At 44.8% G+C, this 70829-nt stretch overlaps 3 protein-coding genes across 4 annotated transcripts; all 3 read left to right on the forward strand.

Moving 5' to 3' along the window:
- The first annotated feature begins 251 nt into the window (after positions 1–251).
- SERPINB2 (serpin family B member 2) lies at positions 252–12382 on the forward strand. The gene is made up of 8 exons (XM_036245468.1): positions 252–292; positions 3925–4101; positions 5988–6104; positions 7596–7724; positions 8219–8336; positions 10189–10331; positions 10929–11093; positions 11420–12382. Exons 2-8 carry the CDS (start codon positions 3934–3936, stop codon positions 11822–11824), a joined length of 1245 nt encoding a protein of 414 aa, XP_036101361.1. The 5' UTR covers positions 252–292; positions 3925–3933; the 3' UTR covers positions 11825–12382.
- A 2711-nt stretch (positions 12383–15093) lies between these two features.
- Positions 15094–33286, forward strand: SERPINB10 (serpin family B member 10). 2 transcript variants are annotated; one of them, XM_036245466.1, is made up of 9 exons: positions 15094–15182; positions 15962–16000; positions 19352–19528; positions 22257–22322; positions 23674–23811; positions 25024–25141; positions 28549–28691; positions 30290–30445; positions 32443–33286. In XM_036245466.1, exons 1-9 carry the CDS (start codon positions 15129–15131, stop codon positions 32845–32847), a joined length of 1296 nt encoding a protein of 431 aa, XP_036101359.1. In that variant the 5' UTR covers positions 15094–15128; the 3' UTR covers positions 32848–33286. The 2 variants fall into 2 exon arrangements, with proteins under 2 accessions (XP_036101359.1, XP_036101360.1); XM_036245467.1 differs by lacking the exon at positions 15094–15182 and adding an exon at positions 15672–15850.
- A 2341-nt stretch (positions 33287–35627) lies between these two features.
- LOC118618698 (serpin B8-like) lies at positions 35628–49800 on the forward strand. Its single transcript, XM_036245097.1, has 7 exons — positions 35628–35748; positions 40779–40956; positions 42251–42388; positions 44066–44183; positions 45899–46041; positions 47394–47546; positions 49327–49800. Exons 1-7 carry the CDS (start codon positions 35690–35692, stop codon positions 49729–49731), a joined length of 1194 nt encoding a protein of 397 aa, XP_036100990.1. The 5' UTR covers positions 35628–35689; the 3' UTR covers positions 49732–49800.
- Positions 49801–70829: the final 21029 nt, after the last annotated feature.

A 70829-nucleotide genomic window follows, 5' to 3' on the forward strand; every position in this document is an offset into this window, starting at 1 on the left:
CACAGGCATGTGTAGATATTGCCAAAGTCATCAGTTTCTGCGTGACGTCATTCTCCCAACACATTTCTTAAACGAAGCCTTGGCAAATAAGCATTTCTATCGTAGTGATGCCTTTCTGAGTAAAATGTTGAATCACTCAAAGGATACAGATTAGAAAGAGAAAGAGAGAGAAGGAAAAAAAAAAAGCTCTGTGGGAGGGGCCAAGCTTTATAAAACCAGACATCAGCATGTCTGCACTCCGACGACTCCTGGAGGACCTTCCCTGTCTTACAGCACCTCAGAGAACAGCCAGGTATGTCAGAGAGTTCCACGCCACCTCTGTGAAACATCGCTTCATTGTTGCTCTTCCTTTATACCGGGGTCACTGCTATAATGGAATTTAAAATGTGGAATGTTTTTAGAGGATGAGTAAAAATGTAATGGTGTTTGCTTGTTGAGTTGTTGAACTGAAAATATCTTAGTTCAGTATTGGAACTAAAATGTATGGCAAGACTTAATCTTGAGTCCCAGAAGTCAGCAAATACCTATGTAGCATTAACCAAACCAAAATGTCCGTTAAAGTTGTGAGGCTAATTTTATTGAACAGGTTAGAATATGTATATTCTTTACTCGCTCGTGTTTTGACACTGAATTTAGTAAGAATCGCTAGGTTGATTGAAGTATATTAATTTAAGTAATTGAAAGTAATCTATCAATTGTACGTAAACATTTAAAAAGTTAAAAGATGACTGAGTTTTCATCTAAAATAATCAGGAATTAACCAGCTTTCTGGGTTGGATCAGTTCAATACCAGGATATATGTATTGAATTTAGTCCAATAATTGGTCAATTTAGTGAGAGGGAAAAATCAGCCAAACTTGTGGTTGAATTGACCGAAGTAATAGTTTAATAAATGATTTGGTACTCCATAAACAAATAATTGTTCACTATGAAAGTCATCAAATACCAGAAGCTGGTTTTTATTTTGTGTGTGTGTGGGAGGGGGAATGGGGGTAGAATTTGGTCTTTTTGGACAGGAAGTTTTCTTGGAATTATTGTGTTCTCTTTGTTCTCATTGATTTCTGTGGTCAATTTCAAACTATTTGCACTGTGTAGTCACACACACAAAATATGTTTTAAATGCCACAGCAAATTTAAATCTAGCATCCAGGGCCAGCGAGCAGAGGGACTGGGTAGTGTGCCTGGCGGCCCTCCCAGGTTCCTCGTCACTGGTGCCAAGTTTCAGTAGCACCTCTGTCAGTCAACTTGTGTAGCAGGAACTGCCACAAATGTCATGCAGCCCAGCCCCATGTGTGTTTTCCATCCGTTCTGCTCAAGGATAATATTAAACATTAATTATGAGCATAATACTTAGGAGCTAGGGAAGTTGTATAATGTACTATTGTTAAGAAACTCACAACAGGTGTTACCTGTCCAGGTAGATTATGCTACTTGAGGTCTCTCTGTGAATTTAATTTTACAATGTCTTAGGCAGATTCCCACTCAAATGTAAGCCATGGACTTGTCTGAGGGTCAAGGGACACTGTATGTGTGCCTTCAGAGATTTCTAAAACTGTAAACTTCTCAAATGTCATCTGAGGGGTTTGTAGGAAAAGCCCTAGTCTTGCAATGAGAAGGCTGAGATTTAGTTGAGGCTTTGAAACCGACTAGCTGTGCAATCTGCATTTTCATATTTTCCTCTGTATAACAGGAATTACAAGGCTTTACTGGGTAAGTAACTCTGCAAGTTAGACAAAACAACATGGTTGAAGAAATCTGGTAGCTGCAATATAGACAGCAGATATTATTTTTTATGGTAATGCAGTTAATTGCACCTTATTTTAAAAATAAAATTTAGACTATTTCTAAAAGAGTCAATGCATCTGGGACAATTTAATTTTGTCCTTATATCTTTTTTTTCTTCTGTGTAAAGTAACCTGAAATCCTAACTTGGCTTTAAACCCTCTCTGCTAGTTTGTATTGACACTTAAACTTTGTTAGTGTCCAGGTGACTGAGTATACATGTGATTTATTATAAAGAATTAGGGGCAAAAGAAACTTACATTTACTTTTCTGGTTCTGATCTATTATTTATTTTTTCACATGGGAAGAAATAAATATTTTATTTATTAATTCTCAGTTTGTTTCCAAAACATTGAGATAATTTACAAAAAACATCTACCCAATAATACTAAATAATTATAAAGACTCTTCAAAATTAGAAAAAAAAGAGGGAATAGATTTCCAAGCCACTCAAATCTAATCTCAAATCTAATCTCAGTGATGAAGCAAGAGAAAAAATATACTATCTATTTTTTTTTTAACCTAGAAAGTCTTCTAGGAGCATTACAGACTTGTAAACTTCCTCTTTTTATTTCCTCTTTCTAGCATTTCTCAAACGAGAAACTTGCCTAAACTCTTACATTGAGGAGTGAAAGTGAACACCAGCAGGGGAGGCAGAGAGGGAACTAGGCAGAGTGGGTTTCGGAAGCAGACCTAGGCCTGAATCCCTGCACCAATACATTCAAACTGTGTTACCTTATACACGTTAGTTGACCTCTCTGAGCGTCAGCATGGAGCCTATGCCTTCAATGAATAGTGTCTGTCTCATAGAGATCCTGTGAAGATTCAATGAGAAGAGGTGAGAGAGTTTCAGGGACAAGTTTTACTTAATTTACTATTTTGCCTTGATAACATACAACCGGGTGGTATTTCACATGAAAAATGTTGATGCAAATTGCCGTCATTTTCTTAAAAAGAAATGTTCATGACCCAAGTGTACACATAAGACGTCGGTGGATTAGGCAGAGCAGAGAGCACGGGCCCTGGTCCGGGAGCCCTGCTCAGTGAGCCTAGAGGGAGCTGCGGGGCGTGCCTCCTCCTGGGCCTCCCAGCTCCACGAAACCACTTCCACAAGAAGGTTTCCTGTGGAGTGGTGAGTGTCAGCATCGTTCGGTGTACGCATATGTTGTGGTAATTGTAGGGTGTGTTCCAAGTCATTGCGAAAGCATAGCATACAACCAGAAAGATGATCATTGGCCAGTACCCACAGATACCCCCACACACCCGGGTGTGTCCACGCATTTGGCTTCGTGTGAAGCCTTTGGTCATGGAAGGTGTGTCTGTCATATTTCTTTAGATGTTTGTTCTGGTGTGTGTGTGTGTGTGCAGATATGGGCGATAGGACTAGGAAAGCCCCAATCCTCAAACAATGAGTCAAAGCCACCTTCCAGAAGCAGGAGATTTGAAAGAAGGTTTGCCATCTCAGCCGGGCCAACACAAACATGTATACATGTGGCAGATGTTTGAATATGTGGATTTGCCTGTGTGTGGGGTGTGTATTTGCAGGTGCAGCATCGAGGTTGAGAGCATGTCCCTGGGGGCCACTCACATGGCTTCAATTCCTAGTCCTGCCCCTGGTCAAGTGACACTGGTCACTTTCTTGTCCCCTGTGTGCAGCAGTGTCTTCTTCTGTGAAAGAGGAATTCGCCTTGCCTCCCTCACAGGGTTTCAGTAATGGTGTGTACAGGTGAAATGTTTAGAACAGCCTCTCTTGTATAGTAAGATTCAATAAATGCCATTTATTGGTATTGATGTTATTATCATGATTATGATATGAAGTGTCACTACTCATCATGTAACTGCTCACTATGTCTCAGGGTCAGGTACATAATTTGTAGAATCCAATGCAAAAGGGAAATGTAGAACGCCTTGTTTAAAATCATTGAGAATTTCAGGATGGTGACAGCACAGCTTGGCGCCCATATGGCTGCATTGGTCACGTGACCCTAATGCTGTCCCTGCTCTACTTTGTGTTGTCCCATGAAGGAGGAACAGAAAAGGAGCCCCCGCCCTATGCAGGGTATAGCCTGTGCCCCTCTGTTGACATCACCCAAAATATTGTCTCATCCTTTAGAGCTGTTTTCTTCCTTCCTTTTCTTCTAGACTAAAACAATGGAAGACGTTTATGTGGCAAACACAATCTTTGCCATCAATTTCTTCAAGCATCTGGCAAATACGAACACCACCCAGAATCTCTTCTTCTCTCCGTGGGGCATCTCATCCACCATGGTCATGGTCTACCTGGGCGCCAGAGGCAACACTGCAGACCAGATGGCCAAGGTACGTTTCTGTCGACGCTCTCCATTAGGGCTAAAGGATTCCTGAACCAAGTCGCAGAACTGCTCTGATCGTAAGCTTCCGATGTCTTGACCATCTCGAGGTCAGCAATCATCACCTGCCATTACAACAGGAGTCCCTTAGATTCAAATCTACAGACCAGCCAAATCTCTCCCCATCAGTTATCGATAGCAGCAGGCACCCCAGAGTTTCTTACATTGCAGGGCTGGAAGTTACGAACAGTGACATCTTACATTATACTGATGTTTATGGCTTTTAAATGTTTTGCATGCTGTGTACCTCTTTTGGTGTTAAGACCAGTGCCATTTTGCAGGTGGGAAGACTGGCCTGTGAAGGCAGCACCTTCCCTGGGTCTCCTAAGCTTCCCTCACCTCTAGCTCAGGCACCTTCTACTGCTTGGCCACTGCCTTGCGTTTGTTCCCCATTCATGCAAAGAATTTCTCCTAGAGACTTTGAGAGTGTCCCGAAGAGAAAACAATGCACCAGAACTGTTGTCACCACGCTCTTGGAGATACACAGTGAGCAATGTTGACTCAGCCATGTTATCAACCCCGTGAGATTATGTCAACAAAATGGGGCCTGGTCTGATGGCCAGTCTTAGAAATCAGGATGGACAGGGTGTGGGACAGTGGCTTCCTTCCTGGGTGAGTGCACACAGGCTCAGTCAGGGGACCTCTGTTCTGACTCCAGGGCCTTGCAGACACACCGGACTCCTTCAGCTGCACATTGTAATATACCTGTGGGATGAATTCAACACACTGAATTCAGGATCACAGTTCGCATGATCCTATTATTTCCTAGGTCGGCCACCCAGATGAGGTCATCCTATAATTAAAATCCATTTACATACACAGGTACACACACATTAAAACAGAATGTTCTGGGTCCTCACCGGCATGTATTGTGCTTTCAGTCACACCAAAATGCTGCTGGCTACTTTTGGGTTTCCCATGAGAAGCGTACCTGAGTGTGTATATATATCCTTCCCGGGTACACAGTGACCCATTTAAAATGGACCTTGTTTGAAGAAAGAGCGTGTTGGCCAATGTCCTTGCAAGAGGCAAGGGACGGCTACATTACTCCCTGTGTTTGTGGCAGTTTAAAGATCGAGATTACAGCAAACGCAGTTGCTCCACTCTGATACCAGCCGCATTTTGCAACCCTCTTCCCCTTGGTTTTCTTTGCCTTGAAAAAACAAAGAGCGAACTGCAAGGGCAACTTTAGAAAGCGTCAGGGTTTTCCTTTTCTTAGTGCGAAGACATCCCTAGCACTCAGAAGCAGTCTTTTGAGAGCAAATGCTAAAGGAAATGCTCTCGATTTTTAAAATAAAAAATTGATTTTGATAACAAAATGCAATTAGCTTGTAGGTCACTCTGGGCACAAGACAGCCTCACTGTACCCGGCACGTGCTTGAGCGTGGGGACTATGCCAAGAGGTTATATTGTTTTATATGAACTCTGCTGCACATACGGATTTTAAAATTCAAAAGCAGATTTGGTGAATTTCCCACCAAAAAGAATAGGAGAGGCTCTCTGGCTTGGAGGAGGAAGCACACACTTTGGGGACAAGACCTATCTGTGTTTGAATGGTGGATTTGCCACACTTTACGAGGTGTGTGACTAGGGGCATCAAAGCTCTCTGAGCCTAGAGACCAATGACCAGTTGATAGGTTAGTATACAATACCTCATACTGAGTCTCGTGAGGAATTTCAGTTGGCTGACACTTACATATTACATATAAAAAGTATCTATGCTTGTACCCCATACACCATGGCAGGGAACTAGACGTAGGGCCCCTGTTGGCCATGGATTAAAAGTTAAGTAATGTAGCAGGAAAGTGTAACCATGCTCTCTAATTCCAATTGTAGGTGCTTCAGTTTAATAAAAATGGAGTCAATGAAGTGACCCCCGTGAACTTGGTGAACATGTCTGGTTGTGAAATCATGCAGCGGATCCAGGTCTCTTATCCCGATGCTATCCAGAAGGTATCTGACTCATCCATTCATACTCCTTTGTATTTTATTTCTAAAACCTTCTTGTCTTAAAGCCACAATGTTAGCCTGAGAAGGAAGCTAGTACAACTTTCTCCACTCCCAGAAACAAAACAAAACAAAACAAAACAAAACAAAACAAAACAAAACAAAACACGAAGACTCACAGGCCTTAAGTAAATATTTTACGGTCCTGTCACTAAGAAAGGAGAGAAGCAGAGCAGAGTGCAGACTTCCTGACTTCTAGGCCAAGACTCTTTCCAAGTTCGGTCACACCGTCCTGCCACTGGTTGGATTTGTGTAATTTATTATAAAACCACGGTAGGGGAGACTCCTAGAGTCCACACACCTGACTGCAGGCTTACAGAGGGGGAGGGCAAGGAGTGACAGACGGCTAGACGTGAAGGGCGTGCTCGTTACTTCACGAGAGGCCGGTGACCTTTCTATATCCCTCATCCATCTATCTATCTATCTATCTATCTATCTATCTATCTATCTATCTATCTATCTATCTATGTAGCTATCTATGTAGCTATCTATGTATCTATCTATCTATCTATCTATGTATCTATCTATGTATGTATCTATCTACCCACCCACCCATTTTCTATCTATCTATCTATCTATCTATCTATCTATCTATCCACCCACCCATTTACTGTCTGTCTATCTATCTATCTATCTGTCTACCTACCTACCTACCTACCTACCTATAGCTATCTACCTCAGGTAGGTATATATATATATATATATCCAGTTCTTATTATTCAGCTGGATAGCTGATAATTAAGGAATTGAGTAATATATATATCTAGCTGAATAATAAGAACTGGACACAGATGTGTTCTTATTGGTAACCAGCTTCCTTAAGTACACACTTGAGTAAGGTTATGTGGAGATATCTCCCGTAGCTTCCTACTTGGGAACACTAATGTTCCATCTGGCTGTTACCCGGGAACTATGAGCTAGAGGAGGTGAGGAAGACCCATACACCAGAGACAGTTGGCAGTCACCTGCAAGGCTCTGTCTTCTGCTGTGCCTGAGTCCCATATCCATCATCCAACTTTAGGTACACTTCTATGACACGTGATCTATATATTGTGTCGTGTGCCCACCACTCAAAATCAAGTCAGTCATCTTTTGTAAAGTAATATTTACAAAGTAACATTTTAATATATTAAAAATTCCTTAGAGACCTTAAAGCTTAAGAAACTATTAAAAGAGCCTGGGTTCCTTCTAGGATGTTGGTTACTTTATGGTTAAATCAAATCCATGGGCAAAATACGAAACAAGTAGAACAGTAGCTTACTGGTTTTGCATTGCATCCATAGCAAAAAGTATTTCCTCAGAGATTCCTCCAAAGTACTAGAAAAAGTCTATGTTAGCATAACACTTTTTTGTTGTATAGAAAAATACCATTGCTTAAGAAATAGCTTGCTCAGTGGTCTCGCGTTTCATAAAGAGGGTCCCTCCTTTGTGTTCAAGGCTCAGGCTGAAGACACAATCCATTCCGGCTTCCGTGCTCTCATCGCTGCCATCAAGGGGTCCAGGGGCAGCTACATACTGGAAAGTGCCGATAAGCTGTTTGGAGAGAAGTCTGCAAAATTCAGGGAGGTAAGTACAGTCAATGGAATGGCAGGGCCCTGACCCTGGCGCGAGGTCACGTTGGAAGTTGTCTAAGATTCATACTTACGGGGAGAGTCAGAACTGGCCAGGCCCCCTCAGGCTCCCTGAGGCCACTGGTCTGCGCAGTGTCCCTAAACTCCCCCGTGGTGCTTCTCCCTGCTGCCAAAGCCCCCCTTGCAGGGTTAGGGCGGAGGAACACAGCTGACTTCCAGAGTCAATATCTGCAAGCCCACCTCCCACTTACTCTGTGTCTAAGATGTGAAAAATGCAAGAGGGCAAAGCTGGAGCTGGAGAGTGGGGAGGGGCCCACTGAGTGCCTGTAATCTGCACTGTTTGTTTCTCTAGCGCCTCCCATAGTCAACCTCCGCCCCCTCCCCAACCTCAGGAACCCAGTCTTGACGGGAAGCCCAGAATTCACAATTACACCAAGGCTTGCTCAGTATACGTTCTAGGTAACCTCCTGCATTTTTCTTGCTTTAAAGGAATACCTACAGCTCTCTAAGAAATACTACTCTGCAGAACCCCAGGAAGTCGACTTCCTTGAATGTGCAGAAGGAGCCAGAAAAAAGATTAATTTCTGGGTTGAGACTCAAACCAAAGGTAAAACCAAGGAAATATTTTCTGCTCTTCTACCTACTTAAAAAACTCTGATCTATTTTTTTAAAACCATCCTTGAACTTAGCCCTTCATCTCCTAAAATTCATTCAACCTTAGATATTTTGGTTAATGCAACTTCCTTCTTATTTAGCGGAGCGATGTTTTAATTGAGGTCTACTAATAGAAGATATATGTTCAGCACTCAGATAATTGGATTTTGGATAGTATGTTAGAATAGAATATGGGAGATGGCGGATGTTTTCAAACATAGGAAACATTTGCATGGAAATAATCATGACACTCTGTCCACCGTGCACAAAAAAACAATGAAAAAAGGATTTTCTTCACTTCTGGGTTTAAAACATCATTTCCAGCAATAGTTTTGTGTCTTGGTTTATTAGCTACCATAATGGGGGGAAAAGCATGTGAACTAAGTCCTATAGAAATTAAAAATATTTTTTTCTCTCTGAAAGCAGTTGAGCTATTTATATTACTTCATTTCCACTCTGGATTTTTAAACCGCTGTTGTAAAACACCGACAGACTACGGCCGTAAAGGAGGCAGGAAGAGTGAGGATGAACAGAAGTGAAAGTAAAGGCACAGTGCAAAATCAGAGACACTGAACGTTTTGCTTTTTGAGAACAGCATAGATGTCCTCCTTGAGCATTGCGGTGAATGGCCGTAAGGGAACGGGTAGTATGGCCAAAATGCCAACGAGCTACTGGGGCTGATTGCTTCACCAATTTTTACTTAAAAAATGGAGAGAATTTTCTGTTTTATTTGTTATGATCAAATACGAGTTTTGTCACATGCATCATAAAGTTAAATAAAATGTCAGTAGATTTCAGTAGTAATCACGAATTTTGATTGCCTGGGGATATATCGAGTGGAGAGAGTGAATGGATATATTGAAGCTGGTCAGACTAGAGTGACCTTTTTATTAATCCTTCTTCTGTCAGTAGGACTGGAGGGTGGAGGACTAGCTTACCAAGATTGTCACTTTGTAACCTCTCTCACCACGGTGTCCTTTTGTGTAAAATGACGCTAATACCTAAGAGAGTAGTTGTGAGGATGACATAAAATAATGTATTTAGTGGCTGAAATATTGCAGTATTCACTATAAATGGGCTGTTTCTTAAACCAAGTTAAAAAGTAAAAGCTATCACATTTGATGTTTTCATTTCTGAGAACCTTCTCTGGCTCACTCATTTATACCTTCTCTGTATTGTCATAGTGCTTCACATTGTGATAGAACTTATCACACATATTTCATAACTGATTTTGAATGTCACTTTCAGTAACACTCTCAGTCCCACCAGGACATTACCTCCTTGCTCAGCTCACAAATCTGCATTATTCCTGGTGTAGGTCTAGCCTAAATATCCAAAATATTGTTTTGAATGAATCAATGGGCAGATTCATTGACTCTCTCCACTAGATCTAGCAGGATCACTATGTGACATACAGTGGAAAGACACTATTATATTCCTTAAGAAACTCTCTTTTATTTCCATCTGAATTAAATAACTGTATACAACTACGAAACTGAAAAAAACAAACAAACAAAACAGTATAAAAGGAAGCGAAAATCTCCATGGCAAATTTGATAGTAATTCTAAAATGTAAATGCATTATGTCTTCATTTTCTCTTGAATTCTGAAACCCTTCTGAGGAATTTGCTCTGATATTTACTTACATTTTAAATATCAAGAGAAAAACTTGAGCTTGAAGATCAACATCTCTGTAGAGTTTGACAAATGTGTCTGCCAAGTTTAATGGCAACTCAAAAGATTCAAGACATTATAGTAATTTCACAGCTTTTGATCATGATGCCTAAATATACCTTTTTTTGTAGGTAAAATTCCAAACTTGTTACCGGGAGGTTCTGTAGATGCGGATACCAAGATGGTCCTAGTGAATGCTGTCTACTTCAAAGGAAAATGGAAAACTGCATTTGAGAAGAAACTCAGTGGACCTTACCCTTTCCGTGTGAACTCGGTAGGCGACAAGGCAGATGTTCCTACCTTGTATTGTGGGGCCTTAGACATGACAGAGAAAGGAAAAATAGAGACCTCTTGTTGATGTCACTATGTGATGTGCTAGTTATAAGTTATGGACATTGGACAGTTGATGAACTCTTTCACGTTTTTGAATATCACTCAGTAATTTTATGAGGTCATATGAGAAATGGTGAAAACCATGGGCTCTATACTTAAATCCTGGACTCAAATATAGACTCTACTACTTACTAGCTATAACCTTACTTATGTTCCATGAATTCCATTTTTATTTGTAAAACTTGGGTGATAATATACAACTCAAAAGGTTGTCGTAAAGATTCAGTGAGATTTATGAGAGTTCTTGGCCCATTGTAGGTACTAAACAAATGTTTTAGTACTATTATTATTGTCCCTAATGGGTATAATCTTGAAAAAGGTAATAACATCAGAGTACTGTACACAAATAATTTGTTTGTTGATTTTTAAAAACATATTTCTTAAACACTAAAGCAGAACCCATTCTCTTTTATGTCTAATTGTAAATCTCTTGACATCTTAGCATTAACTTTTATATTTTACTCTTTAATCGCTTTAGTCCCTGAGAAAACCTGTACAGATGATGCACTTGCATGAAAAGCTGAACATTGGATACATAGAAAACCTAAAGGCTCAGATTCTAGAGCTCCCTTATGCTGGAGATGTCAGCATGTTCCTGTTGCTTCCAGATGAAATTGCTAATGTGTCTACCGGCTTGGAGTTGGTAAGCCATTCCAACTTTGCTTTAGACTTCCGGGACCAAATTGACCTTTCATGATGAACTTATGTACGCCTTAGGAAATGGTGTGCACTTTCTTACAGACTTATGTGAATTAGTTCATAGTAAGTGTGGCATGTCTCAAACTTTCATCCAAAGCCTTATACTTGTGTACACAGGACCTTCTTGCAAAAATTTTACCAGTCTATTAAATTTTTATATCACCCAAAAAGTAGTGACATTAACATCACTGATGTTTTACATTAGACTTAGAAGTTGCTTTCCTTCTTTTCTAAGCACTCACTATTTTTTTTTTTTTTTTGGATTTGTAGCTGGAACGTGAGTTAACTTACGACAAACTCAACCAGTGGATCAGCAAAGCCACCATGGTTGAGGATGATGTTGATGTGTACCTCCCCCAGTTCAAACTAGAAGAGCACTATGAACTCAAACCCATTCTGCAAAGCATGGGCATGAACGACGCCTTCAGCAAGGGCCAGGCCAATTTCTTAGGAATGTCAGAAGAGAGTGACCTGTTTCTGTCCGAAGTGTTTCATCAAGCCACCGTGGACGTCAATGAGGAGGGCACTGAAGCGACCGCTGGCACTGGGGCTGTCATGACAGGGAGAACCGGCCCCGGAGGCCCACAGTTTGTGGCAGATCACCCTTTCCTCTTCTTCATAATGCACAAAACGGCCAACACCATCCTCTTTTTCGGCAGATTCGTCTCACCCTAAAATTGGAAGTTTCTGTTTTTCTACAGAATTTTGTAGTATGAGCTAGAAGCCTCAGAATTGCTTTAAGTACCAAAAATTTAGGGGCTTTTTCTATGTGTTTCTGTTCTCTAGAAAAACTTTTCCTACATACTAAATATAAATACAGAAATAACCAGACCACGGTCAATCACATTACAACCCTATTAATTGTCTGGTCTCTTAAAATGGGATGATGTCGTCTTTAGTGCTCCCTTACTCTTCGTTTATTTTATAGCAGTACATTTTATTATATTATTTATTATTTTATATAATTTTTATTATTGTTAGCTGTCTATTTAATGCACGTGATACCGTTACAGAAACAGGTGATCGGTTATGCTTCTTTCAAAGGAAGTGCATTTATTTGTTTTGAAGAGGAAGGAGGAGTAGGTGTTCCTCCATCCCCTTTTATGCTAAAAACCTAGAAGAAAGCATTGACCAACAGACAAATATATATTATGTGCATGTATAACATTATGTATTACATAGATGTGTCTGTAACTGATGGAAAATTACAAATATATAATAAATAAACATGTTTCCACACAACCGTTTATTTGTTGTCATTCCATTAGGTCTTCGGATCATGCGACCTGTTATAGCTTGATTCTCCGGACTTAATAAAGGAGCTAAAGAGATAACCGTCCCTTTTACAAGGAGTCCTACTCTTGGGGTGGGATGGAATTGTGTGGAAATGGCTTAGAGCTGCCTTCTTACAACAGCAAAAAGTGCAGCTATTCAGAGGAATAGTCTGCATTAGCGTCCTTTGGACACTGGTGTTTAAACCTCAAGAACGTTACGAATAAATGCAAAATCTAGTGGGCCATACGTAGAGAGTAAAGTCACAGTAAAGTCACAGTCATTGGTCTGAGAGGTCAGAGGCCTGAAGATGGGCTGGTGACAGAGCAGGAGTGGAAATACAAGACAGCTTCCTTTAACGATGCTCGCTCCCAATAGCACTCAATGCTTTTGAGTGGATCAGAGGCAGAACAGAACATAATTTAAGACCTAGGAACTAAGACATCTAAAGTTTGGGGTTAGGAGTCTGAACTGACTTGGCTGCAGAAGGATGGCTGGATCCTGGAAATGTATATAGTTCCACCCTCCCTATGATGGAAGGAAGGCAGGATGGTTGACCCATGGAGCATGGTGGCCTCAGGACTTGACTATCTGCATCTAAATTCCAGTTCTAACATTTATGAGTTGTTTAAGCATGGGCAAGAAATGGTGCTGCCTTTTTTTTTTTTTCTTTTTCTTTTTTTTGGTACTTGCCCCTGGCGGGAACAGAACTCAGGACCCTCTGGTCCGCAGGCTGATGCTTCAACCACTGAGCCAAACCGGCCAGGGCAGAAATGGCACTTCTTTATGCTTCTTTTCATTCAGTGTAAACGAGAGGAAATAATGCTTTTCTCATAGGGTTGCTATGATGGTTAAATGAATTCATGCATAACCAGCAATTAAAAGAATCCTTGGCATATCCAGTATTTAAAAATACTAATGATTATGATTATTACCTTTGTAAATAATAAGCTGTCTCTGGTTTTAATTACTTAGTGCTAGCTGGTCAAACATAGAATCCCAGAAAGTTATTCAGTTAAATTTTTGAAGGCTTGAATTATGATTTATTTTCTCTAAGACATTCCTGAAATTAGGGGTTCTTACTTCATGCATCCTTCTACTCACTTTTAGATTCATTTTGCAATGTACTTCCATAATTCATTCAGTGAGGCAGTAAGTAGTAGCTTTTTGAACTGTTGTGAGTCTTAAGTTATCCATATTCTACGCTCATTGTTGAGTTAGAGTATGAGTGAAGAATTCTAGGTTCAAGCACTTTTCAGTACTTGAAGGGTCTGATTTTATTATCTCTTGGTACCAAAGTTGCTGATGGGAAAGTTGATGTCAAGATCAATCTTGTTCCTTGTAGTTCTAAAAATTCTCTTTTTGTCTTTGATAATGGTCTTGAAGTTTGACTGCATTGAGTACTTTAAAAAATGTTTTAAAAAAATTAATCTTGTTCATAAGCAGCTTTATTCCATTTGCAAACTTGCATCTTGCTTCGGGGATGGGGAACCCTCAGCTATTGCTATGAACTTAACGTTTGTGCCCACTACCGTGTATATGTTGAAATTCTAATTTCCAATGTTATGGTATTTGAAGGTGGGGCATGTGGGAGTTAGGTTCAGGTTAGGTCATGAGGGGAGATTCCTTATGATGTAATTAGTGCCCTTATAAGTAGATGAAGGGAACCGAGCTTCCTCTCGCTCCCAGGTGAGGATACAGGGAGGAGACAGCGTCTGTGAACCAAGAAGAGAGCTCTCACCAAGAGCTCAACCATGATCTCAGACTCCTGTGCTCCAGAATTGTCAGAAATACATACTTGTTGCTTAAGCCTTCTAGTCAATGGTATTCTGTTATATCAACTCAAACGCAATAAGACAGCTATTATTCTGTTAATCGTCTCTTCCCCACTCTATCTACTTTCTTTTAATGGACTCTTATTAGAACAATATTGATTCACCTGGAGTTCTTCTGTTTTTTATTATTTTGCATACCTAATAAGTTCATGTTGTCTAAACATAAAGTATCATATAAAGGCTAGAACAAAAACCCTCCCTCCCACTCCTCTTCTCCATTCCTTCAGTTTCTCTCCCTCAATCCCCCCAGTAATATTTGCACATATTGCTAAATATATGTAGGGTAGGCCATAAATAACAACAACAAACAAACAAAATTATGCTAATATTATACTGTTAACTTAGAATACTATTAACCTCTTCCCTCATTGCCAAAGCAGGCATCAAAATAATGCACAACCATGTTTTCTATTTTCTTTTTTGATGTAGATATCTATTTGTAAGAATTTTAATCAAGAGGTTAAGTGGGAAAGGAATCTGGAGAAGGCTTTAGGGGAAAATAAATAAAACGTAGTCTGTGACTTGAAAGATGAAACCCTTTCTTGGCTCGTTCAGCAGCATCTGCATCGATGCATTTAATGCACACTTACTAGAGTGTCTTCATGCTGTGCAGAGAGGCAGTCCAAGTCACTCTGGTGGACTGCTGTCTGTCACGGTGGACAGTCCCTCTATCTAGAGGCTCCATATGATACTTGCAGCTAATAATAGTCTGGAGGCATCCGTGGATAGTAGTATCTGCTCAGCACGTGTCACGCAGACATCGCAGAATTTCCTGCCACAAGTCACCGTCCCTGGTGAAATCCAGAGGAACAGTCTATTCTAGGTTCCACACTAACATTCAAATATTACTCCTCGCCAGTTTACCAGAACTTATGTATGTCCCTAAGCAGAGAAAAAGAAAAACTGCATGCAGGGGAACATACCAGGTACGTCCTAAACACAGAGACTCCTCCTTTCCCTCCATCTCTTCTGGATTGTTCCTCCTGCCTACCTCTCCTTCACGCTCCCCTCCGTTCCTCCAGGCAAGCCATGTTGTGATGGAAACTGAAACAAGGAGCTATTCCCTTCCTTCTAATAAAGACGGTGGAGGAGCGAGGAGAACATTTACAGGGAGAAACACAAGGGAACCAGAAAGTGACGAAGCAACATCAGGCTCAGTAACTGTGTCTACCGCCCGGACCCAGACCCCTTGTCCCTGGGCCGGGGGATGGACATCTCACTCTTTATAGTTATTCTCGGGTTTCTACACTATGGCAGATGGGAAGAGGAGCTTTCTCAGTAAATACTCCATCAATAATATTTTAATGTTGTCGCTCATTGTTATCCCAGCAATTTGAAGCTTTCTATTTTTTTTATTTTTTATTTTATTTTATTTTTTAAGAAATAGTACTCTGGTTGCTTCCAACTGGCAGACTAGAGTAGAGATTAAGCAAGGGAAGTGTGAGTTATCATTTGTCAGAATTCAGGTCTCCACATGTGAACAGACATGGAAAATGTGGGTAATGAAAGAATTCAGGCAAAACCTTACTCATCCGTCTTTCTGACTTCTGATTTGAGCTTCTGGCCGAGATGAACCAGAGAGGAAGAATGTAAGGTTTGTGAAAGCGAATCAAAGGGGTGGGACTACAAAGAGGGAGGTGTTATCATTTTTTAAAAATTTCTTCCGTTAAAAGTTACTTAACTCAGCCACAATTTCTTACTGTAGGAACGAATTTCCAATTCTGCTCCAGCGGAAGAAAACAAGGTATTGTAAATACTCTTTTGTTTAAAAATGTTTATTTCTGTTCCCTTCTTTGTTGAAGTGCTTAGCTAAATAGCCAAGGATCAAGAGGCCCCGAAACAGAAATAGTATCTAGAACTCCGTTCCCCAAGAATTCTGTGCAAGTCAGGTTGAACCCTGAGCTGACTCAAAGTCTCTACTGGAAAGAGGGCTGCAGGGACGATGGTCTTCATTTCCAAAGAAGTTAGAGAAATCCTTTGACCAGGATTGCGAAACTATGGATGGAGTTTCTGGCAGTCACCTTTCTGGACTGGCTCCCTCTGTATCTGTCAACATAGGCAAAGAGAAATAGAATGCTCCCCGAATAATTGAGCCCAAACCCTTTGCTTGGCAATATGAATTCGAGCCGAGTCATTACGTGTGGAACTAACGATTTGACTCTCTCCCCCCCGTCCCCACCAGCATCCTGTCCTGGCCACCACCCCCTGAGCCGTTAGCTTTCTTCTGTTTCATGGAACGTCTAAGCCCCTACCCCACCCCACTTACATTAGGTGCTCATCATACAACACCCTGAGCTCTTACTCCCCTCAGAAAACGGCATTAGGTGAACAGAGGCAGGCTGGGGGGCTGGGGAGATGTCCTTCTGATCGGCGCAACCCCACGAAGTAGACGAAATCACCGCCAGGATCATCAGGAAGTCAAGGGACTTCACCATCCTCTTACGGATCAGGGCACGGGACTCCTTCCCACGCCCTCCTCTTCATCTCCTTTGCGCCTGCCTCCTGTTTGTCCTGCCTCATAGCCCAGTTCCTCCCTTTTACCGTTGCAGTCTTAGCGATGATGAGAGGCAGTGACAAAAGCCATTGCGTCCAGGGTCCAGAGAAGACTGTAGTTGTGATGCCACCAGGGAGCAGGCTGGTCGGCCCCTTTAACCTCGCGGGGCCCGAGAGTCCGACTAAATGCGGCAGATGGAGTCGAGGGCTCCGAGGCTCTTTCCAGTTCTGAAGTGCAGGGTGTGTGTCCCCAACGAGACATCCTGACGACAGAAACACCGTTCTCTTACTTGCATAGATCTCCAGCCTCTCCCCTAAGCCCCTTACAGATGAAGCAAAAGGGCATTTCACTCTGAAAATGGCACAGTAGGGTTCTCATCTAGAGATTTGTAGTCTTTTCTGAAAAAGAAAAAAAAATCATTGTTCAATCTTTATACGGACAAATGATTTCCCGTAAAATCACATCCTAAAATTTTGCATCCTTCAGAAAGCATTCTCTGTTGTTGGGTTACGTTTCACTAATGGCCGCTTAGCACTTCTGTAAATTTCTTTAAAAATATAAATAAGTAAAAGGTGTTTTCCTGCTATATCTGAGCTAATATATCTGGGCCACATCTGATTTATTAATAATGATATTAATGAAAGAACTCATGAAACAGAAGATAACTGGATATTAACTTTCCGCAAGAAATTAGCTCTTTCATTAGAGAGAATTGTTGGTTTCAGGAATGTGTTCTAAGCAACTAAATTCTAGAATAATCACAGGTAAAAAGCTAAAACATCCCAGACTGTAAAATAGTACTTTCTCCTCTTCTCTCTTCGTGGTAAGTATGGTGTAGCCAACCAGCCAACCAGCCAACCAGCCAACCAGCCAACCATCTTCCATATGAATGTAACTCATGAGCTGTAAAAGGAGAAAATGTGACATACAGGCAGCAAACAAAGCTTTATGTGAATGACTGTTTATCCTAAAGGTAAGAGGGCGGCTGTTTCCAAGTTGGCATTAGATCTGACAAGGGAAAAACTCAGGCAAGTTTCTAACATTCGATGAGGGTGTCAGGTGGTGTTTTTTCTTTAACAGACAGTGTCGGCCTAGGATTAGCATCAGCTTCTGGGAGAGGCAGGGGCTGCACGCGGGTGTGGTTTAGAGGCTGAGAAGCGTTTTGTTGTGTGAGAGACTGCAGGTAGGAGGGACTTCAACAGTATCACCTGACGCCAGGCCCGCTGAAACCAGGGCTCTGTCTCCACATGCCCCCCTTGATCCAGCTGTCTGGGGAGAGCACACCAGCCCTTCCCAGGTTCTCATTCTGAGTTCTCCGTGGGCCGGGTGGTGACAGTGCAGGGCTCAGTTCCCGACGGCATTAACACGCGGGGCACGGGCTAGGCCCAGCGACTTGGTGGAGTTCTAGTCATTTTACCAGGTTGAAAAATTATTCAGCTATAAAATGACAGTAAATTTAGCTATTTTGAAAAATAGGGACCTGGTCAGAAAAGACTTAAATTCAAATGTCAGGATAACTAAAGGTGATATTTAGAAGCTGAATATAATATCAGAGAGAGAGAGAGAGAGAGAGAGAGAGATAGAGAGAGAGAGAGAGAGAGAGAGAGAGAGAACACGAACCTGAGTCTCCTTTGTTCAAGGAGAACCCTTTCAGAGGGTCTCAAGTAAGTGAGAATAAAAGCAAAAAACCCTTGATTTCTTTACTTCTCTCCAAGCACTTCCCACTAAATCGTGCATGATTTCAAGTTTAAGCAGACAAACAACGGTGGCTAGAGCCCAGAAGGAGTGTGAAAAGTGAGTGTTGATACGCGCCCCGTTCGCAAAGGGCTGAGCAGGTGCTGTGAGTGTTCAGCGCAGCGTAAGAACATTTCGCTCTGGAGCAACGTCCCCGGAGTTGGAAAGCCGAACCCCAGGCAGACAGAGCAGCCGTGTGACCAGTGTCAGGGATGTGGCCAGAGCTGTGTGTGGGACCTTGCTCCCGAGCACCCCAAGGTCAGGACAAGCTTTCAGGGGAAAAGAGCAACTTGGGCCGAGTGGATTTCAATAGAATAAAGAAGAAGAAAGGCATTTCAGAAGCTAGGAATATCATATATAAAGGTATAAAGCAACAAATAAGGTGAAAAATATAAAAATGTGCATGAAGACTGAGGGAGAAGAGAACCCAGTGGCAAAGCTGCATCCTTGTTTCTTGTTACTGTGTGAAGTCAGCAGTCATGAGTGTACCGAAAAGATGCTCTGGCTGAGAGGGGACCTGGTTCCACCCCACCCTTACCGTGAGGGTCCCCGCTGGGAGCCTCCGCCCGATCAGAACCAATTGTGCTCCGACTGCGCTCCGACTGCGTCAGCGCTACAATGTGAGGCAATTCTCCTCCCGACGTCAGGCTTCCAATATGTGAAATAATAATGTTGGTTTAAACGTTTTTAAAGCCCCTAAGTCCAGGCAGATCTCATGAATATAAATTGGACAATACATATTTGTCATTTCACTGAAGGATAATTAAAAAGTAATATATAAACTAACAAATTATTTTACAAAAGTAAAACGAACGAAAAGGATTATTAACATGTTCTCTCTCTCTCTCTCGTCTTTATTTTTCTTAGGTTTTCCCAATGGATTCTCTAACAAAATCAATCAACCGTTTTGCCCTGGAATTTAGCAGAAAAATAGCTGAATCTTCTGAGGGCAAAAATATTTTCTTTTCTCCCTGGGGCATCTCAGCCTCCTTGGCCATGGTGTGTTTGGGGACCAGAGGGAACACTGCTTCCCAAATAGCCCAGGTGAGTGGCGAAGCTTAGCACCCTCTGTCGCCTTGAGACCGAATGCCGTCTTTACCTTTTAGCTTCATTTTTCTCTGAAATTCCAAATAGCTCACATTTTATAACCATATCCTCCAAAACTAAAGATGCACTTTAAAAAGTTTTCTAGCCCTGGCCGGTTTGGCTCAGCGGTTAGAGCGTCGGCCTGCGGTCCAGAGAGACCCGGTTCGGTTCCCGCTAAGGGCATGTACTTCGGTTGCAGTTTGTCCCCGGCCCTGGTTGGGTTGCGTGGGTGGCAACCACTCGATGTGTCCCTTTCACGTCAATGTTTCTCTCTCTCTCCTACTCTATCTGTCCAAAAAATGGAAAAATGTCCTCGGGTGAGGATTAAAAAAAAAAAATTTTCTAGACCATAAAAAGAAGCCTGGGAAAGTAAGTCGATTCGCTGGGGAAACCATTTAAGAACCTGTGTTCTCTAGCAAAATCATACAGAGATGATGAGCTCATCAAGTCTGATTCAACATCAAAAATAATTTTATTTGGATTATCGAGACATTTCAAGAAGTTGTGGCTCAACTTTAAAGAGTAGAATTAGTATGTTTTAAATTTCAGAAGAACTTTTTTTTTTTGGTATGTGCCCCTAGCGGGAACTGAACCCAGGACTCTCTGGTGCGCAGGCCAACGCTCCAACCGCTGAGCCAAAACGGCCAGGGAAGAAGAATTTTCCTGAAAACACAAATAGAAAAATCAAGTGAATGCTCTTCCTTGTACTTTGCTTGTTTCTTTTTTCAACCCCTGTTTGGCTGGATGAATATAAAAAGCCCATTAGGACCATGAAAATGCAAAACAATATTATTCTATCAGCAATTACTGGTTTGCTGTAATCATCCTCAAAATGGCGTGTTTATGTGTGTATGTGTAACCATAAAGTACTTAATAAAATAACCACACACCTGTGTGTATGTATGAATGTGTAAACTCATACATATATGTGTGTGTATGTTTTATTATTTTGTATTTTTTTTAACTGATTTAAGAGAGAGAGAGAGAGAGAGAGAGAGAGAGAGAGAGAGAAACATTGATGAGCTCTGGCTGGTTTGGCTCAGCAGTTAGAGCATCTGCCTGTGGTCCAGAGAGACCCGGGTTCGGTTCCCGCTAAGGGCACGTACCTCGGTTGCAGTTTGTCCCCGGCCCCGGTTAGGGTTGTGCGGGAGGCAACCACTCGATGTGTCCCTTTCACGTCAATGTTTCTCTCTCTTGCTCCCTCCCACTCTATCTGAACACAAAGAAAAAAATGTCCTCAGGTGAGGAAAAAATAAAAAAAAAGAAAGAAAAACATTGATGAGAGAGAAACATTGATCGGCTGCCTCTTGCATGCCCCTTACTGGGCAATCCTGCAACTTGGGTGTGTGCCCTGACCAGGAATTGAACCAGTGACCTCCTGGTGCATGGGATAACACTCAACCAACTGAGCCACACTGGCCTGGCAGTGAGCACGTTTTAAAGAAATACACAAAAGAGTAAATCCAGCCCTAAGTCATACAACAACGAAAAGACCGAATGACAGAATTCCCACCCAAGAAGGTGTCTTCTGTGCCAAATATGGACAAGGGGACAGCCAGTAATTCTGAGTAAGACAGGCAGAATACATATTCTGTGAGTTTAGGCTTAGGCTATCAGCCGTATTCTTGTAACTCACAAGACACTGTGTGGTTTAGAACAGCATCTTAACCTTGGATGAATTCCAGTTTGGGTCTATTTCCTATAAAGCTCTGGCTGGATTCGTCGCTCGCCCTTGTTTGGTTTGGTATTTATTTAAACATCGACAGCTTCGGTTTGCACCCCCTTCTCCCTATTGCCAGCAGAGCCGGTTCTGCTACCGGGCATAGCACAAGCTTCCGTCTGGCAGAGTTTGCCCCTCACTGAGCTGGGTCCAGGACTGGAGACGGAACTGTCGCCTTGGTTTTGACTGTTGTACAACCCGAGGGAAACAGGGAGCCCACATCCTTCCTGTTAACCTGCAAAGAAAACTCTGGGGTGAAAAGAAAGAATGTGTCCGTATATCAAGTGGTGAAAGACAGTGGGAATGGAACCACTCACCTAGGAAAAACATAAGTAAAAACCCTGCATTTTCCAGATAATTGGGATCGTGGTGACTTTTGCTTAAATTGTTAAATAGTAATCTCAATTGAACACCAGAACAACCATAGATAAAAGTGAAACTTGGGGAACAAGAGAATTTTACCTCAAAGGGCATTCCCAACATCATCCTAAATGTCCTATTAAAAGTACAAAAATTAAAAGCAACTTAAATTAGACTTTAAAAAAATGTATTTAGCCTGGCTGGTGTGGCTCAGTGGTTGAGTGTTGACACACGCACCAAGAGGTCTCTGGTTTGATTCCTGGTCAGGGCACATGCCCAGGTTGTGGGCCCAATACCCAGTGGGGGGCATGCAGGAGGCAGCCAGTCAATGTTATCTCTCATCAATGTTTCTATCTCTCTCTCCCTCTCCCTTCCTCTCTCTCTCAAATCAATAAAAAAAAATTTTTTTTAAATTTATTTAAAAGTAACTCTTGAATTATTATACTAGTTTAGCCAACATACAATTAAATCAAATCAGAGCCCCCTTGGTTCATTAATTATATGTTCTATAGCTACAGGAATGACTGACATATTTATCAAGGTGTGTTTCATATAATTATGTCTCTGCATAGAGCACTCAAGTATTCTCTTTTTATTAAATTACAGGTGCTTCAATTTGATAGAGATCAGGACATGATGTCTTGTCCTGAAAGTAAAAAGAAAAGGAAAGAGGTATGTTTTACATTTTAATATCCATTTGATGATGAAAGAGAAACCCCTTTTAGTACTTGCATGTTAGTGGCTAATTTAAGCAACTTCACCGAGTAAATATTCTTAGCAATGTATATTGAAATTATAAGAAAAAAAGTTTTATAATACAAAATGTCTACACTTTTTGGAAGGGTCATATATATATATTTTTTCTGTTTTGTTATCTGTCTTTTTTTTTAAAATTAATTTTTGTTACAGATGTTTCTCCTTTTCCCCCCACTGATTCTCCCCTCCTCCTCCCTCCCTGCCCTTTCCCCAGTTTGTTGTCCATGTCCACTGTTCATGCACACATGCATATAAGTTCTGTGGTTTATCTCCCCCCACCACCCCCCACTTTAGGGGATTGTCAGTCTGTACCCCACTTCCGCGTCTCTGGGACTACCCCATTCCTCAGACTGTTATGTTCATTATATTCCACAAATAAGTGAGATCATATGAAACTTGTCTTTCTCTGTTTGGCTTGTTTCACTTAGGATGATACTTTCAAGGTCCCTCCATGTAGTCTCAAAGGATAAGAGATCTTTCTTTCTTACAGCTGCGTAGTACTCCATTGTGTATATGTACCACAGCTTTTTGATCCATTCATCTACTGATGGACACTTGGGCTGTTTCCAGATCTTAGCGATTGTAAATAGTGCTGCTACAAACATGGGGTACATATATTCTTTCTGATTGGTGTTTCAGGCTTCTTAGGGTATATTCCTAGAAGTGGGATCACTGGGTCAAATGGAAGATCAATTTTTAATTTTTTGAGGTAACACCATATTGTTTTCCATAGTGGCTGCACCAGTCTGCATTCCCACCAGCAGTGCACTAGAGTCCCCTTTTCTCCACACCCTCGCCAACACTTGTTGTTTGATGATTTGTTGATGGCGGCCATTCTGACAGGTGTGAGGTGATACCTCATTGTTGTTTTAATTTGCATCTCTCTAATGATTAGTGATTATGAGCATTTCTTCATATGTTTCTTAGCCATTTGTATGTCCTGTTTGGAGAGGTGTCTATTTAGTTCCTCTGGGAAGGGTCATATTTTTTAAACCTTATCTCTTTTCCTCTGTTGTCTCCCCTTCAAAACTACTCTACTTTCAAAATTGTTCCTGCTTTTGCAAATCAATGTGAAGAAAACGATGCCCTAGATTATGTTTATGTTTTTTTGTTTTTTGCACGGACAGCGTTAGAGGGAAAATTGGATCTTCCCTGGAACTGATTTTAGCTTTTGTTCACAATACACCAATCATCTCATTTAGGTTGTTCTTATGTGTGGGCAGCTCTTGGCAGTGTTTTTATTTGACGAATCCATTTTCTTTTAAAGGATTTCAACTTGGGGAAGGTTGAAGAAATATGTTTGGATTTCCAGAAACTCATCTCTGAAATCAACAACCCCAGCAATGCCTATGTACTTAAAACAGCCAATGGGCTATATGCAGAGAAAACTTATCCATTTCAAAATGTAAGTACAACGACGTTATTTAAAGCTGAGGGGCAAGAAAGAGCCAGGTGAGACCAACCAATGAATCTTTGTTCATTTCTCTAGGGATCCCAGGTACAACCTTCATATGGTCAGCATTTCTGATAAACAATCACTTAGACCAACCAATAAGTGTCTGATTGTGAAGAAAACGATAATAGGTCTCAAATCAGGTCTAGCAATCAGATCTTCATCCTAAGTAACATATAAACGTGGTTTCACGGGAAATGGAACAAAACGTGCAGGGTGTAAACAGGGTAATGGTGCAGAGGGTGGTGTCGGCATAGCAGTGTGCCTGGAGACTGTGTACGAGAGCAAAGCTGACATTAGAATCAGATGAGTCTTTCCCCATCATGCCTTTTGAGACTTTGAAAAGACTCTTAACATGGAAGAATATCAACTTCACCCCTTCTCCGATGGTCAGAACCCTCAGTGCAGACCATGACTTTATCCCCAATTCAGACTCCGGGGCTCCTCAGAGGGGTCCCCCCAGAGCCAAGACAAGCATTTGCCTTTCTTTTTTTTTTTTTATCCTCACCCGAGGACATTTTTCCATTTTTTGTTCAGGTAGAGTGGGAGGGAGAGAGAGGAACAGAGAGAGAGAGAGAGAGAAACATCGACGTGAAAGGAACACATCGAGTGGCTGCCACCCGCACAACCGACCAGGGCCGGGGACAAACTGCAACCGAGGTGCATGCCCTTAGCGGGAACCGAACCCGGGCCTCTCAGGACTGCAGGTCGACGCACTAACCGCTGAGCCAAACCTGCCAGGGCGCATTTGCCTTTCTCATATTTGTCTATGGCAGCTTAGGGCACATCTCAGAAAGGAGCAGGAGGACACCGGTGTCCAGTGGGCAGAGGCAAGGGCAATGGATAGAGTGGAGGGGCAGTAATAGACACAATAAAGCTCTCTTGAGATGCCAAGCAGTGATGTGGTAGCTGCGGGGGTGGGAGGGGCTTCCTTCTAGCAAAGTTTGAAGGTGGGGGATGGGGATGGGGGTGGAGTCTTTGATCAAACAGGAGTGGGGAAGAGAGAAGGGGGCGATGGCTGTGTGTGTGTGTGTGTGTGTGTGTGTGCGTGCGTGCATCTGCGGGCAGTTGTTCCTTTACCTAGTTTTTTGGATAACCTAAAGAAACTTGACTTCTCAGTTCTGAAAAAACTCTACAGAAGAAGATTTTACCTGTATCTTTCAGAAATACTTAGAAGACATGAAAACATGCTTTGGTGCAGAACCACGGTCTGTTAACTTTTTGGGAGCTTCGGACCAAATCAGAAAGGAGATCAACGCTTGGGTTGCAAGCCAGACCGAGGGTAAGCTCCCACCCAGGTGCCCGGCTGAGTGCTCTCTCCAAGCATCGTTGTATTGCGTCGTCCACAGCGCTATTGCCATGAACTCTGTCGCTGCATTTCACCTGCCTGCCTCGCGAGACCCCAGGACCCCAGGACCCCAAGCACAGTAGCTGCCACATTCCAGTCTCAGCTTTGACGCACTACATACAGCAGGCCCGCTCACAGCCGTGGTCTGAGACATTCATGTTCTTTGGCATGAATTGAGGAAGGTGGCAACCGTGAATTCTCAGTTCCTTTTTCACTGAGCTAGTGACTCAAAAGCCACGGTGAGCCAGAGTGAGCATGACACTGACTTGGTGCCGATTTGCAGTCATCCCGTAGCGGGGCGATTTGTTTGGAGTTAGAATTAGCTGGCGTTTACTGAGTACGTGCCCTGTTCCTTTGCACGAGGACCACATGGGATTGTAGAAGGGAATCACGTGGGAGCCACAGCTCACATTCAACATGCAGAGGTGAGAGGGAGAACAGTGAAGGACTGAACTAGACCTCTTGCCTCAGATTTCTAGCCTAGTGGCTAGTATGTTTTCTGGAAGACAGATGGGAACCCTACAGAGAAGGCGGCTGGGAGCAAGCAATCTGCTGATCTGCTATCTCTGCACCCCGCGAAGCCTTTCAGTCTGAGAGGAGACTCGTCATCGGGTGCTGCATAGCTTGGTCCTTGTCATGTGTCCCCAGTATAGACTGACACACTCAAGGAGCATACCTGTCTAGAGGACAGAGCTGTCCAGGAAATCTGGTGGTGACAAATGCGCCATACCTCCACCCTGCCCAATTTGATAGTCACATGTTCTTTCCACGTGTGAATAGAGATGGTTCAAAATGTAGCTCACTCGGCCGAGGAACTGATTTTTAACTGTAGTTCATTTTGATTAATTTAAATATAAGTAGCATTGTGTGTCTGGTGGCTACTGTATTCGACAACATAGAAGATCTGTGTTAGAACTGAACGAACAAATACTTTAAATGATGGAGGAGAGAGGGACCTTCAGAGTATGGTCACTATGTGGCCAAATTACAGGATGGGCACCCTTTGAAAAATTCTCTGCTGTCATGGCACTCACATGAGAGGTCCCCGTCACCCTGCGCATGGTCAGAATCCTTTATGAAGTCTCTGCACCCCTCCAGCTGGCCCTGTGGACTCTATTTCTTAGAAGTGGAAGCTTCACTGAGGGAGAAAGCTGAAATCTTTCTGTATGTTCTTTTACGTATTGCACACAAACATCTACTACTGGGGGGCTATTCAGCAGCAAGTTAAATGAAGAATTGATTAGCCAGGCTGGTGTGGCTCAGTGGATTGAGCATTGTCCCATGGACTGAGAAGTCCTGGTTCGATTCCCAGTCAGGGCACATGCCTGGGTTGCAGGCTTAATCCCCAGTACGGGGTGTGCAGGAGGCAGCAGATGGAGGTTTCTATCTCTCTCTCCCTTCCTCACTCTCTAAAAAATCAATGGAAAAAATTTTTTTCTTTTTTGTAATTGATTCTAGAGAGAGGAAGGGAGAGGGAGAGATAGCAACATTGATGAGAGAGAACATTGATTGGCCGCCTTCTGCATGCCCCCCACTGGGGATTTGGCCCACAACCTGGGCATGTGCCCTGACTGGGAATCGAACCGGTGACTTCTTGGTGCATGGGTCGACGCTCAACCACTGAGCCACACCAGCCAGGCTAAAGACATTTATTTTATTTTTTTTAAAGAATTGATCAGCTATTCAGGAACTTTGACTTCGTTGTGTTCTTTTGGAAAAGTTGCTAGAAACTCTTTGGCCTCACCAAGTTCTGTCTGAACCACTTGAAAGAAGCCTCTTTTCTTAGCCCTTCGAACGGGTCCTTTTCCTTTTGCAAATAGCCGTATGGACTACTGGGTCACCCACAGTATCCAGTCAGACTCTCAAAGATAATGCCAGTCACACGGCTCCTAGCAAGCGAGAGCTCGGGGAAGGTTACTGTGTACTATTTGTAATCTCAGAATCTGTCACATGCTTGGCATGCTGGACCCAGTGTCACAGTAAGAGTGCGGGACTTCACTTGAGTATCTGCGGAGACAATGCCCTGTTCATTACCTAAAGCTCCCCAGGACGCCTGCAGCGAGTGGCCAGTGGGTGGCGCTTTAATTCCCACGAAGTTAGTAAAACATTTCTAGAAGAGTCGGTTTGCTCTGCGTTACTCTGAAGTTGTCTGTAAGTACATTTTGCACACCCCTGTCAAATAAATTAACAACACGGCTGTGTATTCAAGAGGCTACGCTCCTTGAAATCACAGGAACCCCGAAAACAAGGCGATAAGGCTGAAATCAACTGGATCTCAACCAACTCGAGAGCAACCTGTGTAAACCTCAATGTCTGATGTGTTCTTTGTTTGCGTCTACAACTCTATCAAATGGTAGAATAATTCATCTAGAATGACTCCGAGCTTTAAAAACAATAAAACGTCTGTGCAAAGAACGTATTTAAGACATGACACAGAATGACTCTCCATGTTGAATCATTAAGGACATTTCAAATTAAGTTTAATATACTGTCTTTAATCAGACAGAAAAACAAATATGAACATGTTTCAGGAAGGTTTCACATCAGCCTTGAAAGCCACATTTAAATTTAAGTTCTAAAAGCAAGAAGTCTGTTTCATGGGGGGAGGGTGTTGGTTTTGTTTTGTGCTGAGTAGACATGTTGAAGCTACACCTCAGACCTACTGGAATCTCTAGAAACTCTGCCTTTGGAACTTTTAAGTAAAGCCGCACAGTGTTTGTGAGACCCCCCGGTAGCAGTTGAGGGGTGTGGGGGCCTGTAGCTGGGGCTCCCAAGAGCTGGTTCATAACGCTTCAGGGGTTAGGACTTGACATATCTTTTTTGGAGGATACACTTCAGCCCACAACAGTAATATTCTCACAAAAATGCATAGCCCAAATATTACCTGGAGGAAACATCAAACACATCTGAACTGAGAATTGATGGACGTTCTTCCAACACTTTTCCGAAAGTGTCAAGGTCATGGAAGACAAAATTTGATGAGAAACCGTCTCAGATTAAAGAGGACTAGGAAGGAGGGGGTGGTGGGGTGGAAGAGGTCACAAAGGGGACAAAAGGTGATGGAAAAAATAGGTTAAATTGAAGAGAGGTAGAAAAAGAAATGACAATTAAATGCACCTTGAGATCTTGGATTAATTTTGGGTCCGGAAAAAAAAGTTATTGGAACAGCTGATCAAATTTGAATACGATTTGTGAATAGTATTCTGTCAATGCGAACTTCCTGGTTTGGATTCTTAGTGGATATCTCACTTAACAGTATTTCAGGATTATCATTTTTGTAAGTGCGGCCTGTCATCAGGATATAACTATACTATTTGAAACCTGTACTTTTGCTCTTGCAGGGAAAATCGTGAATCTCCTACCTGATGATGCTGTAGATGCTACGACCAGAATGGTTCTGGTGAACGCCCTTTACTTTAAGGGGCTCTGGGAACATCAGTTCTCAGTCCAAAACACCGCCGAAAAGCCTTTCAGAATAAGTAAGGTAGGAACCTTTTAACAGTCAGCATGGATTTTCACACGGTATCGCAAAGGGAATTCTCTTTTAAATCCACCTTTCTTTGTAAATATATGTTCTTATAAAGGATGGGTCTTACTAGGGCGCGGATGGCCCAGGTGGAAGCCCCGATTCCTCCCACTTTGAAATTCCCTTTGCATTGTTTTTCTCTTGAAATAGGCTATTTGTCTATTTTATCACCCACAACTAAGCTAGAGAAGGTAGGGTAGGTATTATATTTATTTCCCAAGTGGGAAATACAGTGTGGTTAAGGGACTAGGATAGAAGTCGACCACACCCAAACCAAAATGTCTTCACTATTGGTTCATTTTGTAACACTAACCCTATACTATCTTCTACCCAAAAAAAGAATACACCTGTGAAATGTCACCTCTTTCATTAAGGTCTCTCTGTGTGAGGACACACACTTGTATTCTTGTGTTTGCACCAGGAACCCATGATGGATACGTCTCACAGAAGCCAAGGGTCGGGCAGTGGCTGGGTCTTGGGATTTATGCAGAAACAAGGATTCAAATGTTGTCAGGATTCGTTCTCTGTCTTTCAAACGGTTTCTCCCATCATTCTTCTCCCAGGCTGAGGTCTAACGTCCTGGTCTTCCCAGTCCGCAGTGGCAGGACCCGGCCACCGCAGCACCTCCTCCGTTCTGCAGACAGAGAGAGCTCATGTCCAGTGCCTAGGAAAGGGACCGAGTGGCCAAAGATTGTTAAAGTTGTTTAGTGCTGGGTGGGTGGCCTCACCCAATGCTGGCGTCCTGTGGATGTGGGTGATAGATCATTCTCAATCAGCGGGATAAGGATGGGGAAGGGTCTGGGCACGCAACCCAGTGGGCTAACTAGAAATGAGCTGGATGCTCACCTTGGTATATTCACCAGGAGTTTTCAGTTGCAAGCGAGAGAGAAGTATTCCAAACTAGCTCCAGTCAAAGGTGAGTCATGTTATTCCTGACTTCTGTAAATAAGAGGCACTGACATGTCCAGGAATAGCGTCTCCAGTCTCAAGACATGATTTCAGTTCTTCTCCTCATCCCTCCCGGCCGCTCTGCGGAGGCATCTATTTTTAAAATCGGGTTGTTTGTTTTATTACCACTGAGTTTTCGAGAGTTCGTTATACATGTAGCACACCGGTCCTTTATCAGATGTGTTCTGCAAATATTTTCTGCTACTCTATTGTTTATCTCTTGATTCCCCTGGAATTTCTATTTTATGATACTGAAATACTTTCTCAAACGTTTGCATTTGAAATACACCTTATTCAGTTTCTGAATCACTGGCACTTACAGAGTTGGCATGAGATTACGTTCTCGTTTAAGTGTTTGGTAGAAGCAGCTTGCTATGATATATACACATTGGCACAATAATGTGAGAGGATGAAACCATATCACCTGTTAATGAAGTCATCCAGGAGAACACATATTTCCAGAAAGTGAGGTCTGGATAGTTTTATTCAGCATTTCAGAGGCTCACCAGTTTTGCCCATGCCCCGGACTCGTGGGGAACCGATGATGATACAGAACACAGGAGTTCGCGGAAAACCCCTCCAGTGACCTTGCTACTTGTTGCCTGCAGACTGCCAGCAAACCAGTGCAAATGATGTCGATGAGAGAAAAGCTTCCCGTTTTTCACATCGAAGAGCCACAAGCCACCGGCCTTCAACTCTACTATGAGAGCCGTGACCTCAGCCTGTTCATCCTGCTGCCAGAAGACATCGGTGGGCTGGGTCAGGTAAGACGTCACCTGTCTGATGTGAAGATGGTCCGGGTGTTCACCTCCATGTGGCACGGCCACCTTGTCCTCTAATTCCTGTAGAGGAAGGCAGCCCCACCCCCCGAGCCCTGGGCACTGCACCTGCTCAGAGTCACTTCGGCTGCACAGAGCTCCGTAAGGATGCTCTCACTGTCCCTTAGAAAGCGTAAGTAGTTGATGGACACATGTAGCATTGGGTAGCCCCCAAACAGCCACATGGACAACAGACACAGATATTCTTTGTCAGTCGCAAAGCTGTGTGGAGTGATCATCACAATCGTTCAGTGGGTCTAGGTTTTTCTTCTCCTTCTGGTGGGACCTACCTAATGGGAGATTAATTTTTTAATCATATGCCTTAATGTAGTGTTAGACACACATTTTTTTTTAAAATCCTCACTAGAGGACACTTTTTGCATTTATCTTCAGATAGAGCAGGAGAGAGAGAGGAAGGAAGAGAGAGAGAGAAACATCAATGTGAGAGAGACACATTGAGTGGTTGCCACCCGCACGACCCCAACCGGGGCCAGGGACAAATTGCAACCCAGGTATGTGCCCTTAGAGGGAACCCAAGACTCTCTGGTCTGTGGGCCGACGCTCTAACCGCTGAGCCAAACCGGCCAGGGCTAGACACACATTTTAAAACATTAAGTTTACTTCCAAAAATTTTAAAATCATTTTTGTCAAGTAAACAGTCTTCAGAAGAAATAATCCATATAAGTACCATCTTCAAGTATTATTTTAATTGTTTATCAACCAAACTGCTACTGAGCCTGATGTAACTTTGGTCAGATGACATTCCTGAGCAATTTGCCTGTCTAAACTGAACAGTGGTTTCTCCAAAGCAGGTGGTCTGTGTTTCTTTGCACAATAACCTAATTTTCCACGAATGCTAGACTTTTTATACTTAGACGTTTCCACGGCCCTACTAGTGCATAGAAAAGATTTCCAATTGCATCACGAAATCTATGAAACTGGAGAGGATGGTAAAAATCAAACCAAGCCACACCCTTACAAGATAAGCCTTTCTTCCTAAGAGTGCTGGTTTCTGAGCTGGAGATATTGTCACATTGTTCATGTGCGTCATTCACAAGTATGTCATTGTCAGCAATACTTGGGTCTAGAAAACTCTCAAAGTAGCAGAAATACATGCTTTGAAACAAACAGCTTCAAAAACTCAGACATTGCTTTTTGTATTTACATGCACATATGTATATGTATATATGCACATATATTTATCATTTAAAACATTTAAATACAAGGAGGACAAAAAGCACCCTCAAAACCACTATGAAGAAAACCACTACTCAGGGATAAATGGTGATAGAAGGAGACTTGACTTGGGGTGGTGAACACACAATACAATATACAGATGATGTGTTTTAAAATTGTACACTAGAAACCTATGTAAGTTTATTAACCAGTGTCACCTCAATAAATTTAGAAAGGTCATTCCTCTTAAGATTTGGAGATTTTCCTTTATTTTTATTTTTTGCATTGTTTTTGATTACTAAATTTATATTATTGTGATTATAGATATTTTATTTTATCTCAGATTTTGTGTTCAAAGAAGTATCTCTCTCACGTTAACAAAACAAATGGTCTTTGTGCCCTGCCACACGACTTATCCTATAGTGTATGCTTTCGTGTAGACGACATGTAAATTACATCAGTTTTGATGTAGTTGCGTGAATTGTTGATGTTTTTCATATTATCTATTGTAGAAGTACTTTCATTATGAATCAGGATCTAATTGTCTTATATCCTGAGAATTATCAATCTTCGATACAAAGATTCCATAGGTCAACCATGTGAAAGATGTCACGATACAGAGAATTTCCATATGCGTGTGTTTTGTTACCCTGGTAAAGGGAGTAGTCATGATTACTCAGCGTGCTCATATAGAGATCTCACTCAGTCAGCACTTCCCAGTCCCCTTCGGAAGCACTGACTCTGTCTCCCTTGGCCCCACCCTGCAGCTGGAGGAGGCCGCCACCTACGAGAAGCTGAGCGCGTGGTCCCACGCGGACATGATGGAGCTGTACGACGTGCAGCTGCATCTTCCCAGGTTCAGGCTGGAAGAGACGTACGATCTCAAGTCAGCCCTGAGAGGCCTGGGGGTGAGCGATGCCTTTAACCAGGGCAAGGCCGATTTCTCAGGAATGTCTGCAGCCAGAAACCTGTTCCTGTCCAATGTTTTCCACCAGTCTTTTGTGGAAGTAAATGAACAAGGTACAGAGGCCGCGGCTGGTACTGGGAGTGAGGTGGGTTTTCGAATCAGACTCCCGTCCATCGAATTCAATGCAGACCACCCTTTCCTCTTCTTCATCCGGCACAACAAGACCAACAGCATCCTCTTCTATGGCAGATTCTGCTCCCCCTGACCTGCTTCTCCGTCATCCAAGCCCATCTTATGATGTGAAAAATTCATCGTAAGATGAAAAAACAGTTACAATAAAAAATATTTGTAGTCTGAATATTTTTCTCATTTGAATATTAGCAAATAAATCTTGAAATAATGCATTCTAGTGATACAGTAATACCTTTATGGCTAGGAGAACGGCAATCTTATTTCTACCATCAAATGTTTTAATGTGATTTTTATTTACATTTCAGAAATACTGTTATTCAATTGAATGCCTCAGAATCCTTGAGCTGTCTGGTCCCTGTATTGTCACTTATATTTTACATGCATCTTGTAGTAAAGAAGAATCTTTAAAAAGGCAATGGATGTATAAATAAATAAGATTTTTTTCAGAAATATAATTTTGAGAGTTCATAAATTACCACTGGAAAATTAAATCCCCCTTTTCTGTTATCTATTTTTAAAGTATTATGTGGACATTAATGGGAAAACTAGTGAAAGCCACATGAAATTTGGAATTTCCTTAACAGCAATGTACCAGCGTTGGCTTCTGAGTTTTGACAAATGTATCATGGTCACCGGAAAGGGACTGGGCCCAGAGCGGGGACAGCCTGAAGTGGATGGGTTCATGACTTTGTGCAGGAAAGATTTCACAACACAAGTCCAGGTGATTTTGAGAGTACGTTTAGGAAAGCTAGGAATAGTGAAACAAAGCAAGGTCTTAGGGTAGAAGATGCAACAGGAGAGAGCCTAGGTAGGGCTGCTTTGACTCTCTACGAACTGCTTGCTGGTAGTCTCACCAGCTGTTATTCTAATTTTATTTAAAACATTTTTTTTTACCCTTTATTGATTTTAGAGAGAAAGGAAGGGAGAGAGAGAAACATCTATGAGAGAGAACATCTATTGGCAGCCTCCTGCATGCCACCCACCCCGGGGATTTGGCCCACAACCTGGGCATGTGCCCTGACCTGAAATTGAACTGGTGACCTCTTGGTGCATGGGTCAATGCTCAACCACTGAGCCACACTGGCTGTGCTGTTGTTCTAATTTTAGAGATTGATTGTATTCCTCTAGGTTGCTTTTTTGGACATTCATTTAATAACTAGAAGAGTGAATCTGACTTGAACAATATATACATTAGTATAAGAAAATGTGTGTTCTGTATCAAATCTTGGTTCAGTATTATAGTATAAACGAATGATTCTATGTCTTAGCTCCAAAGACAGAAAATTGTAATATATATGACATTTTATCATATCCTCATAAAACGTTTGCCTCTGTTCCTAACATCTCACATGACGTAGCAATGAAAGAAATGCCTTGCGGGGATTCTGCTCGCTGACCGTTTGCTTCCGTAGGCCGGTTCCGGTTTGCCCACACCCTCCTGCCTCAGCACACAGCTGAGAACTAGTTTTACTTGCAGCAAATTTCTTTGCCACTAGCAGAGGACACATCCCTGTATCAGCCATCCCTTCGAAGAAGTCTGAACCTCAGCCCTGGGGCACTAGGTGGCCCGTAGGTAAAAGTGCATCTTATCTGTACATGAGAAAGGAGCTTTTTTTTTAATTTTTAAAGAGTGTAGAGTGACCATTTTGAGAACATCTATTTGTATATTTTCCCATCATTAGATGATTTCATTACTAAATAGGATATTAAGACTCTCATGTATTTGCACTTAAACTTGGAAATATTATTTTGAAACTTCATTAAAATCTTCCAAACAGAAAACATTTAGTGGGCTTCAAACGGTTAAAATATTAAAAATACAACATTTAACAAAGTGGCTTGCAGGAAGAAATGATTTTCAAGAGGATGAATGGTGGTGGTGTTTTTTTTTAATCCTCACCCGAGGACATCTTTCCATTTTTTGTTCAGGTAGAGTGGGAGGGAGACGGAGGAACAAAGAGAGAGAGAGAAACATCGATGTGAAAGGAACACATCGAGTGGCTGCCACGCGCACAACCGACCAGGGCCGGGGACAAACTGCAACCGAGGTACGTGCCCTTAGCGGGAACCGAAACCGGGTCTCTCCGGTCCGCAGGCCGATGCTCTAACCGCTGAGCCAAACCGGCCAGGGCTGAATGGTGTTTTAATAGTGAGATTTCAACTAGAAATGTTTGCATAATTAGTGTATGGATTGAAAAAATCAATTGTCAAGGTTTAGTAAGTACAACCAAAGATGCTTTTATTCCCTTTAAATCAACCCGTTTCCCGACAGCCATTGATGACACAAGTTTAGAAAGAAACTGAACTTAAAACTAGGTCTTCAAATCCACTCTATTTCAAAGCCTTAAACAATGATGAAAACAAACACATCTTCAATTACACTAGTCTCATTAAATTTGAAATAATTTTTGTAAAACCCAAAATGTATATTTCTAATAAAATTTTTCTTTTTAATTCGTTTATGTTTTATAGTGTTAACCATATATTAGTATTTAACATAGCATATAGGTTCACATAGGTACTGGGGATGCATGCTCAAGAATTGTTTAGGTGGGTGTCCCGCGCAAACAGTTTGGGGGAAAAGGGCTTTAGGAACCATCTTTAACCTCTGGTTTTGCTTCTGGATCAATTTCAAAACCGAGTCCCAGTTTCCAAACTGCTCTCGCATGCACACACTAACCTGGAACTCTGCGCGTGCTAAGCCCAGCATGACCCAGTCCCCCGCCGGGTGAAGCACCGGGCACGGGCCTTCCTGCCCAGCCACCTGCACCCCGCTGGAGGGTGCGCGCGACGCTCAGGCTCCTCCCGGCTCCAGCCGGGGACGGGAGTCAGAATGCTCAGGCCGTGCAGCCGGGCTGCTGTGAGTCATCGGCCGGAAGCCCTGCCCGAAATCAAAGCGGCCGAAAGCATCCGAGATGGACCCGCAGCCGCGGCGGCAGGAGCAGGAGCAGCAGCCGCAGCGGGAATCTCCCAGGTACCGGGGCGGGGAGGCGCTGCAGTCTCAGGTCCCCACGCCGACCCCTCTAGCCCGGGGCCCGGGAGGACGAAGGCAGATAGGGGACACCGCAGGTGGAGGGAGAGGAGAGGACGGGGGGGAGAGGGGGCCGGCAGTAATCGGGCAGGATTGCTGCCGGGCTGGGGTCGCCCTAGCGCGCCACGGTGCCTGTGCGCCCAGGCAGGGGCGCGGGACTCGAGCGCAGGAGCGCGGCGCCCGGCCCGATGCAGAGGGTGGTCCTCGGGGGGAGTGACCCCGCGGCCGTGAGGCCGCAGCTTTGCCATTTGGTCGCAGTGAAGGAGTGACGGGTGACCCAGGGGGCGGGCGGAAACTTTGGGAGATGAGTGGGAGGAGCCGCAGGGTGCAGCTGGGAGACGGCGTGCTAATTGCACCCTGGCCTGGAATTTCTGTACAGCCCGGGGCAAGTTCCGGGGTGCTGGCCATGCCACGTCCCACGCAAATGTTCCGGGGTGCTGGCCATGCCACGACCCACGCGAATGTTCCAGGGTGCTGGCCATGCCACGACCCACGCGAATGCCTGTCCTCTGCTTGTCCCTCTGCGATCCAGCGTGTTGGTTTCTCTCTTCTCTTCTTTTCTCCCTCTCTGATTCCTTCCTTTCCCCTCCTTTGCCCCTTCCTTGCTTCCTTTCCTTTTTCAATTTATCTTCCATTCTTTGTCCTTTTCCCCCTCTTCCATCTGTTCAACGACTGCTCTTCCTCACTTAAAAAGGTGCGTCCTCACCTGTCTGTCGCCTTCTCCGCAGCACCCATCCTACCTACGGAATGGAGTCCTACATTCCTCAGCCCTGTCCCCCAGCCCTGTCCCCCAGCCCTGCTCCCTCTCCTTGCTGAGGCTGTTTGAGGCCCAGACTGGCACAGAAGTTCACTACCTGCTGGCCTCCTCCTCCCTGGTCCCTGGGTCTCCCCACACACCTTCCGACTCTCCCAGAAGGTCCCTGATTCCCTGGTGGCTGGGTGGCAGCCCCTGCCTTCTTCTCTTACCACCTGCAAATACTGGACATTCTCCAGAAGTAGGCGACTTTCTTGCCTTCTGCCGCCACTGTACCATCTGAGTGATGCCATCATCCATTTGCCTAGACTCTCCCCAAGTCCAGATGCTGTGGCCCCTCGCTCTCCATCTAGGACTCCTGCTCATCTCAAGAAACCTGCTGACCTTGGCACATGTCCTGTTCCGATCCCCTTGGTGTGGTGTGTTCCACACATTTCACCTGGAATGTACACCTGCCTCATTCCATGCTGGCTCCTCACCTGAGCTTCCTGTGGTCTGTGGCCCCTCCTCCGCATGATGAACCAGGAGTCTCTTAGACGATAAACGGAGGCATATTCAAAACGTTGAGTTTATTTGAGCAAATATCAGTTTGAATCCGGCAGCATCCAATCTAGCAGATAGAAAGGAGCCCACAGAGCTGTACAAAATGAAAGATTTTGTATTCCGAAGGGAACAGGGAACTTAGACTTGGCAAAAAGGCTGGTTGGTTATTGCAAAGTTACTTTCCTTTAGTAGCAGGGGTCTTTCAGGCAGATGACCTCAATAGTGCTGAACGGGTGACCTCTGGTTGCCTGTTTTAAGAGTCCATTTCTGGGAGAGCTGAAACTGTAACAAGTTCAGTCTTGGTTTGGTGATGTGGGGCTTTGCTTAGTGACTCCAGGTGGGGTCTGTTGTCTTTTAAGAAGCCTCCGTGTAGTCCTTGACTCTGCTGCTCCTGCCCTGGTGTGATCAGCCCCCCAGCTGGGCAGCTCCGTCTTCCACTCTAGTGTGGACGCTTCCTCTGTGTTCCCTGTCACTGATCTATGGCAGTGGTCCCCAGCTGGTTCCCCACTGTGGCTACGTGGTGTTTCTCTAAAACTCCAATGTCTTCCTGGAAAACATTTGTTTAAAAACCACGCATGGCCTTCCAGCCCATAGCTCCAGTTCAGACTTTTAAACCTGGCATAAGGGTCCCCCCAGTCTCACACACCCCGTCTCTCAGGGGACATCAAGCAGACCCGCTCCCTGGTCACACACAGATACGGGCCCTGCTACATTCTTTGCTCCTGCCAATTTCAAAACCATAGCCCTACAATGCATCTCCCCCGTTCACGGCCTTCCAGAAACTTCTGCCCAACCTGTAGACCAGCCCACCGCTCACCTTCGCCACCGCAGGGGCTTCTAAAGTGAATCCCACCTGCTTTCCTGCGGCCTGCGGCGCTCTCTGGGAATCCTGTCCAGAGCCCCTGGCCGGCTGGCAGCCATGCCTCATGTCTGTGTGTCTCCCCTGCCGAGGGAGCTCCAGGCAGGGATTATGGCTCTTATTGTTCATTCCCTTCCCCGAACCCATAGAAGGAAAGTTCCGCAGGAATGCTCTCCGGACACATTCACGTGGGGATGAGTGCAGGGAGCGGGAGTGGGAAGGGAGCTGGTGCGTTCCGGCCCCGGGAAGATGCCGCAGATGCACAGCGGGAGCAGAGGCTGCTTTGGTGGCCGACTGGGCCACTCTTGCCATGAGACCTGAGGACAGCATGAACTGTCCTGACCTTGCCTGTTCACCTGTGAAAGGGAAACTAGTCTGATGCCCATTCACGTTATTGGCTGGAAGTCAGCTCTTTCCACATTGCTGTGTTTTTATGGCAGCTGAATTGTGGCACTGGTACCCAAAGGTGTTATTTGGTTTTATATGGAAATGAATTCCTTTTTGGCTTCCCTGGGCAAGGTCCATTTGGTTAGGGTTCCAGCCCCCTCACAGCTTTAATGCACAAAGGAGGTTAGGTCACCCCGAGGAACGGGGAAGGGTCCTTGTCCCCCTGCTTCCCTGGTGTGAGCTGGACCACCCCCTCGGGGCGCTCATGTGTGCTGTCTCATGTGCCGGGGTGTGTCCTGGCTGAGGGACAGATACTGATGGCATGTTGAAAAGGAATGGAGGTGAGAAGGTGAGATGAAGGAAGAGGAAATGGAAGAAACCAGAAGTGGACATTTGTAAATAAGAGCAGTTAACATGCGAAGTTGAAATTGATGGGATAGATACTCTATTAAGTCCATTCTTTCACCTGTTCAGGCAGGACAGCTACATACACGTACAAACACACACACACACACACAGACATACACATACACACATACACATCGACAGACACACATGTATACACTCATACACACACAGACATACACATACACATCGACAGACACACATGTATACACTCACACACACAGACATACACACAGAGACATACACATACACACATACACATAGACAGACAAACATATATACACTCACACAGACACACAGAGACATACACACATACACATCGACAGACACACATGTATACACTCACACACACAGACATACACATACACACACACAGAGACATACACATACACACATACACATAGACAGACAAACATATATACACTCACACAGACACACACACAGACACACTCACATTCACCAGCCTAAGCTGATGTCTGCTTCACCTTGAGTCCAAGATGTTATACTCAGGATCAAATTAAAATTTATTTGATTAATAATTTGCTAAAAGTATAATAATTAATAAGCTGAAATAGCTGTTTACACCCCGCTCCTACCACCCCCACCCCTACCCCAGGGCCTGGGGGGGAGGGTGCTATTTTTCCTTAAAAATTACATTTTTAAAGGGAGGGCTCCCGGGGACTTGAGAAAGATTGTCTTGGTTATAAAACAGGAGAGAGGCTTTTCAAAATATTTCCATCTCCAAGGAGCAGGAAAGAGCTCAGGGTGGCAGTCGTCTGAGCACGGGCTCGAAGGAGAGGCAGGTCAGGAAGGAGGCAGGGGGACGCTGGTCTAATGCGCAGTCAGCCTGGGGCAGGTCGAGGTCGGCTTGTTCAGGCTGGATCCGGAGCCCGTGCCTCTGATTCCCGGTGTCTCCCTGATGGCTTGAGATTTGAGCTTCAGTTTCTACCACGTGCTTACGGGCTCCTTCCCAGCCGTCTCCGCAGCTCCGGTGCAAACGGTGTGCATTTTGGAGTCCCCTGATTCACAGTCGATTTTGTGTCTTCCCAGTAACCCAAATGTTAGGTCAGAGTACCCCAAGCAAACTCTCCCAATCTGTTGAAATCCACCCAGCTGACAGAACTGTCATTTTTATTTACAGAGAATTATGTTCAATTTGTAGAACTCGGTTTATAAATCTTGTTAGAGACACAGAACTGAGGGGCAAGTGGGGCCCACAGGGGGTTTGTGTGCTGGTGAGACATTCAGCTCTGGAGTCCACGGTGGGCTCCAGGCCTGTCTGTGGGATCCACACCGAGCTAGCAAACCTCCCTCCCTCCCCTGGTCTCTGACGTGCGCTGACACCTGTGCTGACTGCCCTTGTCCTTGGGGGGCTCAGTGAGATGGGACAGGTAAAGTGCGAGAACTCTGCCTGGCACAGAGGCGGGGCCATCCTCACATGACGGGAGGGAGCCAGCAGGTCCTGGGGGGTGTCCGGCCTCTGCAGAGGTCCTGCTGCCGAGGGTGGGACCAGTCATGAGCTCTGGGACTTACTTTGTGGATAAACCAGAGTATTAGTTACCTATTGATGCTTACCACAAATCGGGTGCCTGAAAACAACAAACATTTACCCTCTGACTGTCCTGGAGGTCAGAAGTCCAAAATAAGTCCACAGGGTGATATATATATATATATATAACTTTTTTTTCTGGAGGCTCTAGGACAGAATCTGTTTCCTTGCCTTTTGCAGCCCCTAGAGGCTGCCCGCCTTCCTCGGTTCGAGACCCTGCATCATTCTGACCTTTGCTTCCATTGTCACCTGTTCTCTGACATTGACCCTCTTCCTCCCTTTTATGAGGACCCTGTGATTCCATGTCATGATCCCTAATTTGATAGCATTGGCAGAGTCCCTAATGTCACATAAGAAGATGTCGTCACAGGTTGGGGACTTCGACATGGATGTCTTGGGCGTGTCGTTAGTCTGCCGACCACACCCGGTGTCAGAGGCCTTGGCCGATGTGCTTCTGTGTTGTGTTTTTGATACAGACCTTTCCCGATGGATGATCTCGAAGGAGCCAATGGCGCTTTTGCCATCAACTTATTTAAAATGTTGGGCGAAGAGGACAGTTCGCAGAATGTGTTCTTCTCTCCCCTGAGCATGTCCTCGGCCCTGGCCATGGTCTTCATGGGAGCCAAAGGAGACACTGCAGCCCAGATGTCCCAGGTAGGTGTGCCTGTCGCAAAGGAAGAATGACAGCATGCTTCCTTCTCCACTTCCACACAGCTTCTTTTCATACCTACCCCCGCTGACGAAGGCCAGTGTGGCTGGCAGGTTGGAAGCGGGACCTGACGGACAAAGGACAGACACTGGTAGAACAGGTACATTGTGTAAGACAGGGAATCTCCTCTTAGTGTTTATGGGAGAAATCAGGTCATTACGTTATTTTCTCTGGATAAAACATGCATGTGTTATAGCAAAAGTGTATCTTTGGAAGAAAGTAAGGGAGGTTATAATTCTGTCCCACAGAAAGGTCAAGGGTATAAACTTTGTTATATTTCAACTGTTTGCTAACATCTTTCAACTCGAAACATAGCTGGGTAAATGCACTTTAGTCGAATGCGTAACTTCTAGCGTGGGATTGTGCATAAGTGGACGCAGAATGCAACAGACCTGGGCTTCTGAGGTCTGGAGGCTTTTGGAGGGAATAGCTGGACCTGACTGATCTGACCTGGGTTATGTGCACCGGCGACACATGAAGTAGTGGGCAGTACCACAGGGAAGGATTCTTAACCTTTTGTCTTTGTTTCTTTGACGGTCTTGTGAAAGCGACCCAGAAAGTTGCACATGCCCATCCCCTTGCCGCTCACGCACAGACGTGTGCCCACTGTCTGCAGTCGAGTCCCGTGGTCTATTCCAGCGCAGCGGAGGACGGAGGCTTTGGGCTGGGGTGGTTGGGTGATACAGGAACAACCTGAATTCCCACTCTGGCTTGACATTTACATCGCAGTCTGGGCTGGAGGACTTCTGTAAACTTGCTGATGAGACATTTTCGTGTTTATTTCTGCTCATTCTTGAACTTTTCCTGGGTCCAGTGAGATCCTTTCCAGCTACCTATTTGTTCTGTTTTGTCTCCCTCCTGAGTTTTCACATCCTGCCTTCCTGGCCTGGGTAAATCTGGGAGGTATCCGGGGTGGGGGTGGGGGTGGGGAGGGGTTGGGGGGGGCAGATTTTGCCTCCCTAAGGCATTTGGCAGTGGCAGACAGTTTTGGTTGTTATAACTGAGAGATGCTGCTGACATCTAGTGGGTGGAGGCCAGAAATGCAGCAACACATCCCGCCATGCACAGGACAGCCCCCACAACGAAGGGGCCTGAAATGCCGGTAGTCTGGAGATTAAGAAACCCTGTGCCAGCCGGTGAAAGCAGACTCCTTTCCAGACAGGATCTGCTGTGATGTTCAGCACAGTGACTTGTTTGGAGGAGCAAAAGGGCAGGTTCAAGTCTGCTTTCTCTCACCAGGCACTTTGTCTGGACAGAGGTGGAGCTGTCCATCAGGGCTTCCAGGAGCTTCTCTCCCACGTTAACAGAGCTGATTCTCAGTACTTGCTCAGAACTGCCAACAGACTCTTTGGAGAAAAGACCTGTGATTTCCTTCCGGTAAGTAGTCGTCACACGTCGATGAAGAAGAAGCTGAACATAGAAACTACAGAGGGGCAGAGAGAGAGGATCACTCTACTACCTTAAAAGTTTGCTTAGAAGTATACCTCTGTAGCTATCATTTTGAATTTGATGATGGCTTCTGAATCACATCCTTTTTAAATTGTTTCTGGTATGTGAATCTCAATATGTCTCTCCTGGGGCACCCAGACCTACGTCTCCCCTTGACCTGAGTCGTTCCTATTGATGGCAGCACGTAATTCCAGAGTTCCCTAGCCCAGTGGGAGAAAGCCCGTCATGGTTCAGTAAGTGAGATTAAAAAAATACGCAGAGAGATGCTACCTTGAGATGAATGAAAGGACCAGGGTGACCCTGGCCGTCTTCTTGGCTGGCGGTTCCCAGGACTCTTCTGTACGACTCAGATACCCCCGGTGGGCGCTGCTCCCAGGAGGCTTTGCCCCTGCACTGGGCATAAACATCACGGGCAGTGATTCGGGATCCTCAGCTGGCTGGGCCTTCTGGGATACCACGAGTGATTCCAGGAATCTCCTGGTTAATCGATGTTCATTTTGAACATCAGCCTGATCTTTGAATCCTGTAACTGGGGACACAGGGAGCCACCCGCCACTGTTCTCAGTCGCTTGGCTCTCCTCTCTACATCTTCTCTCTTCTGTAGAAGTTTAAATATTTCAGAGCAGGAGATGGGCGGAGGATAGGCGCCAGGTGCCAGGCACATTATATCTGAAACCATGTTTTTATGAGGAGGCCAGTTATCTTTAATTGGGAACAGGCTTTTCTTTTCTTTTTTTTTCTTTTTTTATCCTCACCCGAGGATATTTTTCCATTTTTTGTACAGATAGAGTGGGAGGGAGAGAGAGGAAGGGAGAGAGAGAGAGAAACATCGAAGTGAAGGGACACATCGAGTGGCTGCCACCCGCATGACCAACCAGGGCCGGGGACAAACTGCAACCGAAGTACGTGCCCTTAGCGGGAACCGAACCCGGGTCTCTCCGGACCACAGGCCGACGCTCTAACTGCTGAGCCAAACCGGCCAGGGCTGGGGACAGGCTTTTCTTGATTAAACCCTACCTTACATTTCAAGGCTCACCTCTTACCTCTGTACTTTTCCCCTTGACACACACACACACACATCTAGGCCGATCACATTCCACTCCTGGAGGACCTGTAAGATTTCTTGATAATCCAGTTCTACCGTGGAACCTCCCAGTCATCCCACAGTATGTTTCAGACATGGGGGCTGGTGATGGAACAACGAGAGAAAGAAAGGTAGAGGGCTAGGTGGGGGAGGAGACAGAAAGATCGAACAGAAAGTCAAAATGCAGCTTAAGTGTTTGATGGGCATTCTTTGTGGGCTTCGGTGCGTGACCGTCACCGTCCACATTCTCAAAACATCTTGTAAGAGTCAGTGTGCACCCCACCTCTCTCACACCGGGGCCACCTCCGGTCTCATGTCCTGTCTTCACCCTGGTGTCCAGCGAGAGCACAGGGCCAGGCACACCGTGGGTGGTCTGTGCGCTTCCGTGAACTGCACGAGTGAGTGTTCAAGTGCAGGATGGCCTGTGCAAGCAGTCAGGTTGGGAACACGTTCAGAAAACAGACGTGTTCCCGCCGTGGGAACCTGGGCTGCATGGCGGGACCTGGGATCTCACACTGCAGGCCTTCAAGGAGTCCTGCCAGACGTTCTACCAGGCCGAGCTGGAGGAGCTGTCCTTTGCTAAGGACACGGAGGAATGCAGGAAGCACATCAACGACTGGGTGTCGGAGAAGACTGAAGGTGAGAGGCTTGGCAAGTTGTGAAGGAAAGGGGCGGTGGTGGCCTGGGGTGTGACCTCTACGGTGCTGTGCTGGGACCCTGTGACCAGGGGCCTGTGTGTACGTTCTTAGCAATTTCAGGCCAGCCTCGCAGCTGGGTGATTTTGGGAGGGCTAATCAGAGCCCAAAGTGGTGATTTCGAAGAAATGCTTAAACAGGGTGTAAGGATCTCAGATGCCCTCCCATCTGGGCTCTACTAGAAAACCCTGAAAAGATGCATCCTTTTGGGGGGTCCTGTTTATCTTCTATCTGGGAGGGCCCTTGTCCTGCTCTGAGGGCTGACTGACCCTCGACTTGGGTGGCAGCAGAGATGGGGCCACCTTTCACGTTCTCTCCCTGTGGTAATGGGGACAGCTCTGGTCTCATCCTCGGCCCCCTCCTTCTTTGTCCCGAGGCTGTGGCTAAGTTTGCTTTCAGAGTGTGACCTGTCTGAGTTTGCCCCAGACTCAGGAGCTTATGCGGGACCTGCTACGCCCCCTGTCCAGACCCCGTTCTGTCTCAGCAGAAATAGTTTTGCCAGTTCCTGACTAGAGTACAGAGAAAAGGGACATGCTTTTAAGCCCTCTGAATAGCTAACGTGTCATTTAGAAGCTTCCACAATGTGGGGAGTTCGATCACTCATTTCTCCACATGCCCGCCCAGCCCTCGTCATCCCACCCTTCAGTCTCTGGCACTCCCGCTGCGTGTTGGGTAGAAGCAATGGTCACGATTATGCTGACAGCTCATGAAATAATGACCGTTGGGAGGGAATAGTTTCTCTTTCACGCCTTTGTATGGGACGTGCGTTGGTCTCTCACTCCCCAGTAGATGGAGAAGTCCTAAGTCATTGGCAAAGCCCGAAGCTTCTCCACACCTCACCTTCCTACACCTGTCACGTCCCCTCCACGGCTGCTCACACTTTCTACTTCCATCGGGCTGGGCATCCACATGTTTTGCCAGAATATTAGAGCTGGGGAGACTTTGGGGATCACCTTGTTCCCGTTTTCGTGGGACAACTCAAGTTGGGCCCCTTCATTGCATCCCCCTCATTCCTTTGCTCCATTCACCCCATTCAGGAAGCCTGCCTTCTCCCACGGACAGGACTGTATTTCCCATTCTTTGGGATGGTCTCCTCACCTAGATGAGATTTGAAGGTTGGCTAAGAGCGACAACTCTCAAGTAGCACCAACCACCAGGAGACATTTGGCCAAAGACATTCTTGGTTGTCACCATTGGGGAAGTGCTGCTGGGGAACCATCCTCCCATACCCAGGACATCCCCACAGCAAAGCATTATCCAGCCCAAAATGTCAAGAGTGGTATGGGTGAGAAATGATGGCTCCGTGGTTGAGAGGCTTAGAGTTAAAATCAAGACTCTTGAGTTCCTTCTCCGCTCTCTCTTGCCACCTAGTGGCCTTGGCGAAAACATCAGGCTCATGAACCTGAGATTCTGTATCTGGAAATTGAGGGCAAAATTAATAGTTGACCTGCCTCCTTCAGGATTGTTGCTTGAGGACAAACAATACGCTGTGTGGGTGCCTACCCCGTAACATGATCGCCCCGGTTCATCGGGGGACTGAAAAGACGGAATTCCAGCCCGGCTGTCGACTAAGCCTCGGCGTTCTGTGTGGAGGGGGTTTTGGTAAAAGAATGTTTGCTCTCCGCCACATACGATAAACTTCCCTTCTGTTCTTCACAGGGAAGATTCCAGAGATTCTGGGTGTTGGCACCGTCGATCCGCTGACCAAGCTGGTTCTGGTGAATGCGATCTACTTCAAAGGCTGGTGGAAGGAGCAGTTCGACCGGAAGCACACAAGAGGGATGCCCTTCAAGGCCAGCCAGGTGGGGACAGAGGCTGCAGGTGCACTGCACCTCCCTTAGGGTCAGGTGCTGCAAAAGGATGAGAATGGATGTCACTCCTGTACGCCACACTATCGTGGTGGTTCATCCATTTCTGAATGTGTTTCATGTCCCCTCTATGGCTGTTATTGGGAAAGAAGAAGAAGGAAATGGTGTTTCTATTGATAGTTCCCTTTTTTTCATCCTGGATCACATTGACCTTCTGTCTCTGGTCATATTATTGCGATTGGAAGAAAATGTCTTCTGAGCCGTGACTTATGCTTCTACTATACTATTCGTCTATATTTACTTAGACGCCTTCTTCATGCCATTGACAACTGTGATTGTTTATTGCCTTAGAATCCATGGCTGTGCACTTCTGAGCATAAGAAAAATGGTGTTAACAGATGTTAAGGCTGAATATTTATTTTTTAATTTTATGTTGATCTTTTAAAGATAAAAATCGTGTATACTCAAGGTGTACAGAAAATGATTTGCTAAACATAGTGAAATGATTATTACAGTAAAGCTAAGTAACCTATCTCCCCACAGTTACCTTCTCGTGTGTGTGATGAGAGCCCCTGAAATCTACTCTCGTAACCAATTTCCTGTGTTCAGTTCAGTGTTATTAACTCTAACCATCATGCTGCACCTTAGATCTCCAGACTGATAAACCTAACATTAAAAATACTTTTCTCCATTCCCTGTCGTGTATGGTAATGGCTGGGGTCAATAGCTATTAGCTTGGAATTTGACCGCCATCAACTTGATAATAGCATATTGCACAAGGATTTAAAAGTCTAGACTATATTTGATGCAAGTTTTAAAAATGCTGGATCCTACACATCTTGTTAAGGTTCTCCCTCCGAGAAAACCAAAGCTATAAAACCAATTATATCATTGAGCAACTTTTCAAAATAAAAGTGTAACTCCTTCTGGCCTCTTTATCTTCTCTAACCCGATCCACTAGCCCAAAGGCCCCAATTTTAGTTAATTCTCCTCTCAACTTAGAAAAATAATTTTTAATTATAAGGTCTCTGTGAAGGCTTCATTATGCATTTTCTCAAAAGAGAAAAAAACAAAACAAAAAAAAATTGGCAAAAATAATGAGAGAGTTTCATGTCTGTCTATATTCCACAATTTATTCTCTTACCTTGTTGTAATTGACCTACTGGGGCATGAGCATGTTCAACTCATTACTAATATGTAATAATGAGGATTTTATATTTATCAGCATACATGCACAGAAGTAATAATTCTCTTCTATGTACTGAAGGGTTCTGTGAATTAGACATATTTTTAGGGAACGGTGCTCCTTTTTCAGTAACCTGATTTTAATGTCATGTTTTCATTAGGAACAAAAGACAGTGCAGATGATGTTTAAGCAAGCTAAATTCAAAATGGGCTTCGTGGAGGAGGTGCACAGCCAGGTCCTGGAGCTGCCCTATGCCGGGGAGGAGCTGAGCATGGTCGTTCTGCTGCCTGAGGACGACACTGACCTTGCCGTGGTGAGCCCTTGGCAATGAGCTTCAGTATCCGCGCGTCCAGCCTTAGCTCTTTCCTTTAAGTCCATCCACCAGATGGCATTTGAGGAGTTTTCAATTTGAGTTATTACAAAGAGTACTGGATGGACACCGCTGCATGTCTTTGGTGGGGATGTGTATGCATTTCTATTGCGTATATGTCCAAGAATGCAATTGTGGGTAAGAACAAATGTTGGTGAAGCTAAGAAGAGAGAGTTCCAAGAATTTAAGAGCATTATTCTGTATTCTGAAGACAGGGGCTCATCGAGGGCCCAATAACTGTTGGATGAAGGCACTGGAAAAGGATAGGATTGATCGGGGCAGTGTTTCTCCAAAAAATTCACGGGCATAGGGATCTCCTAGGAATCTTGCTGCAACGCAGATTTTGATTCAGGGGGCTAAGGCCTGAGATTTTTGTATTTCTGACAAGATCCCAGGTGATGTGAGTGCTGTTGGTCATGGACCACATGTTGAGTAGCAGGAGTCTCAAGTACAGGTGAGGAGTGTGCCTTAGACAGGAGCAGAGAGCTCTCTTCCCGTGACAGAAAAGGACGGAGTGTAGGAAGGAGGTAAATGTGTTAGGTGGGGGGTGCTGGACCAGCCGTGTGCTGGTTGTCTGGTTCCCTGGGGGATGGAAGAAGCTCTCATTTATGTTTGCTCATCTCCTGGTGCACATACTCCCACTTGGCTAAGTTGAGGTTACCAAGGATTTGGTGGTTGACTCTTGCCAGAGATCTAAGCCAGCACCAGCACACGAGTGCACAGGATGGGCAAGGTGAGACCCACCTGATTTCCCTGTGCTCTCCGTGGATCAGGAAGCTATGGACATAAATCAAGGATGGAATCTGTGATGGCTGCTTAAGAAGAAAATCAGGAGAGTCTAGGAAAAGAGCTAAGGTCCAAAGAGCTGTCATCACTGGGGAGGGGCACTCACCTGTGCTCCAGGTGGGAAGAGGAAGGAGAAGGCACAGGCTCCCTCTCCCACCTTTATTTCTTCCGGTAGATACATGGAATGAGTGATGGGTGTGGGAGGTTTTGAACCTGTCTCCAGGTCAGGCAGAGAGCAGATGTCCGAAGCATCCGCCCTGTGCAATGGCCCATTTCTGCGCTCCCTTCCCCAGAAGCCACGTCTCCTTGCCCTTTAGATGATCCCCGATGTCCTCCTTTCGCACATCGGAGTTCCGAGCCTTCTCTGTCTCTCTTTTGTCAACAGTTTCTCCAGTACACAGTAATGTGCGTCTCATGAAAACAATCCAATGGTTATGAGAATTTTCTAAACTAAGAAACATGTGAAATGAATTTGGTATAGATGGTTTAAATTTTTTTTTCTTTCTTTATTGATTTTACAGAGAGAGGAAGGGAGAGGGAGAGAGAGATAAAAACACTGATGAGAGAGAACATCGATTGGCCGCCTCCTGCACGCCCCCCACTGGGGTCTGGCCCCAACCTGGGCATGTGCCCTGCCTGAATGGAACAGGCAACCTCTTGGTGCATGAATCGACACTCAACCGCTGAGCCACATCGACCGGGTGGTATAGATGGTTTTAAAGAAAGAAAACCCCTCTCCTGTCTCAGGGGTTTTCTAGCTGTTTTACTCTTGTTTTCATAAAACAGGGAAAAAGAGCATTGGAGGGAAAATCTTCGTGTGTTTGCAAGAGGGACAGTTGCTATAGTCTCGGAGCAGAACTTGCCATCCAGGAGGGGGAAGGAGGTGCACACCGCGCTGTTGTCACCTAGATTTTAGGGGTTGACCCTGTCATTTCAGGTGGAAAAGGCGCTGACATACGAGAAGTTCACAGCCTGGACGGATCCAGAAACCATGACGGAGCAGAAAGTTCAAGTTTTCCTTCCCCGCATAAAGCTGGAGAAGAGCTATGACCTGGAGTCTTTCCTTCGCAGTTTAGGGATGACCGATGCCTTTGACGAATCCAAGGCGGACTTTTCTGGGATGTCAGCCAGGAAGAACGTGCCGGTGTCCAAGGTGGCGCACAAGTGCTTCGTGGAGGTCAGCGAGGAGGGCACGGAGGCGGCGGCGGCCACGGCGGTGGTCAGGAACGCGCGCTGCAGCCGCGTGGAGCCCCGCTTCTGCGCCGACCGCCCCTTCCTCTTCTTCATCAGGCACCTCAGAACCCGCAGCATCCTGTTCTGCGGCAGGTTCTCTTCCCCGTGAGGAGCTGCCTTGCCCACGGGCCCTCCTTGCCCTCCGCCAGCCCCGCCCAGCGCGGGGTCCGTGGCAAGGCGGGCGGCGAGCGGTGCCACAATAAAGCCTGTGCCCCTGGCGCGTCCCTGAGTGTCTTGGCTGAACGTCCCCAGCCGCCGACAGTAACAGGCTTCAGGGGCGTGGAGTTTGGGAAGGAGAAGGGGAGGCTGGTTCGGGAATGTTTGGGGAGCTCCTCCCTGTCACATGGACTCACGCACCTGCCACGGGACGGCCAGCTGTCCGCAGAGTGTGTGCCCATTGCTGTGGGCGTCTTTAGGAACATGTCAGGGATTGCCAAACCAGCCCTCCTTTGGCCTTTCCACCCCTGCCAGGCTCACCCGGAGATGCCAGTGCCCAGCCCCTGCACACAAGGCCAGGGGTGATGCTGTAGCCACCGGTGTCCTATTAACAGCAGAGGGAGCCCCCGGTCAGAATCACACAGACAGCCCTGCATGTCCCATGTCTCCCACAGTTCCTTGTGAAAATCACTCCTTCAGATCTTTTTGCCATAAACCTGATAGAGTTCAGGGGCTCAGCAGGGAGCTTCAGGGCTGAATTTGGAGGCAAATCCATGAAACACACCCAGTCCTCCCCATTCTCTCCCCTCCCCCCTTTTTCCTTTATTGATTTTAGAAAGAGAGGAAGTAAGGAGAGAGAGATAGAAACATCGATGAGAGAGAACATCGATTGGCCGCCTCCTGCACGCCCCCCACTGGGGATCGGGCCCACAACCTGTTCATGTGTCCTGACCTGGAATCGAACTGGCAACCTCTTGGTGCCTGGGTCTACCCTCATCCAGCAAGCCACACCTGGCAGGCCCATTCCCTTTGCTCCTGAAACATACACACCCCTGGGAAGGAACCCACGCCAAGCACTTCTTGGAAGCAATGACCCTCTAGTTAATCATATGTGGTCAGAGGTGCCCAAGCACCCTCCTTGCTTAAAAAAAGACCTCCCTACATAATGGCTTCTGATTAAAAATTTTGTGTGTGTTGTGGCAGCAATTTGGAAAGAATAGAAAAGTATGCAAAGGAAATTTGTCACCCACAGGTCTACCACCCAGCAATCATGACCCTTGATATATGTCCTTCCCCGTTCTATGTATGCAGATAGAAATAAGTTTTTATAAACATTGCAACACAAGTTAATCATGTCTTTCTGTGGGTTATTTCTACTCTTTCTTACCACTTTCTGCTCCTGTCCTTTTGTTTGCAGTAACACACTTATAGTATTTTTCATTCCCACACATATTCTCTCCATGCCCCTAATGCAGTTCCATCTATCTGTCTGCCTTCCGCCAAGCTGCATGGTGTTTTACTAGTGGGGCTTTGGAACATGTCTTAGTTATTTATCTCTGGAACAGAGAAGTGCTGTCAATTTTTATACTTTGATGTTAGATGTCTTTGGCTTCCTCATAAACCTTACTATTACGGGGCCCATCTACTTTCTTTTTATTTTAACCACAGTGTTTTCTTATACAATATTTCTCATTGTATAATTTTTATCACTATTCTCTTCTTTTATTTTCTCATTTCAAATGTTTGTCTGTTGCAACAGTTCTGCTTCAAATGCTTAGGTTGGTCAATTTCTTTGATAGTGTTGTTCTTCCTCAGATATCTGGTTTTTGGCCTGTGGATTCAAGTTGACCTTGGGTTATCAGACGTGATCAGCTGATAGGGGTTGAGTAAGGCTTCAAAGTCAGACTTTTTTTTTTTTTTGGGTGACATCCCATTTTCTTTCAGTCCATCAGGAAAATCTCATGGTCAAGTTGAAGCAGTAACACTCAGAAGGTACTCAATTCACCTCTTCAACTCCTCACGCCAACCAGGCTTTTAAAATGTACTAATACAACCTCAAGGACACTAACGCAGATGGCACAGGCTACTGATTTAGGGTTTGTTCTGAAGAAGCAAGGCCACCAGGAGCCCAGGCAGGGACCTAGGACACCTGGCCCAGCCTCTCTTGCCCGCAGGTGTCTCCCTTCCCAGGGAGCAACTGCGCACAGGGTCCCAGCCCCACTCTGCTGCCCACGGATGGCTTAGTGGTCTTGTTGCTTGGTAACTTCTGTTTTGTGGTTATTGTTTGTTTGATGGTTTAGTTCTCAGAATCCTAGTTTCCCTCCTTCCTTTAATTTCTTGAGCTGAGTATTGGGAAGAGAGTCAAACTCCTGCTTTGTGGCATCTTGGCGGGAAACAGAATCATCTTTTTAATGATGTTTGTGCTGCTATGGCAAAGCCAACACCAGCAAACAAAAATAGCTTATTTTGCCATTTACTCTTTTAAAAATAGAAATTATATTTTATAGTCTCTAGATTTAGAAAATGTCCGTAAATACAAAATCTTGGCAAAGATCAATAGCAATTCCCATACAAGACTGGAGGGCACAGAAATTGCTGAAACTACTTAGAAAAGCAATCTGGCATGACTTAGTAATGCTAACCACTTGCACATACTATGGCCAGATCTTCCACTCCTGGTTAGAGACCCTAGAAAAACTCTCTGTTCAAGAGGCACGTAAAAGCATGCTCATAGCAACATTGTTCATCATAGTAAGAAAAAGATGTAAAAAAAGAAAAACAATGAATTATTAAAATGATTGAATTATGTTGCATTCATGCAGTGGAAAGAATCGGGGTCATTACCTTGCTCGGCCCTGGAGTGCCATTCACACAGTCGGCACATTTCATACAGTACTAATGTCACCGATGTCTTCTGGAGGTTGTGCACATTTGTGCTGAATACCATTTGTTAGGCAAAATAAATGAATCGTAGCTAGCACCATAAAACACAATGCTGACCAAAAGTAACAAGTTAGGTTACATTTGCATAATGTTAAACAATAAGCAAACTGATTATTGTGCTGCATACATATAAAATAAAACTACAGAGAAAAAACAAAGGAATTAATGCAAAACAGAGACTAATACTAAATCCAGGGAAGGGAAAGAATGTGATTAGCTAGGTCAGTGAGGAACTTTAAAGTTATTCATGATACTCTGTTTCTTAAGCTGGGTAGTAGAAATTAGATATTTGTTCAATTTACTATTAACCTTTAAATATACATATATGTAAATCCATTGTTTTATATGCATGATGCATTTAACAATGAAAATAAATTTAACAGAAAGAGTGGATAAATCACAGTGTAATATGATGTGGTGAGAACCACCATCAGTTAAGAGACATAAAAGCAAATATTGCAAATTTAATAATCAAACTAAATGTAACTTTCCTGTTAAAAGACAACATCTTTTAGATTGGAAATGAAAAACAGCATTTTGCCAAATGTGAATTTCAATTAGCATTTCTCAAACACAGTGACCCAAAATATGAATACTGATAGGCAAAGATGTGTCAGGCAAATTTAAAAGGACAGCAGTAGTCAAGCTATTTATAATATCAGAATAAGTAGACTGAGGAAATGAATTGAAATGGAGAAGCGTTGTCCTTGGATAGAGAAAAGGGTATGATTTATAGGGACGATAAAATTTAAACTTCAACATGTCTCCTTCAATACTGGATAAATGAACCCAGAAAAAATAAATCATAGAAGTTGTAAGAAAAAGTTCAATATTACACTGTATTTTACACTAAGACCCATTTTTGCACATCACAGCTCTGAAATTAAGTTGTCGTGATGTAATTGTTCTGGTTTGCCATGCTTGCGTTTAGTCATAGAAGGCTATCATTTTTTTTCACTTTAACTCATTATTAGTGCTATTGGTGCTGAGTACAGTTGTAATTGTTTCTTAAGATCATATTATTGTTTGGCATGGAAAAATTATTGTGCATGCACAAATTATTGAAGAGAAACAGTGATGGAATTGGATATTAGAGAAGCAGACACTTTATGTCTGGGGGACTGAGTGCAATTTCCTATATTCTTGCGAAGCAGTGGCCATGGTTTGTAGGAGGTAAGAAGAGGCACACAGAAAAAGCTGTATGAAAAGATGACCTAGCACACGCCAACAGCAGAATCTGCAGAAAGGGTGTAGCGGCTCAGAAGGAAATCCCGGAGACGGTGGCGCTGTTTGCTCCTGTTTGGTGGTGTTCGGTGACACCCACGTGGCAATGCGCTTGAGGACGCAGTGCACGGTCCTGGCATCGGAAACCATGCACACCCATGGTGTTAGGCCCCGTCATGGTTATGCTGAAGTGTATTTTGCAAATATTTAATCTTCCTTATGAACAAGAATAAGATGTATTCAAAAAATATATAAAAGAACTTACACATTTATAGAATAAAACTTTAAGTGAAACAAAGTATCACATCATAATCTGATTGGCAGCACTTTTATTTCCTTAGTGGTACATGAAATAACAATGTATCTTCGAGCTGAGGTCATCTGGGAACCGATGAAGTGGGTCTAGTTTATTGGATTATTTCTTCCCTTCCCATCGTACCGTCTGGGCTGTACGTGGGCTCTGGTTGGGCCCTACGGCTCAATTCTTCTCAGTTTTCTCCGTTTCCATTCTTACCCTGAAAGAGTTCTAGAGCTTTTTCTCCTAGTCCTTCTATTGATTTGGGGAGGCAATCATGTTTTACACTTTACAATTTTTTTTTAATCTTTTGATTATTCCTTTTCTCATGTTAATGTTTGTGTGTGTCTAAGGGTGTAGAAGCATGTGTAACAGCTTCTAGAATTAGCTAAAGATATTAATTGAAATTGTTTAATGTTCTCGTCTAAGTTCTTTCCTCCAGATCAGCTCTGATGAGTGTCAATATTGGTCCTTCTGTGGTCAACCAATGAGTCAAAGGTTTTCAGCTGAGGAGGAATGCACCTACATGTGCAATTCCTAAAGATTATTTGGACTGCTACATGGGGAATGAAATCAAGGGGGCGAAAGCAGGAACGAGAAGCCCAAAACAAGAGGAGGGCTGTTCACACTGGATTAGCAGGGAAATACATGTAGGACAGGGACTGCATTAGTCACCTTTCAAAGGAGAAGTCAGAGGTCTCGGCGTTGCTCAGAGCATATCAGCATACTCGTGGGGGGGTGAGGCCACGTGCAGTTAGTGAAGGGCGGAGCTGAGCGAAAAAATGGAAGGAGATGTGTCTCCTGCAGGGGGGGAGGGCGTTATTATTTCATGTACCACTAAGGAAAGAAAAACGCTGCCAGTCGGATTGTGATATGATTCTTTTACTTAAAGTTTTATTCTATAAATATGTAAGTTCTTTTGTATATATTTTAATATGGCTTATTCTTGTTCGTAAGGAAGATTAAATATTTGCAAAGTATACTTCAACCTAGCCATGATGGGTCTAACACCATGGGTGTCCATGTTGTCCTGTGCCAGGACCGTGCACTGTGTCCTCAAGCGCATCGCCACGTGGGTGTCACCGAACACCACCAAACAGGAGCAAACAGCGCCACCGGCTCCGGGATTTCCTTCCAAGCTGCTACTTTTGGGGTTTTCTATCTTTCCCCTGATCTCTACTACTTCATTCTGTGGGCTTCGGTTTCCAGGATGCACCAGGCCTTCCCCAACTCTCCATCCTTTTTGTCCAGGATTTTCCTGGAATTTACATTCTTTGTCTCTCTCTATACCAGGTGTCAGACAGAGCCAGCTGCAGGCTGGATCTGCAGCTGGGTGGGGGTGGGGCAGTCTATGGGACCACCTTGCAGTGGTCTATGTGAGCGCAACACTGAGTGGGTCAAAGACAGCAAGACAAATGCGAGGCCCTAACATCTGGGGGCCTTGAACTTCAGCCTTCTCACTGGGCGAAGGTGGGTCTGCAGGTAGAAGACTTCAGAAATGGGCTCCAGAGAAGCAGTTGCGAACAATTCAGAAGTCACTCACTAGTGATATGACCGTGAACAGGTAGCTTCAGGTCGTTTGGGCTCAGCATCTCCTTCTTCGTACCGCTGGAGGTTGTCCAGCCTAAGGGGCTTCCCTCTCAGGTTCTGCACCAGATGTGCCGCGTGCGGGCGCCTGGGCTGCAGCTTCGCTTGCGGCGCTGCGAGTGTCCATCCCCAGCTTGTGCTGCTGCAAAGGGGCCTTCCGTTGTGAGACACCCAAATAGGCTCTAGCGTGCTCGTGAAGGTCGCGTTTCCATCTCAGTCCGAGACTTTGGTGGCAGCTGCCGGTGAGGGCGTCGCCAGAGAGAATCGTGCTTCTGTTCTCACGTGTGTTTCATCCTCGCCTCGTGTCAGCGGAAATACTGCCAGTTGTCATTTCCACATTCTTCAGTGACACCTCCTTCCGCGCTCGGGGCCTTTGAAGGTTTTCTCACCAGAATGAAGGCCTTTGCCAGCAGTTCTCGGGGCTGCTGCTTGTGCCCGAGAAAGGGGTTCGGGGTGCGTGCATCAGCCACGGTCTCGGGGCATCTCCGCTCTTCCCAGCAAAGGGAGCCGGCGTTCAATCCGAGGGCCGCGATGTGGAGGAGACAACTCCCTCAAGGCTCGCTGGCTCCCGCCTTCCTGCTGCTGCTGGGAAGTCATCTTATTTATGTCCCAGACCCTCTCTGTCCCTACCCAGGAGAGGGCTGGGGGTCCTGGGTGTGGGGGCAGGGGCACAGCTGACCTGGTTAGGCCTTCCTGAGAAGCACGGCTGGCGACTGAAACGCACCCCAAAGCCCTTCAGCTGGGAGAGGTCTCGCTTGTCCAACGGGTCCGAGAGCTTCTCCCAAGGCGCCTAAAGAAAACTTTACTTTTTGGGTTTTTTCATCTTCCCCCTGATCTATCATACTGAATAGCTGAATCAGGGCACAAAGCAGCTGCGTTCTTTGAGAAACAGGGTCGAAACCACGTTTTCTTTTCTGGTTTGAAATCAAGATTGTTCCGGTTGAGATCCGGTTTGCTCTGGGTGGAAATCAGCTTTGTTCCAGAGAGTCCAGGATCTCCAAGACGTCTGCTTTCAAGGGAGGGCGAAGGTGGTTTCCGCAGGTTTGGGTAGACATCAGAGGGAAATCGCAATGGTGGTGACAGGAAAGGATAAACACATTGTTGCTGCGAAGATGACACATTGATTGGGAAGTCACAGAGACTCGGTATTTGAACAGGGAGGGATTTTAGGAATAATCTACACACTACTCTCATGTTTATGAAAGCTAAGACCCAGAAAGCTTGTTTGGCTCAGCACCCTGCACACCACCTTACACATTACAGCAGCAGTTCAGGGACTCTTTCTGAATGAGCATAAATCTTGTTGGAGGCAGTCCTGAATGATGGGTGTGGCAGAAGAAGGGGAGGCGTGAGACTCTACGAAGTCATTGATGTCTGTTGTCCACAGCCTGCCCTGACCCTTGCTCTAAACCCTAAGACGTTCACCAACAACAGCAACAGAGAGCTGTTTCTGCACTTCCTTCTCTGTTTATAGAACAGCACCCTCCAATGCGCAGCAAGAGAAACCGAGGCAGCATCCTGACTTCTACCTTTCTGTACCTCCCACTTGATCCATTAAAACCCTACTGTCCTCCGAGCCTTCTCTAGCTCCCCTGAGCCAGAGTTATCTACTCCCTCCCAAATCTCATCTCTTAAAAACATTTTTTATTTTTTCATAATTTTTTTTTCCTTCATTGATTTTAGAAACAGGAAGGGAGAGAAAGAGAGATAGAAACATCGATGAGCGAGAACATTGATTGGCCGCCTCCTGCATGCTCCCCACTGGGGATCAGGCCACAACATGGGCACGTGCCCTGACCGGGAATTGATCCGGCGACCCCTTGGTGCATGGGTCGATGCTCAACTAGTGGGCCACACCAGCCAGGCCCAAATCTAATCTTTATTAGGATCCTAATTTTTAAAAAGTAAGTATACAATACACAGATGATATATTATGGAATTGTACACCTGAAACCTATATAATTTTATTCATCAATGTCACCCCAATAAATTCAATGAAACAGAACATGAAAGGTGGGTATATTTATATCATCCTCTGCTTTCCCCTGCCTTCATGATAAAATAGAAGCTTGTCCGGTCCCACGGCCTTCTCTGAGCTGTCCCCTCACCGTTCTCTGTCCCCTTCCCCTGCGGTTCCTGTAGGTCGTGTTTCAGCTTCGTGAACCTGGGACTCCGATGACTACTTCACGCTGCTTTGTGTCCTCGTGCCCATGGGCACGGGTCCAACAGGGCGCCTCTCTGTTCCTTGTCATCCGGTGGAGCACCGTGCACCGGGGGAACTCTCAGGTGGTCCCGGTCAAGAGGTAAGGCAAGAGGCACCCACCTATCTGAAGGTGATCGCAGACTCGCTGTCTGTCGGATCCGTCTGTCACCAGCCTCCCCTCATGACACAGGAGTTTAGGTCTCCCCATTTCAGAGACGGGGAAGACAAAGTAGTGATGGAGATTTTAAATAATGGGCTGTAAGTCTCACGAGAACAGGCTTCCCATCAGTACCTCCTGATTAGCTGCCTATTTCCGAAAGGACGAAGGAAATACTTATGTTCACTGATGTCCTAATCTGTCCGAACGGAATTTCTTATTGGACTCTAGTCTCTGCTCAAGCCAAACTTTTTATTATAGAGGCACTGGTTGTAATTATAATTTTAAAAATTCCACCCATTTAGGCCGGATCACAGGCACGCTGGTCACAGAAACCATTCTGCCAGGCTGTGATTTCTCTCAGATACTTGAAAACCAGACGGAAAAAACATTTCCAACATGATACCACTTGGTGGCGCTATTAGTCTATTGATCAAACGATGGTTTCCTTTTCTAGACAGATGACAACTTGTTTATTTTATTTTATTTATTTATTTTATTTTATTTATTTATTTTTTGGTACTTGCCCCTAGCAGGAACCGAACCCGGGACTCTCTGGTCCGCAGGTCGACGCTCCAACCGCTGAGCCAAACTGGCCAGGGCAACTTGTTTATTTTAAAGAAATACTTTCGAGCTAAGCTGGAATAGGTCTGTCGAATTCAACTAAATTTCTTGCTTTTTATTATCATTTTTTTCCAAAACTGAGTAGTAATTAACTTTGGGTTTATTTCAGCAGACACGTTCCAGAACAAATAAATCTTCCCTAATTAAAAATAAAAAGCCCTGCCCTGCTGGTATGGCTCAGTGGTTAAGCATCGACCCATGCACCAAGAGGTCCTCAGTTCGATTCCGGTCAGGGCACATGCCCAGGTTGTGGGCCATGTATGTGGGGCGTGCAGGAGGCGGCCAGTCGATGTTCTCTCTCATCGATGTTTCTATCTCTCTCCCTCTCCTTTTCTCTCTCTCAAACAATAAAGAAGAAGGAAAAAAAGCCTCGGTTATTGCATCCAAGTCATCTTGGTACTATATTGAACAGAAATGCAAGGACAAGAAGGATATTCTTTAAAATGTTGTCAAGGCCAAATCAATACAAAGTGAGTTGGAATATTTAGAATTGATTTTTTTCATTTAGTGATTTGATTATTAGTACCATTCTAGCTATTATGGTGCTGAAGATGTAAGCACCTGGGCCCACTCGGTGGGTAAAAAATGTATTGATTGAGTACTTACATGTGAATATATTTTGTTGAGTAATTTACATGTATAAAGTCTAATTATCTTCATCATTATGAACATTTTAATTCTTCCATACTTTACACTTCACAAAGCACTTATCTGAATGACTCCCATGAGGCAGAGGAGAAATGGCAAAAAATACCTAGGGAAACCAGAAACAAAGAAAAGACGAGAAAACCCACGAGTTATACTCCTTATTGTTATGGATTTATAATCGGGGAAACTGAGGTTTATTACACACATCTTGATATTGGACTGCACATGTTAAGTTCATCAGATGTCTTCATGACTTTAAAAACACACATATTAATAATGAAGACTAAAAGAAAACAAATAACTGTCTCCAGCTTTTGAGTTCTAAGGTTATAACCTCTGTTCAAGATCAAATACCAGCTGTGTGAGACTCAAAGCCAGCCAAGATGCATGAAGGTCGATTACATCATGCCTACCAAATCTTTGTGATAATACACATTTTCACCAGAGGTTGAGATCTGGATAGCAAATTGCCTCTTGGACAGTGTCTTCCAGGTTGTCTGCAGACATTTCAAACTCAACATATGGCAAAGGAAAGACATGTTCCAGCCCTCCGTCTGCTGCACCTCGCCCAGCCCCCATCTCATTTGCCCCCTGTGATTCCAAGGGTGCTATCACCCATCCCCAGCTCTGAGCCAGAAAGCCCAGAAGTCATCCCAGATTTCCCCCTTCTCCTGCCTCTTACATCCAGTCACTCATGTCTTCCTCTTTGTCCTCTGAATACCGAGACCTCTTAAAATTTGTCTTCATCTCTCCATACCCATCGCCAATGGTCTAGTTCAAGTTCTCGTTGCTGTCTCTCAGGAAAGAGCTGTTTCCTAACGCTCCAGTTTCTTCTCTACTCTGTCTGTCCTCCAGATTGTTGCCAGAACCAGCCCAGAAAATCTAGTCAAGTCACACTCTGCTCACCATGTCCCAGTAGCTAACCATTAACTCCAGGATACAGTAAGAACGCCCTTGGTATCCGCCCCCTACGTCATACTACAGTATGCTGTTAAGATTTCTGCGATGGCAACATTGAACTCACCAGAAAGTGCTCAAGGAATTTGGGTTGAGTTAATAAAAAAATCAGTGTGATTTGATGGAGAACAGACCTTGCACCTCAACCCCGCCAATCATCACACCACCATTAAAACTTTCTTTTTTGGGGTCCTGAAGTTATGGTTGGGTTCAAAAACCCTCAAAAAACAAATGATTAAATCAATGTGTGAATGCATGTGAAAAGATTTGGGAGTATTAAAATGTATTAGTTTATACCTAAATTTTTAGTTAGGCAGCTAAACAGCTTCATTACCCAGAGATGAACCCTTTGTTTGCAATCTGGGGTATGGCCAGAGGATGCTGTAGGTACCCTGCACCCTCTTCACTAGGTGGCTCGGGCCATTGCTGGGAGGAAATCTGTGATTCTGGCTGCCGGAGTTTGCTGGATAACCTTGGGTAAGTTATTCTACTTCGGTTTCTCCCAAGTAAAGTTAAAATAGCGGCATTAACCTACCCCCCGCAGGCATGTTAATAAGTACATTTTTCCCCAAAGTGCACTGTAGGAATTTTCATTAGTCATAGGGCTACAATAATAGTTAATTGTCCCTAGTTCTCCTTGTTATTTACTGCTCACTTAAGCAAAAGATGCTACTGAAGGGACTGGGGAGAACGCTGCAAAAGATGCTGATGTGCCAGATAAGTTGCCAAGGTAATAAAACATGTAATCAAGACCGCAGAAGACCTTCTGATTTCCATCCCAACGAATCATTAGAGATTCCATTGCAAACTAATTTTCTTATCTCTTATCTCCAAGTCAGCTCCTCTGCCAAGGACTTAAAGGACTCAATTTATCATCTCCCTTAACAGGTACCTTGGCTGCCAGTGTGCCTTGGCTCTGGACCTACCCAACTGATTTAAAGCAAAATTGATTCTGACTCACAATATATGTGCTCTGGGTTTTAAATGCAAATGCCTAAATGCCAAAGTAATAGACAATGCAGCCCTTCTACTATGGATATGTAACTTGCACTCCCCCAAATTCCTCTTCTGAATGACTAATACTGTCTTTAGAATCAGCCAAATGTATCCAACCACCAAAGATTCTTCCTTTCTCTCTTCTCCTATCAGGGCATGAGAAGAAAAAAGGTAAGACAAAGGAAATGCATAGAATGAAGAGTCTCTAGAACATCCAAAAAATCAAAGCAGCTTACCAAGGTTTATACTCAGTTGACCCGTCTCAGACCTCCCAATATATCTATTGGCCAGTTGACAGGACAATTACACCATAAAGACAGAGGGAAAAAAAATCAGTAATGGTATTGAGCTTCTCAATAAAGATGAATCATTACTGTTTGAACTTTGAGATGTTAGGGAGAATATAAGCAATGATTTTGCAAATGAGAAAACTGAGACTTGAAAGGGTTTGCCCAGATGCATAGCTAATGCCACAAAGCTATGAGATTTGAAGGGGCAAGTGTAACTTTATCTGGGAAATAATATGCAATCTAATTTTCATTCTAAGAACAATACTGGTTTATTACATTTATGTGTTGAACCATATGCACTGACATTTTTATAGGTGCAGTATATTTCAGTATGTCATGTATATGCAATATAAACTGATTTCCAGTTTATCAGAGAACATGATTACCTTATAGCAATCAAGCATTTATAAAGGTAAGGTATCAGTAATAGCTTATTTATTTATGACCTATTTGCTCAATCCACATTGGACGTCTTCCACTTGTCCTTCTTCCTATTCCATATTCAATCAGTCACAAACTGTCAATATTAATTAACTCTTTGATATTTATGCAATACCTTCTCCTCTCCATTCATACTATTTTTTCCCCTTAGATCAGGGGTTGAAAAACATTTTTAGTTAGTGTCAGATAGTAAATATGTCAGACTTTGGGGGCCAAACAATCTCTGTCATGACTACTTAGCTCTACCATTGCAGCACTAGACAGAAGTAATATGTGAGTGCGGCTGTGTTCCAATAAAACTTTATAAATAATGAAAGTTCGTAGTACTACATTTCATCAGGATTATGGAAAGCATCCTTACTAATTCAAACTTCAGTCCTTAATAATGCTAATCTGACCACACCACCGCCCACTTAAACCCCTTACTAGCTGCTATTGCCCACTAGAAAAGTCTACCTCTGTTGTAGGTTATATAGGACCATCAGGATTTGGTGTCTATGAACCTTTCCAGTCTCATCTCTCTCCGCATACAGGAGAAAACGAGTCCATTTTTCCACACTGGACCTGGTGCAGTTCCAGAAGTCTGCAGTGAATGTCTCCTCGGGTCTTCACATACCTTGTTCATTCACTGTTCCAACCTTCATGTCCCTTAGCTCTCATCTTTGATGTCACTTCCTTCGGGGAAACTTCCTTGACCCAAGACTGAAATAAAGGTGTCTTCCAAAACACTCATTAAAAAAAAAAATCAGATGCATTGTCACATTGTGTCCAACTTTGCCATGTGATAGCTCATATAATTAATTTTCACACTCACCTTGTTAAGTTCATCTTTCAAAACCAAAACAAACAAACAAATCATCTCTATTTTAAGCTCAAAGAGGGAAACAAAGACTCTATAAAACAAAAAGATGTGTCCAAGATTAACAGATACATTAGCATCCAATATGTTCTTTAGGTGTGTGTCTTTTTTTGTTTCTGTTTTTAATTTTTTAAATTAAATTAAGAAAAAGTCTTCTACTTTTAATTGTTTGGGGCTGAGAAAAAAGTTACTATTGGTCTTGAACCTAAAAACAATCTTACAGGGAGGTGATTTAATACTATGCACGGTGACACTGTCCTTGTCTCTCCATGACATTTGTGTCTAATTTTCTGCCCCAGCCAAGAGTGTGGACATAGGCTACTGTACGTTTCAACAATATGAAGGTAATTCCCTGAAACCTGCCACAGTCTGACTCCCTTCAAGGCTGGGCCCAGGGTGCACGAAGTCAAGTCTGGACACAGCCGTTGCCTGGCCGGGAACTGCAGAGCCAGCAGAGGACTGCTCCAGACCCTGGCCCTGATTCCAGTGAATAATTCATCACATGCCCCCTGGCTGGGGAGTTGCCTTCTTCCATTGATGACTTGCTTTCTATCCACACATTTATCTTCATTAAAGACCTTGTTTCCTCTCCGATACTTACTTCCAATTTTTCCCACTTAAAGCTATTTTTTCCTCCTGGCTTTCAGGTTTTAGACACACTCCACCCCCTGCCCCATACCAATACTAAGCACAAATTCCCAGCGCGATGAGAGTTTAAATCCTAAGATTACTCTCACTATTGAAACTGAACCAAATGTCACAACGTTTGGTCTTGACATCATTACTATAGGGTTCAGGCTAATGTAAATTAGACTTCGGGTAGCCATTCTGACCCTTCACTAGATACTTCTTTTCTGTGAAGATAATTATCAGTTTTCCCTTGCCAAGGGCCGGTTTCAAACTACATAGCTGACCTTCTAAACAAGTCCATTAAAAGTAATTTTTCAAGTGAACGTTGGATTTTTCACATTCCAAAATTATGAAAAAAGTACATGTTCAAAGGCAGTGTGAATTATACTGCCCACCTCTGTGTTTCAGTGGTATTGGGTGGAAAGAATAAAGGCTGTTTCATTCTGTGTAATTTTCAAACAAATATATGCTCATGATTATTATGATTCTGGTGCCATGATCTTCATGCACTAAATGCTAACCTTATGATTTTATTAATAATTAATGCAATTAACGCAATTATTAATAAAATGGAAAAACTGCCCCCTGGTAATTTCTGAGCTCGTTCTTTCTAATCTTGTTCTGAAGATTGGTCCCATGCTGCTGGCATCTGATCTCCTATAAGAGTTTTGAATCATCATTTTAGGTTAATTAAGTTTCTTCACTAATTTTTTAATAGCCTAAGGCAGTTGTCATTCAGACCTATTGCTTCAAGTGTCTATTTCCCCCCAAGCATTTTCTCACTTATTCTTTGTAAATAGCGATTTTTACAAAGTCTTCATTAGCTCCTAATTGTTCAAATTTATCTTCTTCATTCCACCTGCTAAAGACCAATTATAAAAAGAATTCATTTTCTCTGCCATTTGCGAGCTGTTACTATATCTTATGTTCTTTGTTTATTTCAGGATCTAAATTATTCCTGGATGTTTTGCCTTTGGTACTGAAAATAGCTACAAAAAATTCTCTGTGTGCATTTAGCATATTCCATAAAAACTAAAATTAGGCATTTTGAGAAAAAAAAAAAAGTTTTTTCTTCATTAAAAGAGTTAAGTAATAACATTGAAGCATGGAACTCAACCAGGTTTTGTTTTGAACACATTGTACTATCCATCCAACCAAGATGCTTTCCTCAACATCCACACCAGGAGTGTCTCTTAGCGCCCACCTCAGAAAACGTGGTCCTAAGTAATGACATTTTATCTCTTTAAAAGTTACTGAGGCAATTTTTTTTTTTTTTTTGTCTTGGTGGAAACTTTTTAGTCTTTTGTTATGTAAAAATTTTCACCTGTAGCTTTTGTCTCTATTTTAATATTCACATTCAAACAGAGAAAGACAAGTATTACATGATCTCACTTATTTGTGGAATATAATGAACATAAGAGTCTGAGGAATGGGGTAGTCCCAGAGACGTGGAAGGGGGGTACAGACAGACAATCCCCAGAAGAGGGGGTGGTGGGGGAGAGAGAAACCACAGAACTTATATGCATGTATGCATGAACAGTGGACATGGACAACAAAGCTGGGGACAGGGCGGGGAGGGAGGGGGAGGGGGGATGGGGGGTAAGGAGAAACATTGGTAACAAAAATAAATAAATTAATTAATAAAAAAAATCAAAGATTTTAAACTTAATGTTTATCCACAAATGCTGGTCTCAGGGGGTGCTTTTGCCCGACGGCCCCTCCACTTCCATTCTACCGGGATCCCAGCTCAGGCTCGCCCCGAGGGCCCACCCCCTCCTCCCCTCCTCCCACCAGCCCCCTGGCTCCTTCCTCCTCCTCCCCTGGGGCAGGTCAGGCTGGAGGAGCAGATTCGCTGCCCCCACAGTCTCGCTCAGAACTGACAGTCGCACTGAACACAAAACGCCCCAAAGAAAACCCGAACCAACCACCCCAACGCCATCTCGCTGGCTCCGGCACCCACTCACAGCTGCTCAAGACTCAACATTCTGATGGGATGTAAACACCTCACGCCCCCTTCTGTAGGGTGACACGGTCCCGAGGGGGTGGACTTCAGGCTGCGGTCGGCCGCGTGGACGCCGCGATTCTGTCCCCCGACAGGTCACCTTCGCTCAGCTCCAGTCCTGTGTGTCTGTGGGGCAGCTGGACGAAGTGGCGGTGCAGAGTGCTGCTCTGCTCCCACAGATTTTCTGGTGCCTCTCACGTCTTCCCGCTTAGTTTCGGTGCCCGGCCCAGCCTCACAGAGTGCTCTTCCTTTCCCCGTATGCTTCTGGGGCGCGGCAGTTCCTGGGGTCAGGCGGTGTGACGTTGATGATGGCTGGTGGCTACCTGTCTCCCACATGGACCTTCCCACTCTGCTTCCAAACTGCAACGAGAAATCCAGCTGGAACTTGAGCAGTACGTACGCCACCTCCGAAGCACTTCTTGGGGGGACGGGGTGGACGAGGTGGCGCTCACTGCCCTCCTGTACCACGTGGGTTTCACTCTGCCGACGGAGTTGGGGCGACTTGGCCCTTTGGGTCTGAGCGCTTCTCAGGCGGACTTCGAGGTGAGGCCGGCCGTCCGGACAGGGAGGAAGGACCGCGTGGTCTCCGAAAGTGTGCACCCCTATTTGGTGGTCAATAGCATGCCTAGGGCGGCACTCAGGGACAGTTCGGGATTGCTATTCATGTCTGAGAGAGATTGACAGCTGTGATGTTTCCATGGATACCGCAGGCGGAGGTGGGCTATGTTCTCTTCCCTGCACACACCGGCTGCTGATGCTGTTCTGAAACAGGGCAGAAGTGTTGGTGAGGACCCGCCAGCACCGCGCGCACAGGCGATGCTGGGGAAACCAGGGTATGACGGAGCAGGGAGCGCTCTCCACAGAAAACATGTCCTGCGTGGGGTGTTACAAGAAACACCTGGATTAGTTCTAAACTTCCATGTGTTGGAGAAACATATATGTGAGGCTGGCCTGAGGACGCGTGGTGGTCTACTGGAGGCTACTGGAAAGGGGGTCATTTTGACGCCCCATCATCTCTGAGTCTTCCTCTCCAACAGGCTGACCCCCCCGTGTGGCTGGAGAGTTCTAGCTTTCAGCAGAGGAACCAGAATCGTCCTCTTGAACCCCATAAAGGTGCTCCTGCAAGCCGGTACCCTCCTTCTCTCCATGCTCCTGGAGAAGGGGTACCTCTGGATACAAAATGTGGCTCGTGGGCAAGTTCCAGATGATCCAGTGCACCTGGTACATTGGCCATGCCTCAAAGAGTGGCCAAGGGCTTCGAGCTTCCAGAGCGTTTTGGCCATGGCTCGCGTCTGTGTTGGCATGGAGTGACAATATTTGAGCATCACACTGAGGAAGAAGGATTATTCTCTCTCTGGCATCTAGAGACACTCTTTCCAGGCCGGAAATGTAGTGAGTCCTGCCACTGTAGCTCCGGAAACTACCACCAGCCACACACGTGGCCGATGGCTGTGGCTGAGGAGCTTGTGACCCGCGCCATGAGCGTGCTTTTCATCTTCTCTCGCTGCAGGGACACCAGTCAGACCGACCCTTTGCGTTTAAAGGAGCCCCCCGGAAGGTGCCCATTGTCTGGGAAAGAAAAAGACCCTGTTACAAAGTGAGAACAGGAGTTCAGAAAATGTAATCAAAGTAGCAAGTGGGTGATAATTGATTGTACTGCTGAAGACATATCAGGGATGAAATCATTGAAATAACTTATTCCTAATAGCTTTCTTCTTGTGTGATGCTTGCTCCCCCAAATACCCACCGCATTATGTTATAAAATAATATGTGAAGTTTCTATGTCAATATTTTGTGCAAGCAAATTCACATGTCTTGACACTGAAACTGTCTTCATTAATATAGATTATTAAGTGAAACTGATAAGTTAGTTCCTTTTTACTCACGACGAAATGCAGAAACTGGCAAAAAGAACGTTTATAGCTTCCGTCTTGGCTTGATCGAGTCTCTAGCCGATCTAGTCGGGGCTCAGTGTTTCTGTTTCTGTTTCGGCCTTCCGTTGGGGGACCTTCACTCTTCGATTTCATGTGGCGCCCTCAACACTTGTAGGCTCATATGTTCCCAGAGTGAAGTCCACAGATGTGAGAACTTAATTCTTTTCCAATAGTCTTAAAAAAAAAAAAGTTTATGTAGCCGATGGACTGTGACTGGGTCACTCGCCGGGTCCCAGTTGTCAGTACGGATGGGGAACGGTCTACTCTGAAGAGTCAGTCAGCGCCCACCGTCGCAGTGAAGATGGATGGAAGGGGCGTGTGGTCCCCGCAGAAGTCCAGCGTCTTGTAGGTACGATTCTCACCCATCACTGCTTTATGTGGAAGACACAGACTGGACAGCGGTATCCAGAAGAGTGGGGGCCACTGAAACGGAGATGCAGCCCTTTCCAGCCTCCCTGACAACCCCGGGCCTTCTTCGCCCCGTCGGCACGGGCCAGGAGCCTGCCGCCTCGGCTCTGCATCCCAGCAGCACGCAGGGAAGGGGGAAACGACCTGAAAACAACTTTACAAATGTAGGAAAACACAGGACAAAACCAGCTGGAGCAGGGGGGAGGGAGAAGGGGAGGTTAACTCCAGTAACTCGGGCATCGGCCCTGGAGGCCAGCGGCTCCCTGTTTGCTCGGCCCCAGGCTGTGGGGTGAGGCAGTCTTTTGAACACTTCTCTTCCCACTCAGCACATCTGTCTGCCCGAGGCCCCGTGTCCTGGGGAAGTGTGTGTGACAGGCTCTTCTCTCCCACCTCGACAGGAGCGGGGCCGGGGGGCATGAGCTGGGGCCCCGAGCCTTGTCATTGTGGCTTTGATCCCGACGAGGCCGCCTTGATGGTGGTAGCATTTCCTCTGACTGTTCATCAGACATTGAGATGTTTTCCCGAGCAGGCGTCTCTCCCTGCAGGTGAGTGGTGGCAGCAGATGGACCTCACAGAAAGGAAGATTTATTTTTCATGGGACTGTCTTGAGCGATTAAGTAGAGAGGGAGCCCTTGAGAAAGAGTGCGTGGGGCGAACGGGGCTGTGCTCTCTCTGTCCTGCACCCTCCCGCAGGCCGGGCACACGCTGAGTGTCAGGGCTGCCTTGCCTGACGATTTCCGTCCTAGCCTGTGGGAGGGGGTGCCGAGCCCGGGGACGCGGCCTGCAGGGACTAGCACAGACCCAGGGAACTGGCAGGCTGTGGCGCTTGCTCTGCGACCTTGACTAAAACCCGTGTCCCCTCAGGGTCTGCATCAGCAGATGTGTACTGACTAAGTGACCACGCGATTGCAAAGTGCCCTGCAGCTCTGACATCCTAGGAGTCTTTCTAGCTGGACCTCAAGGTCTCTTCATCGTTCTCACCACTGCTGTGTTCCAGGCATTGTACAACCTTTACGTACGTGACCTCATTTTATCCCCATTCCAGCCTTCCCGGGTCTACGTGACGATCATCATTTCACAGACTAGGATGCTCTGTCCCAGAAATGTTACATGACTCGCTCCAGATGACTCGGCTATGAAGAGGCAGAGCCAGGAAATAGAGCCAAGATCCCTTTCATTCCAAAATCCACGGTGTGTAGCTAGAGGATGTCCATTTCTCTGCCGGTAGTGGATTTATTTTTTGAATTCATGCATTAATTTATGACCCCATCTTTCAGTCAAATTCATCTAAAATCCAATACAGATGATTATGTTATTGAACCAGGGACAATTCTTCCTTTAACAAAACCTGTTAACTTATCTGTAAAAGAAGATGAATGATACTATTCGTACCACAATTTGAAAGGTTAAATTAGATTAAGGGAGAAATGTGTGAAAACCAGTTGGCACATTGTTGGCACCAAACAACTCACAGTTCTTTTCTCTCTTCCTGATTCAACATGGGTAAAATCTTAAAGAAGCCGTCTCTCTGATATCATCGCTGCCCTGAGCACTTTCAACTGGGTTTCTCGTTATCTTTGATTATGATTTGTGAATGAAAAGACGTAGGACTAGTAACAAGTTGAGTCTGAAACCAAACATGACCTAGACGTGGCTCTCAAATCAATGGCAAATCATCTTCTGAAGGATTATATTTATTCACTGAAAGCCCCAAGGCCATGACTAGAATGTGGGAGGAAGCCAGAGATGTCAGCTCAGTGAAAGAAACAACTTTCCAACAATTTAAGCTGTTCAGAGAATGAACAAACAGCCTCAGAAGACAGTGAGTGTTCTATCATCCTAAACCACAGGCTGGAAGGGGGCCCTTTGTTGGGTGGGGTTGCACCTGAGGAGCCTGATAAGGTAGAATGCATTTTCAATTTTCTCATTCATTTTGTGTCTGTGTGTGTGTGTGTGTGTGTGTGTACACCAGGCTCTGGCCTAAGCACCAGGGACACAGGATGCATAAAGTATATTCCTTCTCCTTGAAGAGCTGATAGTCTAACAAAGGAGAGACATGTAAAGTGGAAAATGCAATACAATTGGACTGAGGTTACAGCAGAAGACTGTATAAGGTATCATGGAATGCACAAGTGGAGGTAATCAGTGCTTTCTCTTTTTGAAAATAGCTTATTTCCTTTGCTAGTTTGGCCTAATTTTTGGTTTTGAACATTCATGTTTAGTCCCTAGCTTTTTCTGAACCAGCTCTGCATATCTGCTCTGCAAATCGTTATCAGGTGGGAAAACGCTCCTCAGCATCACCCGGATGGAGATTGCCCTCCCGCTGGGCACTCTACCTGGACATACAGGTTGAAGTTTGGCAGTGAAGGCAGAGGTTGGAGTAATGGGAAAGGGTGAACCGAACTGGGGACAGGAGAGAGATGGAGAAGAGAGAACCAAACAATAGGAAACAGTAGCAGCTCACTGGTCTGTGTATACACTTGGGCTGTTCAGTTTCCACGGACAGAATCAAAGCATGTACAGGCTGTGAAATGACACGGATTTGGGGATGCAAACCACGGTTCTTAAATCACTACTCCGTGTAACACATTTTAAAAAAACCTAAGAAGAGCGACCATCACATAACCTGAGCATGTTGCACACATGTTAGAGAGTTAGTTCCTGTCCATGCACACCTTTCTTCACCTCTAGGAGCTCTGTGTCTTTTTGTCCCTGAGACTTCTAGGGGCTTAGTGGCTTCCAAAATTACTCAAACTTTAGAAATTAGAACCCAGAGGTCCTGTTTTTTCAAAGATCACATTCCGCTATTCTGTTTCTCTTACGTAAGAAGGACCGACTTCAGGTGTGCCGAGAGCACATGTTCTAATGGAGCTGCCACCAGGGTCACCAATCATCATCTGATAGTAGTGGTGACACTTTGGACTTCACGCCATTTTTCATGTTCTGCAAAGCATGGGACAGCGACTAGATTAATAACTCACACATAATAGGAAATACGATCATCGAGGCTGCATTTTACAAACAGCATGCCAAAACAAAACAAAAGCATTGGTTTATACTCACCAGATTTTA

Source organism: Molossus molossus, unplaced genomic scaffold (genome assembly GCF_014108415.1).
Source record: "Molossus molossus isolate mMolMol1 unplaced genomic scaffold, mMolMol1.p scaffold_m16_p_6, whole genome shotgun sequence".
In the NCBI taxonomy this organism is placed as follows: domain Eukaryota; kingdom Metazoa; phylum Chordata; class Mammalia; order Chiroptera; family Molossidae; genus Molossus; species Molossus molossus.

Excerpts from the sequence above, each read along its gene's own strand:
- SERPINB10 (XM_036245466.1), top strand. The coding sequence starts at position 15,129 with ATGTATGTCCCTAAGCAGAGAAAAAGAAAAACTGCATGCAGGGGAACA. Across the intron at positions 15,183-15,961 it reads CATGCAGGGGAACATACCAG|GAACGAATTTCCAATTCTGC; the intron begins GTACGTCCTAAA and ends TTCTTACTGTAG. Across the intron at positions 19,529-22,256 it reads CTGCTTCCCAAATAGCCCAG|GTGCTTCAATTTGATAGAGA; the intron begins GTGAGTGGCGAA and ends ATTAAATTACAG.
- SERPINB2 (XM_036245468.1), top strand. The coding sequence starts at position 3,934 with ATGGAAGACGTTTATGTGGCAAACACAATCTTTGCCATCAATTTCTTC. Across the intron at positions 7,725-8,218 it reads AGTCTGCAAAATTCAGGGAG|GAATACCTACAGCTCTCTAA; the intron begins GTAAGTACAGTC and ends CTTGCTTTAAAG. Across the intron at positions 11,094-11,419 it reads TGTCTACCGGCTTGGAGTTG|CTGGAACGTGAGTTAACTTA; the intron begins GTAAGCCATTCC and ends TTGGATTTGTAG.
- LOC118618698 (XM_036245097.1), top strand. The coding sequence starts at position 35,690 with ATGGACCCGCAGCCGCGGCGGCAGGAGCAGGAGCAGCAGCCGCAGCGG. Across the intron at positions 46,042-47,393 it reads TGCCCTTCAAGGCCAGCCAG|GAACAAAAGACAGTGCAGAT; the intron begins GTGGGGACAGAG and ends TGTTTTCATTAG. Across the intron at positions 47,547-49,326 it reads ACGACACTGACCTTGCCGTG|GTGGAAAAGGCGCTGACATA; the intron begins GTGAGCCCTTGG and ends CTGTCATTTCAG.